The following is a 58,881-nucleotide window of genomic DNA, read 5'->3' on the forward strand; positions in this document are numbered from 1 at the left end:
TGTGTTCATCTGAGGTGAGAAGTTGGTCATGTTGGATCCGATTTTCCTGTCAGATATATGTGCGTTCATCTGAGGCGAGGGGTCGTCCATGTTGGTAACCGATTTTTCAGTCAGAGTGCGAGAGTGTACATCTGAGGCGAGTGGTCGTCCATGTTGGAACTGATTTTTTCAGAGTGCAAGAGCGTGCATCTGAGACAAGGGTCGGACATGTTGGAACTGATTTTTCAGTCAGAACGCACGAGTGTACATCTGAGAAAAGGGTCGGACAAGCTGGAACTAATTTTTCTGTCAGGACACGCGAGGGTCTTTCTCAGGCGAAAGGTCGAACATGTTGCATCCGATTTTTCTGTCAGAACGTACGTGTCACCCTGAGGCTAGGTTCACATTAGCGTTTCTGTGCGCAGCATATTATCTGCATGGGCAAACGCATGACAAAACGCATTCGAAATCATTTTTACGCCTGCGCATCATCTTACGCATGATGCAAACAAAAACGCTTGTGTATGCATGCGTTTAAATGCATTTTGGCATGTGTTTGGGTTTTTTATGCGCATGGTGGAGGCGGTGACAGAATTTTCTGGACATGCGCAAAGTACGCATGTCATTGCGCACTAATGCGTTCCCATAGACAGTAATGTGTTTTTAACGCAAAAAATGCAACAATGTTGCGTTGGCTGGAAACCACCGCACAGCGAAACGACGCATGCGTACGCATCAACATGCGAACGCATGTCCCTGCGTACACCATGTTAAAGATATGTACACATGACGCATGCAGATCATACGCTGCGCACAGATGCGCTAATGTGAACCCAGATCGTTTGTGTGTGTGTGTGTGGGGAGTCAGGAGGAAATGTGTTTAATCCTATCATATTGAACAGTTTACTGTGGGCAGAACGAGAAAAACTATAAGTGGAAATCTGTAAGTGAATTTTTCCTCAATCTCCGGATAGTGTAGCAGCTGCATCCACATCCACTTGAGCTGCCATCGATGCTTCCCCTGTTGCCATGGTAACCAGCAGCACGTGGCTCCAGCTCCTTCTAGTGTTTTCCACAGTTGTTCTGCCTCCTCCTGTAACCGATGGTAGAAGGGGAGGGACGATCTCAGCAGCCTACTCTGTGATTGGGTGTTGCTAAAATCGCGGTTCTCCTGCCCGGGAAAAAGTCCGTAAGGTTCTAGACGTTTCTGTCAGCTGTGGGCGTGGTCAGTGAAGGGTGGGCGGTGGTATAAAACAGTGGTGACGCGCTTTCTACGCATCAGTCAGACAGTCAGTCAGCACTAGTGCAGGCGGCTGTGAGCGGAGGCTGAGCGGTTATACCGGACCAAACACGGTGAGGGGCTCTGTCACAACCTAGCCAGTGCCACGATATACACCCCTTCACTGCCTTACTTGCCCTGCGCGGCTAGTAATTTTCCTGTATCCTTTGTGGGGAACAGCCCTGGCCTAGACTTTATATAGATTAGTGGTTTGTATCCTGGGGTCGGTAGAACTAAAAGTGCCAGCAGGTTGTCGTTGGTTTGGCTGGTTTTACTTGCTGGGCATCGTTGGGAGTGGAAGTGCTTGAAAATCATGTACATAATGGTTTGCTGGGAGTTGTAGTGCTAGCTGACTTCCTGTATATAGTGGGCTCATTGTCATATACTGTGTACTATAGCACGATTTTGTATTCTGGGGTTGGGTAGAACTATAAGTGCCAGAAGGTCACAGTTTTAATGGGCTCATTGTCTGTGATACACTGTACTATAGTGTTTTGTGTAGTGGGGGTCCCTCAATATAGAGACTAGGGGGTCTGCATTGTGCCCGTAGTTGACAGAGGATCTCTGTTTTTTGCTGGGCCTAGAGGTGGAAGATGTGTGTCCCTTTAAATCTGCTTTCTCGGCACTTGCCCTTTAACTCTGGGTTGGCTCGGCTTTGTTTGTGCATTTGAGCTATCTATACTGTTTCCTGAGGTACCTGCCACTCACAATGGGGGTCTGTCAGCTTTTGGCACAGTGCTATGTGGTGGTCTGTCCTGCCGGCAGATGTGAAGAAGCCTGGTGGTGTACATATTGTCGTCATTCATTTTAATTCCAAAGGATGCGGATCATAGATTCCTTGTCTGTAGCATCTGCGACTTTACAAAGGTTTTGGTGCCGGATTGAATTGTCATCCAGAACCTTCCTGGAATAATCTGCGTTAACCCCTATTGGATCGTGGGGGTGTATGGGCGATGATGCTGGTAGCTTCTAGAAGCTTGCAGTAGCCAGGTCTTGCCAGTAGGTGGCACTCTTCATTGCATCTAGAAAGATCCTTGTTTTGCTGCAATCAGAAGGGTAAGGATTCTCTCTGGCACTATAACCTCTATTATCGTTTGTTTTTCCATTCCTCAATAGATGCCAGAAGAAGTGCAGAGCACAGGTCCAGACCACCAGATGGAGGAAGACGTGGAGACCTTTGCCTTCCAGGCTGAGATTGCTCAGCTTATGTCCTTGATTATTAACACTTTCTATTCCAACAAGGAGATCTTCCTGCGAGAAATAATTTCTAACTCTTCTGATGTAAGTGCCCGTAGATCCATTTCATGCTGCCATGTCTCTTACTGCCGACCTTTTCTAAAATCAAGTACCGTGATTGTAGGCTCTGGATAAAATCCGCTATGAGAGTCTCACAGACCCCAGCAAACTGGATTCGGGCAAGGAACTGAAGATCGACCTGATCCCTAACAAGCAGGATCGCACCCTGACTATAATCGACACTGGCATTGGTATGACCAAAGCTGATCTCATCAACAACCTGGGGACCATCGCTAAGTCTGGGACCAAAGCCTTCATGGAGGCTCTACAGGCCGGAGCTGATATCTCTATGATTGGTCAGTTTGGTGTTGGCTTCTACTCTGCCTACCTTGTAGCTGAGAAGGTTACGGTGATCACCAAGCACAATGATGATGAGCAGTACGCCTGGGAGTCCTCAGCTGGAGGATCCTTCACTGTCCGAGTAGATAATAGTAAGTATACAAGAGCTGTGTTTGACGTGACCAATGTGCATACGAAAACAGTGTTGGTTTGTAAAATATACCAGATTATCTGCGGTTATGCAGAAAAGCTACCAAGTGTTAAAGTGCATTTTGCTGATTCATATCTGGGGTGGCATCATGTGAACGCAACCTAAGGTCTTCACACATCCAACACTTACGGGCCATGTACACACTTCCCATGGGTCTGTGCACACATTTGCCTATTAGATTACGGAGCTTCTGTCAAAAGACCCCCACCACAGCCAGTCCAGACATGTCTGATGTGTGAAGGTGAGCTTTGTAATCAAGTGTAGCATCGCTGCCTAATAATGATAATTAATGGTCCCTTTCAGGTGAGCCCCTGGGCCGTGGTACCAAAGTTATCCTGCATCTAAAGGAGGACCAATCTGATTATTTTGAAGAAAGGAGGATCAAGGAGATCGTCAAGAAACATTCCCAGTTCATCGGCTACCCAATTACACTCTTTGTGGAGAAGGAGCGTGATAAGGAAGTCAGTGATGATGAAGCCGAGGAGGAAAAAGAAGAGAAGAAGGAGGATGAGGAAGAAAAGGCCGAGGAGAAGCCTGAGATAGAAGACGTAGGCTCTGATGAGGAGGAAGATAAGAAGGAAGGAGACAAGAAGAAGAAAAAGATAAAGGAAAAATACATTGACCAAGAAGAGTTAAACAAAACCAAACCCATCTGGACCCGAAACCCAGATCACATCACAAATGAGGAGTATGGCGAGTTCTACAAGAGTCTCACCAATGACTGGGAAGACCACCTGGCTGTGAAAGTGAGTGGTGATGGTCTCTTCTAAGCTACTTTAGAGATGTGTGTAAAATCTATATGTATGTAATCTATATCTCGTGTGTCTTACACACACCATCCCTAAATGCTAATGTCTGTTGCTTTCTGTTTCCAGCACTTCTCTGTGGAGGGACAGCTCGAGTTCAGAGCTCTCCTGTTTGTGCCCAGACGAGCACCTTTTGATTTGTTTGAGAACAGGAAGAAGAAGAACAACATCAAGCTGTATGTGCGGAGGGTCTTCATCATGGACAACTGTGAGGAGCTGATCCCAGAATATCTGAGTAAGTGAAACATTATGGTGGCCTCTCAAGTACCATATATACTAGAGTATAAGCTCAGGCACCTAATCTTGCCACGGGAAACTGGGTAAGCTTATTGACTTGAGTATAAGCCTGGTATGTAATGTCCCCCTCAACCCTGTCCTGCTGTTTGGCTCCCCCTGTTGTATGCATGGCTCGGCTCCCTGTCCCATGCATCTCCGTTGTCCTGGTGTGGCAGCTCTTCCTGTGCTCAGCGGTCATGTGGTACCGCTCATTAAGATAATGAATATGCACACTTCTCAACTCACATAGGTGTGGAGCGCATATTCATTACCTTAATGAGCGGTACCATGTGACCGCTGAGCACAGGAAGAGCTGCCGCACCTGGACAAGGGATATTCAGTGAGGAGGGTGAGTATGTCACAGCCCCTGGCTGCTGCTCCCCCTCCCCCACCGGCTTTCTGGACCATGACTCATGTATAAGCCGAGGGGGGGGTGTTCAGCACAAACAATGTGCTCAAAATCTCAGCTTATACACAAGTTGTGTGTGTGCTTTTCTACGGGAACCCACCCCAAACCTCTGCCCTTGTCTCCCCATCTGGTGGGTCAAGTCACATGAGCACTGCACGCAAACAGCAGGGGCATTCTGTCTGAGCTGGAAAGAATCTGAGAATGATTGATTGGCGAATTGTCTTGTGACTTCCCCGCACTGGAAAGGAAAGCTGTGTGTGTGGTGTTATAAAGAGGTAATAATCCATTATTCATCTCGTAGACTTCATCAGAGGCGTGGTGGACTCGGAAGATCTTCCCCTGAACATCTCTAGAGAGATGCTGCAGCAAAGCAAGATCCTGAAGGTGATTCGTAAGAACCTGGTGAAGAAATGCTTGGAGCTTTTCACACAACTGTCTGAGGACAAAGAAAACTATAAGAAGCTCTATGAACAATTCTCCAAAAATGTAAAGCTTGGGATTCACGAAGACTCTCAAAACCGCAACAAACTGTCCGAACTCCTGCGGTACTACACATCTGCGTCCGGGGACGAAATGGTGTCCCTGAAAGATTACTGCACCCGGATGAAGGAGAACCAGAAGCACATCTACTACATCACAGGTGTGGGGGCTCGCTCTGTAAGGGGGTATTCGCATACCTGTTTCTCAACTGGATTTGCAATGCATGCATTTAGTAGAAGCATTTCACTTTCACACAATAAGGATGGCATCTAATTCATTGCAGCCTGTGAAAGTTCACTGTTACTAAACCCTCCTCTCTCTCCAGGTGAGACAAAAGAGCAGGTTGCCCACTCAGCCTTCGTGGAGCGGCTCAGGAAGCATGGCCTGGAGGTCATCTACATGATTGAGCCGATTGACGAATATTGTGTACAGCAACTGAAAGAGTTTGAGGGCAAGACCCTTGTCTCCGTCACCAAGGAAGGGCTGGAGCTCCCGGAGGATGAGGAGGAGAAAAAGAGGCAGGAGGAGAAGAAGGCAAAGTTTGAGAATCTGTGCAAAATCATGAAGGACATCCTGGAAAAGAAAGTAGAGAAGGTTAGTATCTGACGCATTTGTGGTTGTCTGGGCTGTCACTAGTTGCAGTTTCTAATTCTGAGTCTCATTTGTTTTTAGGTTGTAGTGTCCAACAGACTAGTAACATCGCCCTGCTGCATTGTAACCAGTACGTACGGCTGGACCGCCAACATGGAGCGTATCATGAAGGCCCAGGCACTGAGGGACAACTCCACCATGGGCTACATGGCAGCCAAAAAGCATCTAGAAATTAACCCAGACCATTCCATTGTTGAAACATTGAGGCAGAAAGCAGATGCCGACAAGAATGACAAGTCTGTGAAGGATCTGGTAATTCTGCTCTTCGAAACCGCCCTCCTGTCATCAGGCTTTAGCCTGGAAGACCCGCAGACACATGCCAACCGCATCTACAGGATGATAAAACTTGGCCTTGGTGAGTTTTGTCTTGATTCTGTAATGTGTAGAGGGATTTCCTCTGATCAGTAGAGGCCTTGCTGTAAACTCTTGATTTGATCCCGCAGGTATCGACGAGGACGACGTGGTCACTGAGGAGCTGACTCCCCCTGCCACTGAAGAGATGCCCCCTCTGGAAGGAGATGAAGACTCCTCCCGAATGGAAGAGGTTGATTGAATCAGTCGTCAACCCGCTCCCATCAACAAGTTCTTTACTCACCAGTTAGGTTTTTGTACCATGTGCAGCATTTCCACCACCTGCATTATGAGATATATTTATTCTTTGGATGTTGTCTGTCTTTGTTAAAATTACACTGTTCTGTTAAAATAAAAAAGACAAAAGGATGTAATAATAAATTGGGGTGTTATTGCAGGAAGACTACAGTGATGGCTGATCCAAGGGTCTGACATGTAGGTTTCACAAATGCAAACCGCCAGATGCATAAAGTTGCTGGTTGCGGCGGTTCTGGGCTCTTCAGAAACCAGCCTTCCTATAATGAGTTCATAGAGGGTTTCTACCAAAAAAGTTCACTCTTTCACCGTGCCCCCACACACAAACACACATTGGTCTTCTGGCCGATCCTACCAGCTTACAAAAAAGCTGTCAAGCGGAAGACAAGGAACTTGCAGCCAATCCGTGCTTCTCTGGGGACTGTAACACGCACTGTGTGAATTCGGCATGAGACTAGATGGTCTTCAACAACTTCCTGACACGCATTGGGCCCCGACTTTGATCCAGGCTTATGAGCTGCAGATGATGGCTGTTCTGCTACCCTCTAACAGCAGCCAGCAGAGCTCTGACCACTCCAGTGAACTGGCTATTTTTAAAATTTTTTTTATGTTTTCTGAACTTGAACATGAGATTATAAGGCTACTTTCACACTAGCGTTTTTTAAAAATCCGTCACAATGTGTCGTTTTGCAGAAAAAACGCATCCTGCAAAAGTGCTTGCAGGATGCGTTTTTTTTCCCCCATACACTTCTATTGATGCATTTGCGACAGATTTGCACACTTCGCATCCGTCTTGCGACGAATGCGTCGTGCTTTGGCGGACCGTCGGGAGAAGAAAAACCCTACATGTAATGTTTTTTTTTTTTTCTCCCGACGGACCGCTTTTTCCGACCGCGCATGCGCGGCCGGAACTCCGCCCGCACCTTACAATGGGGCAGCGGATGCGCCGGAAAAATGTATCTACTGCCCCATTGTGCAATGCAGCAAACGCTAGCGTCGGAATCTCTCCCCGACGCATTGCGACGGGGAGATTCCGACACTAGTGTGAAAGAAGCCTAAGATGGCATAAGAAATACACAGCAGTACCCCAATAGTCTATCCTCAGTGCCTGAATGCTAGCCGCCCAGTACCACCCACCTCTGGAAGGATTGGATTTGCCATAGCATAGGACAGACCCAGAGGCTGTGGTCATGCTTCAGGTTACCTTGGCTACCGATCGGCATCCTGTGACTGCTCTGCAGGGCTGCTGCTGGGTCGACAGGGAGCTGTCAAACTCCTAATGTATTGCTTCCTATCAGGGTGGGGGAGAGTATAAGGCTATGTGCACACGTTGCAGATATTTCCGTGCAGATTCTGAAAAATCCGCAGGTAAAATGCACTGCGTTTTACGTGCGGATTTCACCTGAGTTCTTACACCTGTGGATTCCTTAAGGAGCAGGTGTAAAACGCTGCGGAAAAAACAATGCAGTGTTTCGGCCTAGTATCTTCCACAGCATGTGCACATTTACATGGTAATGTACACCGCATGGAAAACTGCTGTGAATCTGCAATGTGTGCACATAGCCTAAATGGCCAGGATTGGTGAGACCCCAGGTGGCAGCAGGAGCCCCGCTCTGTACATCGGTCTGGTTTCTACAGCTGAACGTTCTGGTACAGAAGTGGCACGTTGCAATCGGGATGTGTACATCCATCATGGAGCACGAAGATGGCGGGGAAAAATCTGCACCAAGCAGATGGAGACATGCCGAGACTTATGGCTCCGTTATATCCGGGCAGTTTATAGCAGATACTAGGAAACATTGCGGTTGGATCACAATTTGCCTCAACCAGGTGTAAAAAGAGATCGTCCTGATAATGACCGGGTGAGGTTGTAGTACCGCTGCTCCACCTCTGATCACACTTCATAACAAGTCAGGCTGCCGCAAACAAGATGTCAGACTCCGTGTCTGGGGGATTGGAGCGCCCCCTGCTGCATCCAGTATTATATTGCTGCTCCTGGAAATTAGCAATCGATTCCCTGACCTACTACAACTCCCAAAATCCACACTACAGCCGATGTACGGCTTGGCCCATGAGGTGGTCATGTGATGAGTGCGGTTCTACCGCAGACAACACGGTGAAGCATTTGGCTGACCAAAGTAATCTGGTGCCAGATCCACAAAGGGATTGTCCTGGATGGTGGGAAGACGAACGTCTGTTCTTTCAGAAACAGCGCCCCCAAAATCACAGGTTGTCAGTTACATGCATTTTAAAGTGGTGCCCAGGCTTGGGGTTCAAGTCTGCGCAGTCATAAAGAATGAGCCTGGACAACCCCTTTAAGAGGGTTAAATATTCCGGTTAAACTCCTGTGGTCAGTAAGGGGAGCGGTTTCTGAAAGAAAACGAGACTTTTTTTTAATAATCCTGGATCACCCCTTTAATTGCTACTGTCACCAAGCACAGCAGTCAGCAAAATGTAAGAGTCCATTATTTCTTCCCCCTCTTAACCCCTTCATGACCCAGCCTATTTTGACCTTAAAGACCTTGCCGTTTTTTGCAATTCTGACCAGTGTCCCTTTTATGAGGTCATAACTCAGGAACGCTTCAACGGATCCTAGCGGTTCTGAGATTGTTTTTTCGTGACATATTGGGCTTCATGTTAGTGGTAAATTTAGGTCAATAAATTCTGTGTTTATTTGTGATAAAAACGGAAATTTGGCGAAAATTTTGAAAATTTCGCAATTTTCACATTTTGAATTGTTATTCTGTTAAACCAGAGAGTTATGTGACTCAAAATAGTTAATAAATAACATTTCCCACACGTTTATACTTTACATCAGCACAATTTTGGAAACAAAATTTTTTTTTGCTAGGAAGTTATAAGGGTTAAAATTTGACCAGTGATTTCTCATTTTTACAACGAAATTTACAAAACCATTTTTTTTAGGGACCACCTCACATTTGAAGTCAGATTGAGGGGTCTATATGGCTGAAAATACCCAAAAGTGACACCATTCTAAAAACTGCACCCCTCAAGGTGCACAAAACCACATTCAAGAAGTTTATTAACCCTTCATGTGCTTCACAGCAGCAGAAGCAACATGGAAGGAAAAAATGAACATTTAACTTTTTAGTCACAAAAATGATTTTTCAGCAACAATTTTTTTATTTTCCCAATGGTAAAAGGAGAAACTGAACCACGAAAGTTGTTGTCCAATTTGTCCTGAGTACGCTGATAACTCATATGTGGGGGTAAACCACTGTTTGGGCGCACGGCAGGGCTTGGAAGGGAAGGAGCGCCATTTGACTTTTTGAATGAAAAATTGGCTGCACTCTTTAGCGGACACCATGTCACGTTTGGAGAGCCCCCGTGTGCCTAAAAATTGGAGCTCCCCCACAAGTGACCCCATTTTGGAAACTAGACGCCCCAAGGAACTTATCTACATGCATAGTGAGCCCTTTAAACCCCCAGGTGCTTCACAAATTGATCCGTAAAAATTAAAAAGTACTTTTTTTTCACAAAAAATTTCTTTTTGCCTCAATTTTTTCATTTTCACATGGGCAATAGGATAAAATGGATCCTAAAATTTGTTGAGCAATTTCTCCCGAGTACGCCGATACCTCATATGTGGGGGTAAACCACTGTTTGGGCATACGGCAGGGCTCGGAAGGGAAGGTGCGCCTTTTGACTTTTTGAATGGAAAATTAGCTCCAATTGTTAGCGGACACCATGTCGCGTTTGGAGAGCCCCTGTGTGCCTATGCATTGGAGCTCCCCCACAAGTGACCCCATTTTGGAAACTAGACCCCCCAAGGAACTTATCTAGATGCATATTGAGCACTTTAAACCCCCAGGTGCTTCACAGAAGTTTATAACGCAGAGCCATGAAAATAAAGAATTTTTCTTTCCTCAAAAATGATTTTTTAGCCTGGAATTTCCTATTTTGCCAAGGGTAATAGGAGAAATTGGACCCCAAATGTTGTTGTCCAGTTTGTCCTGAGTACGCTGATACCCCATATGTGGGGGTAAACCACTGTTTGGGCGCACGGCAGGGCTCGGAAGGGAAGGCACGCCATTTGGCTTTTTAAATGGAAAATTAGCTCCAATCATTAGCGGACACCATGTCACGTTTGGAGAGCCCCTGTGTGCCTAAACATTGGAGATCCCCCAGAAATGACCCCATTTTGGAAACTAGTCCACCAAAGGAACTAATCTAGATGTGTGGTGAGGACTTTGAACCCCCAAGTGCTTCACAGAAGTTTATAACGCAGAGCCATGAAAATAAAAAAACAAAATTATTTTCTCAAAAATTATCTTTTAGCCTGCAATTTTTTATTTTCCCAAGGGTATCAGGAGAAATTTGACCCCAAAAGTTGTTGTCCAGTTTCTCCTGAGTACGCTGATACCCCATATGTGGGGGTAAACCACTGTTTGGGCACATGCCGGGGCTCGGAAGTGAAGTAGTGACGTTTTGAAATGCAGACTTTGATGGAATGCTCTGTGGGCATCACGTTGCGTTTGCAGAGCCCCTGATGTGGCTTAACAGTAGAAACCCCCCACAAGTGACCCCATTTTGGAAACTAGACCCCGAAAGGAACTTATTTAGATGTGTGGTGAGCACTTTGAACCCCCAAGTGCTTCACAGAAGTTTATAATGCAGAGCCGTGAAAATAATAAATACGTTTTCTTTCCTCAAAAATAATTATTTAGCCCAGAATTTTTTAATTTTCCCAAGAGTAACAGGAGAAATTTGACCCCAATATTTGTTGTCCAGTTTCTCCTGAGTACGGTGATACCCCATATGTGGGGGTAAACTACTGTTTGGGCACATGCCGGGGCTCGGAATTGAAGTAGTGACGTTTTGAAATGCAGACTTTGATGGAATGCTCTGCGGGTGTCACGTTGCGTTTGCAGAGTTCTGATGTGGCTAAACAGTAGAAACCCCCCACAAGTGACCCCATTTTGGAAACTAGACCCCGAAAGGAACTTATCTAGATGTGTGGTGAGCACTTTGAACCCCCAAGTGCTTCATAGAAGTATATAATGCAGAACCATGAAAATAATAAATACGTTTTCTTTCCTCAAAAATAATTATTTAGCCCAGAATTTTTTATTTTCCCAAGGGTTACAGGAGAAATTGGACACCAAAAGTTGTTGTTCAGTTTCTCCTGAGTACGCTGATACCCCATGTGTGGAGGTAAACCACTGTTTGGGCACACGTCGGGGCTCAGAAGGGAAGTAGTGACTTTTGAAATGCAGACTTTGATGGAATGGTCTGCGGGCGTCACGTTGCGTTTGCAGAGCCCCTGGTGTGCCTAAACAGTAGAAACCCCCACAAGTGACCCCATTTTAGAAACTAGACCCCCCAAGGAACTTATCTAGATATGTGGTGAGCACTTTGAACCCCCAAGTGCTTCACAGACGTTTACAACGTAGAGCCGTGAAAATAATAAATCATTTTTCTTTCCTCAAAAATGATGTTTTAGCAAGCATTTTTTTATTTTCACAAGGGTAACAGGAGAAATTGGACCCCAGTAATTGTTGCGCAGTTTATCCTGAGTATGCTGGTACCCCATATGTGGGGGTAAACCACTGTTTGGGCACACGTCAGGGCTCGGAATTGAGGGAGCACCATTTGACTTTTTGAATACGAGATTGGCTGGAATCAATGGTGGCGCCATGTTGCGTTTGGAGACCCCTGATGTGCCTAAACAGTGGTAACCCCTCAATTCTACCTCCAACACTAACCCCAACACACCCCTAACCCTAATCCCAACTGTAGCCATAACCCTAATCACAGCCCTAACCCCAACACATCCCTAACTCTAATCCCAACTGTAGCCATAACCCTAATCACAGCCCTAACCACAACACACCCCTAACCACAACCCTAATTCTAACCCTAAGGTTATGTGCCCACGTTGCGGATTCGTGTGAGATTTTTCAGCATCATTTTTGAAAAATCCGCGGGTAAAAGGCACTGCGTTTTACCTGCGGATTTTCCGCGGATTTCCAGTGTTTTTTGTGCGGATTTCACCTGTGGATTCCTATTGAGGAACAGGTGTAAAACGCTGCGGAATCCGCACAAAGAATTGACATGCTGCGGAAAATACAACGCAGCGTTCCCGCGCGGTATTTTCCGCACCATGGGCACAGCGGATTTGGTTTCCATATGTTTACATGGTACTGTACACCTGATGGAACACTGCTGCGAATCCGCAGCGGCCAATCCACTGCGGATCCGCAGCCAAATCCGCACCGTGTGCACATGGCCTAATTCTAAAGGTATGTAACCCTACCCCTAACCCTACCCCTACCCCTAACCCTATTCTAACATTAGTGGAAAAAAAAAATTCTTTATTTTTTTTATTGTCCCTACCTATGGGGGTGACAAAGGGGGGGGGGGGGTCATTTATTATTTTTTTATTTTGATCACTGAGATAGATTATATCTCAGTGATCAAAATGCACTTTGGAACGAATCTGCCGGCCGGCAGATTCGGCGGGCGCACTGCGTATGCGCCCGCCATTTTGGAAGATGGCGGCGCCCGGGGAGAAGACGGACGGACCCCTGCAGGATCGGTAAGTATGATAGGGTGGAGGGGGAGCACGGGGGGGGGGATCGGAGCATGGGGGTGGGGGATCGGAGCGCGGGAGGGGTGGAACGGAGCACGGGGGGGGGGGGGGGTAGAACGGAGCACGGGGGGGTGGAACGGAGCACGGGGGGGCTGGAATGGAGCACGGAGGGGGGTGGATCGGAGTGCAGGGGGGGTGATCGGAGCACAGGGGGGGGGTGATTGAAGCACGGGGGGAGCGGACAAGAGCACGGGGGGGGGGAGCGGAGCACAGGTTGGAGGGGAGCCGAAGCAGTGTACCGGAGAGATCGGGGGGCTGGGGGGGGCGATCGGTGGGGTGGGGTGGGGGCACATTAGTATTTCCAGCCATGGCCGATGATATTGCAGCATCGGCCATAACTGGATTGTAATATTTTACCCGATATAATAGGTGAAATATTACAAATCGCTCTGATTGGCAGTTTCACTTTCTACAGCCAATCAGAGCGATCGTAGCCACGAGGGGGTGAAGCCACCCCCCTGGGCTAAACTACCACTCCCCCTGTCCCTGCAGATCGGGTGAAATGGGAGTTAACCCTTTCACCCGATCTGCAGGGACGCGATCTTTCCATGACGCCACGTGGCGTCAAAGGTCGGGAAGGGGTTAAAGGGACTTATTGCAATGTGTAAACTTTTACATCTCTTTATAGGTAGGCCATACCTGCTGTAGTCATATATAGCTTCCATACTATGGCTGGCCTAACCCTTTAAGAAAAGCTAATTAAATAATGCTCGGCGTCATTAAATAGTTGACAGTGCTATGACGTCACGGCGCGTAAGGCTGCCGGGAAGCCCCGCCCACTCGCAGCGCGGCGCGGATGGTGATGTCACTGTAGCCACGCCTCCCCGCGTTTCTTCCAGCGCTTAGTTTGCGGATGAAGTTGTCAGTGAGAGGAATCGCGCAGGGCGGAAGATGCCGCATCGGAGACGCCAGCGAGCCCGGGGAGCGGGGAGCAGGAGGCCGGCGGCTGCCGGGGAAGGTATTACGGGCGGAGGGCTATTACCGCAGGTTCTTCCTGCAGCAACCGTGCTCTGTGCAGTCTGCTGCTCCTCGGTGGGTTGTAGTCGGACCCTGGCGATATCCTCCATTACTGGGTGTGCCCCCCTGCAGCCGCTCACTTCGCGTTTCCTTGCTGTCAGTGAATGGAAACCCCAGGTCTAGAGGTTGCTGAGCCCCGACCATCGCCGGGGCTGGACACATTGTCACAAACCCTCAGCTGTGCAGGCTAAGGGCTTCACTTTACCATTTTGCATTTCCTGACAGCAAGCAGGGCTCTTAACAATAGTGAGGATATTAACGGCGTGTGTCAGAAAGCTGCGGAGTTCTCTCGTCTTGCGCATATCATTTAGTAACTTCTGCGTTTTCCACCAGTCCTCATGAAAATCTCATGGGCTATGTTCACAAGTTGCATTTTTGATGCGATTTTTTTTTTTTTTTTTTTTTTTTTTTTTTTTTAATTTATTTATTTTTAACCCCTTTACCCCCAAGGGTGGTTTGCACGTTAATGACCAGGCCAATTTTTACAATTCTGACCACTGTCCCTTTATGAGGTTATAACTCTGGAACGCTTCAACGGATCCCAGTGATTCTGACATTGTTTTCTCGTGACATATTGTACTTCCTGATAGTGGTAAAATTTCTTTGATATTGCCTGCGTTTATTTGTGAAAAAAACGGAAATTTGGCAAAAATTTTGAACATTTTGCAGTTTTCCAACTTAGAATTTTTATGCAATTAAAAATCACAGAGATATGTCACACAAAATAGTTAATAAGTAACATTTCCCACATGTCTACTTTACATCAGCACAATTTTGGAACCAAAATATTTTTTTTTGTTAGGGAGTTATAAGGGTTAAAAGTTGACCAGCAATTTCTCGTTTTTACAACACCATTTTTTTTAGGGACCACGTCTCATTTGAAGTCATTTTGAGGGGTCTATATGATAGAAAATACCCAAGTGTGACACCATTCTAAAAACTGCACCCCTCAAGGTTCTCAAAACCACATTCAAGAAGTTTATTAACCCTTCAGGGGTTTCACAGGAATTTTTGGAATGTTTAAATAAAAATGAACATTTAACTTTTTTTCACAAAAAATTTACTTCAGCTCCAATTTTTTATTTGACCAAGGGTAACAGGAGAAAATTTACCCCAAAAGTTGTTGTCCCATTTGTCCTGAGTACGCCGATACCCCATATGTGGCAGTAAACCACTGTTTGGGCGCATGACAGAGCTCGGAAGGGAAGGAGCGCCATTTGACTTTTCAATGCAAAATTGACAGGAATTGAGATGGGACGCCATGTTGCGTTTGAAGAGCCACTGATGTGCCTAAACATTGAAACCCCCCACAAGTGACACCATTTTGGAAAGTAGACCCCCTAAGGAACTCATCTAGATGTGTGGTGAGCACTTTGACCCACCAAGGGCTTCACAGAAGTTTATAATACAGAGCTGTAAAAATAAAACAAATTTTTTCCCACAAAAATGATTTTTTAGCCCCCAGTTTTGTATTTTCCCTAGGGTAACAGGAGAAATTGGACCCCAAAAGTTGTTTTCCAATTTGTCCTGAGTACGCTGATACCCCATAGAAGGAGCTCCATTTGGAATGCAGACTTAGGCTGCCGTCACACTAGCAGTATTTGGTCAGTATTTTACATCAGTATTTGTAAGCCAAAACCAGGAGTGGGTGATAAATACAGAAGTGGTGCATATGTTTCTATTATAATTTTCCTCTAATTGTTCCACTCCTGGTTTTGGCTTGCAAATACTGATGTAAAATACTGACCAAATACTGCTAGTGTGACGGCAGCCTTAGATGGAATGGTCTGCAGGCGTCACATTGCGTTTGCAGAGCCCCTAATGTACCTAAACAGTAGAATCCCCCCACAAGTGACCCCATATTGGAAACTAGACCCCCCAAGGAACTTATCTAGATGTGTTGTGAGAACTTTGAACCCCCAAGTGTTTCACTACAGTTTATAACGCAGAGCCGTGAAAATAAAAAAATCCTTTTTTTTTCCACAAAAATTATTTTTTAGCCCCCAGTTTTGTATTTTCCCAAGGGTAACAGGAGAAATTCAACCCCAAAAGTTGTTGTCCAATTTGTCCTGAGTATGCTGATACCCCATATGTTGGGGTAAACCCCTGTTTGGGCACACAGGAGAGCTCGGAAGGGAAGGAGCACTGTTTTACTTTTTCAACGCAGAATTGGCTGGAATTGAGATCGGACGCCATGTCGCGTTTTGAGAGCCCCTAATGTGTCTAAACAGTGGAAACCCCCCAATTATAACTGAAACCCTAATCCAAACACACCCCTAACCCTAATCCCAACGGTAACCCTAACCACACCTCTAACCCAGACACACCCCTCACCCTAGTCCCAACCCTATTCCCAACCGTAAATGTAATCCAAACCCTAACCCTAACTTTAGCCCCAACCCTAACCCTAGCCCTAACCCTAGCCCCAACCCTAATGGGAAAATGGAAATAAATACATGGAAATAAATGCATTTTTTAATTTTTCCCTAACTAAGGGGGTGATGAAGGGGGGTTTGATTTACTTTTATAGCGGGTTATTTAGCGGATTTTTATGATTGGCAGCCGTCACACACTGAAAGATGCATTTTATTGCAAAAAATATTTTTTTGCGTTACCACATTTTGAGAGCTATAATTTTTCCATATTTGAGTCCACAGAGTCATGTTAGGTCTTGTTTTTTGCGAGACGAGTTGACGTTTTTATAGGTAACATATTCGGGCATGTGACATTTTTTGATCGCTTTTTATTCCGATTTTTGTGAGGCAGAATGACCAAAAACCAGCAATTCATGAATTTCTTTTGGGGGAGGTGTTTTTATACCATTCCGCGTCTGGTAAAATTGATAAATCAGTTTTATTCTTCGGGTCAGTATGATTACAGCGATATCTCATTTATATCTTTTTTTAATGTTTTGGCGCTTTTATACGATAAAACCTATTTTATAGAAAAAATAATTATTTTGGCATCGCTTTATTCTCAGGACTATAACTTTTTTATTTTTTTGCTGATGATGCTGTATGGCGGCTCGTATTTTGCGGGACAAGATGACATTTTCAGCGGTATCATGGTTATTTATATCTGTCTTTTTGATCGCGTGTTATTCCACTTTTTGGCGGTATGATAATAAAGCGTTGTTTTTTGCCTCGTTTTTTTTCTTACGGTGTTTACTGAAGGGGTTAACTAGTGGGGCAGTTTTATAGGTTGGGTCGTTACGGACGCGGCAATACTAAATATGTGTATTTTTATTGTTTTTTTTTATTATTTAAATAAAGAAATTTATTTATGGGAATAATATTTTTTTTTCTTTAGGATTTTTTTTTTAAATTTTTTTTTACACATGTGGAAATTTTTTTTTTTACTTTTTTTTACATCACGGATCGCTGATCTGACAGTTTGCACAGCACTCTGTCAGATCAGCGATCTGACTTGCAGCACTGCAGGCTTACCAAGCGCCTGCTCTGAGCAGGCACTTGGTAAGCCACCTCCCTCCCTGCAGGACCCGGATGCCACGGCCATTTTGGATCCGGGCCTGCAGCGAGGAAGGAGGTAGGAGACCCTCGGAGCAACGCGATCACATCGCGTTGCTGCAAGGGTCTCAGGGAAACCCGCAGGGAGCCCCCTCCCTGCGCGATGCTTCCCTATACCGCCAGCACACTGCGATCATGTTTGATCGCTGTGTGCCGGGGGTTAATGTGCCGGGGGCGGTCCGTGACCGCTCCTGGCACATAGTGCCGGATGTCAGCTGCAAAAGGCAGCTGACACCCGGCCGCGCTCCCCCGTGAGCGCGGCTGATCGCGTATGACGTACTATCCCGTCGATGGTCATACGGCCCACCCCACCTCGACGGGATAGTACGTCATATGTCAGAAAGGGGTTAATGCTAATTTTCAGCTGCGTTTTACAGTACCAGCGAAGACTGAGATTTCAGAAATCTGTGGCACACAGCTTGGTTTTAATGTCATCATATTTTGTTTTGCGTGTGTTTTTTGGACGTCGCTTCTTTCAGCGGTTTTCACCTATTAACCCCTTCAAGTCGCGGCCCTTTTTCATTTTTGCGTTTTCGTTTTTCACTTCCCTCCTTCCCTGAGCCATAACTTTTTTATTTTTCCATCAATATGGTCATGTGAGGGCTTATTTTTTGCGGGACAAGTTGTACTTTTGAACGACACCATTTGTTTTACCATGTCTTTTACTAGAAAACGGGAAAAAAATTCCAAGTGCGGTGAAATTGCAAAAAAAGTGCTATCCCACACTTGTTTTTTGTTTGGCTTTTTTGCTAGGTTCACTAAATGCTAAAACTGACCTGCCATTATGATTCTCCAGGTCAGTACGAGTTCATAGACACCTAACATGACTAGGTTATTTTTTATCTAAGTGGTGAAAAAAAATTCCAAACTTTGCTAAAAAAAAAAAAAAAAAAAAGTGCCATTTTCCGATACCCGTAGCGTCTCCATTTTTCGTGATCTGGGGTCGGGTGAGGGCTTATTTTTTGCACGCCGAGCTGATGTTTTTTAACGATACCATTTTTGCGCATATACGTTCTTTTGATCGCCCGTTATTGCATTTTAATGCAATGTCGCGGCGACCAAAAAAACTTAATTCTGGCGTTTCGGATTTTTTTCTCGCTACGCCGTTTAGCGATCAGGTTAATGCGTTTTTTTAATTGATAGATCGGGCGATTCTGAACGCGGCGATACCAAATACTTGTAGGTTTGGTTTTTTTTTTATTGTTTTATTTAGGATGGGGCGAAAGGGGGGTGATTTAAACTCTTATATTTTTTATATTTTTTTCATATTTTTAAAAACATTTTTTTTTTACTTGTGCCATGCTTCAATAGCCTCCATGGGAGGCTAGAAGCTGGCATAGCCTGATCAGCTCTGCTACATAGCAGCGATCATCAGATCGCTGCTATGTAGCAGAAATGCAGGTGTGCTGTGAGCGCCGACCACAGGGGGGCGCTCACAGCAGACCTGCATCAGTAACCATAGAGGTCTCAAGGACCTCTATGGGTTACCTTCCTGATGCATAGCCGACCCCCGATCATGTGACGGGGGTCGGCGATGACGTCATATCCGGCCGCCCGGCCGGATGCGGTAGTTAAATGCCGCTGTCTGTGTTTGACAGCGGCATTTAACAGGTTAATAGCGGCGGGTGAATAGCGATTTCACCCGCCGCTATTGCGCGCACATGTCAGCTGTACAAAACAGCTGACATGTCGCGACTTTGATGTGGGCTCACCGCCGGAGCCCACATCAAAGGGGGATTCACGGCATGCGCAGTACTAGTACGGCGCATGTCGTGAAGGGGTTAAATTGAATGGGTGGTAAAAAAAAAAAAAAAAAAAGCACCGAAAAACCACTGTCCCCTTTATTAGGTCATAACTCTGGAACACTTCCATGGATCCCGGTGATTCTGAGAGTTTTTTCATGACATATTGTACTTCATGGTGGTGGGAAAATTTCTTTGATATGACTCGTTTATGAAAAAAAACCAAAACGGAAATTTGGCAAAAATGTCACAATTTATCAACTTTGAAATTTTTATTCCCTTAAGTCAGAGAGACATATCGCACAAAATACTTAATAAGTAACATTTCCCACATGTCTACTTTACATCAGCACAATTTTGGAACCAATTTTTTTTTTTTTTTGGAAGTTATAAGGGTTAAAAGTTGACCAGCTATTTCTCATTTTTACAACACCATTTTTTTAGGGACCACATCACATTTGAAGTCACTTTGAGGGGTCTATTTGATAAAATACAATCAAGTGACACCATTCTAAAAACTGCACCCCTCAAGGTGCTCAAAACCACATTCAAGACGTTTATTAACCCTTCAGGTGCTTCACAGGAATTTTTTTTTTTACTTTTATTCACACAAAAAATTGACTTCAGATCCAAATTTTTGTATTTTGACAATGGTGACAGGAAAAGTGGACACCAAAATTTGTTGTGTAATTTCTCTTGAGCATGCTGATACCCCATATGAGGGAGAAAACTACTGTTTGGGCGCACGGCAGAGCTTGAAAGGAAGGAGCGCCATTTGACTTTTTGAATGCAAAATTTGCTGGAACAATTGGCGGATGCCGTGTTGCGTTTGGAGAGACCCCGATGTGCCTGAACAGTGTAAACCCCCCACAAGTGACCCCATTTTGGAAACTTCACCACTCAGGGAACTGATATAGATGTGTGGTGAGCACATTGAACCCTCAGGTGCTTCACAGAAGTTTATAATGTTGAGCCGTAAAATTAAAAAAAAATCTAATTTTCAGCACAAATACGTTTTTAGCACAAAATATTGCATTTTCATAAGGGTAACAGGAGAAATTGCGCCATACAATTTGTAGTGTAATTTCTCCTGAGTACGGCGATACCTAATATGAGGTAGAATACTGTTTGGGCGCACGACAGAGCTCGGAAGGGAAGGAGTGACATTTGACTTTTTGAATGTAAAATTTCCTGGAATCATTAACGGACGTCATGTCCCATTTGGAGAGCCCCTGATGTGCCTAAACAGTGAGAATCCCCCACAAGTGACACCATTTTGGAAACTAGACTCCTCAGGAAACTGATCTACGTGTATGGTGAGCACCTTGAACCCCCAGGTGCTTCACAGAAGTTTATACCATTGAGCCGTGAAAATAAAAAGATCACATTTTCCCCACAAAAATGTTATTTTGGCCTCAAATTTTGCATTTTCATAAGGGTAACAGGAGAAATTGGACTACAAATTGTATGGTGCAATTTCTCCTGAGTACGCCGATACCCCATATGTAGGGGAATACTCCTTTTGAGGCACAGTGCAAAGCTCAGAAGGGAAGAGGCGCCATATTGGAGGTCAGATTTTGTTGGAATTGTTTGAGAGTGCCATGTCACATTGGCAGAGTCCCTGAGGTGCCAGAACAACAGAATCCCCCTATGTGTGAACTCGTTATATAACCTACACTCCCCAATGAATTCATCTAATGGTGCAGTGATCATATTGACACCATGTGCCTCACACAGAATTTTATACCATTGAGCGGTGAAGAAAGGATAAATTACATTTTTACCACTAAAATGTTTTTAGCCCCAAGTTTTTATTTTTTCTAAGTGCTAATAGGATTTTTTTTTCAACAGACTGAGGTCCAGTTTTTCCTGAGTGCCCCAATACCCCACATGTAATTGGGAAATATTTTTCATACACAGTGCAAAGCTCAGAAGGCAAGGAGCGCCAGATTTTATTGTTATGGTTTGCAGGTGCCATAACCTACTGGGAGAGCCCATAAGGTGCTATAACAGCAGAACCCCCCATAAGTGACCCCATTTCACAAACTACACCTCTCAGTGAATTCATCTAGGGGTGCAGTGATCATATTGACACCACAGGTGTGTAACAGAATTGTATACCATTGGGCAGTGAAGACAAAATAACTACATTTTTACCACCAAAATTTAGTTTTAGCCAAAGATTTTACATTTTCAAGCAAGAAGTGGGTAAAATGGTACCAAAATGTGTCCCACCATTTTTACTGAACGTGGCAATACCCCATATGTGGCTGTACAGTACTACTTAGCCATACGGAGAGACTCAGGAGGAAAGGAGCGCTATTTACCTCCTGGAGGGCAGATTTTCCTAGAACAGTTTGTAGACTCCATATACAGAACCCCTAATTGCTAGAAGAGCAGAATTCCCTCTCAAGTGACCCCATTTTGGAAACTATACCCCTTGGGGAATTTATCTACAGGTGTAGTGACGATTTTGACTCCATGGGTGTTTTCCTGAAACAAGCAGCAATGAATGTTGCCAAGTGAAAATTCCAAGCTGCAGTGACCAGTACATTATGCCCAGCCCGTGCTTCTGGAGACATGCACCTATAAGTTAGGCGGTTATAGTATGTTTCCCCAGCAGTTCGTCTCCAGCAGCTTGCCCCAGCAGTTCACCCCCAGGTACATCCTGCTTGTGACGCCAAGTTGAGTCGCCCGCCAGGGCAGTGGGGTACTCTGTACCGGGTCCGGCACTTAAAGGGGACGTCACGGTGGCTGCGAACGGTCCATGGCCCTGGGCGCCCAAGTAAAGGGAGAGGTCTTAAAAGGGAGTTTAAGAATAAAGTTTGTTCGTGATGCCACCTGTGGTATTCGGTCAGTAGGGACCAACGCTGCTTAAAGGGGTCCTCTGGGGTGAGGGTATGGTAGCTGGATGGTATAACTTCCCACAGATGAAGTAAATGTACCCGGGGGCAAACTGCTGGGGGCGAAACATCCAAATCCCAAGTTAGGCGGGCTCTCAACGCTTCAGAAATGCCAAACATGGATGCTATATGTGGTTTAGGTACACTATGGGGCTCAGTAGGGAGGGGGGCATTTGGATTTTAAAACGGAGAATTTGTTGAATTTCTTTTTGTGGGTGAGGGGCCATTTCGCTTTTCCAGAGCCTTTGTGCTACCAGTGACGTGGAAGCCCCTATATTTCTGTTAACAGATAAGACGTGACTGGGGACTTACTTTGTTGTTGGTTGAGTTGGAGCTTTTATTGGGAACATTTTACATAATGTTTGGGATCACATTTATCTGGCGTTCTATGCTGAGCACTTATTTTGGGGTTTCCATTTAAATCTCCGAGTGTCATGATTTAGATGAAACCCCCGATGGATCCATTCACTATAATGAGGCAGCAGAGTTACTCTGGACTCCGTCTGGCCTCTGTTCAGCGGTGTCCTTCTTTTCAGATGTGCACAAAACTGTGGCCGATACCACTTTTATGCAGTACTAAAAAGATGGACACCACCGGATCACTGGTCAGACGGCATCCACAGTGCCTCCATCTGCCTCATTATAGGGGATCTTCTGCCGGGGGTTCTGTTTAAATCGCGTATTTCAGAGATTTACACGGAAACTCCGGTGTAAGTGCTCAGCGCAGAGCGCAGGATAAATGTGCGCTGAGCCTTACTGTGATCTTTGGGAGGCAGAATGAAAAAATCAATAGCAGGTGAAGAATTGGTTTTATTTATTTTTTACACCATTCCTCGTGCTCTATAAATGATTAGGCGACTTTATTCTTCGGGTTGGTGCAATTACAGTGATACCAGATTTATATCGGGTTTTTATGTTGGGCTGCTGTCACACAATAAAAGACGCTTTTTATTGCAAAAAGCATCACCACATTTTGAGAGCTATAATTTTCCATATTTTGGCCCAAAGAGTCATTTGAGGGCTTTTCATTTACGGGACAATTTGACGTTTTTATTGGTACACTTTTCAGGCACATGACATTTTTTAATTGCTTTCTATTCCGACTTTTAGGAAGACGGAATGAACAAAAAACAGCAATTCGGGATTTTTTTTTTTTGGGGGGGGGGGGGGGGGCGGGACTATGCCTTTCCGTGTGTGGTAAAATTGATAAGGAAGCTTTATTCTTCGGGTCAGTACGATTACAGCGATACCTCATCTATACTTTTGTTATGTTTTGCCGCTTTTACACAATAAAAACTACTTTATAGACAAAACAATTATTTTTGCATCGCTTTATTCAGAGAGTTATAACTTTATTTTTTCTGCTGATGGGGCTGTATGGCGGCTTGTTTTTTGTGGGACAAGATGACGTTTTCAGCATTACCATGATTATTAATGCTCTTCTTTTTGATTGTGTTTTATTTCACTTATTGTTCGGCAGTATGATGATAAAGGATTGTGTTTTGCCTTGGTTTTTTTTTTTTTTTTGGGGTGTTCACTAAAGGGGTTAACAAGTGTGACAGTTTTATAGGTCGGGTCGTTGCGGATGCGGTGATTCCAGATGTGTACTTCTATTGTTTTATATCTTTTTCATTCAAATATTTATTTATGGTTACAGTATCTTTTTATTTTATTTTTGTTTGTTTTTTTTAAATATCTTTACAATTATTTACTCTCCCCGCTCCAATCTGTCCTGAATGCTGCAGCCAGGATCATATTCCTCACCAACCGTTACACCGATGCCTCTCCCTTGTGCCAGTCATTACACTGGCTACCCATCCACTCCAGAATCCAGTACAAAACTACTACCCTTATCCACAAAGCACTCCATGGCTCAGCACCACCCTACATCTCCTTCCTGGTATCAGTCTACCACCCTACCCGTGCCCTCCGCTCCGCTAATGACCTCAGGTTAGCATCCTCAATAATCAGAACCTCCCACTCCCGTCTCCAAGACTTTACACGTGCTGCGCCGATTCTTTGGAATTCACTACCTAGGTTAATACGATTAATCCCCAATCCCCACAGTTTTAAGCGTACCCTAAAAACTCATTTGTTCAGACTGGCCTACCGCCTCAATGCATTAACCTAACGATCCCTGTGTGGCCTATTTATAAAAAAAAAAAAAAAAAAAAGGTTCCTCGCATCATGTTCTCATACACTTTATGCAGTATTAGCCCTCTGTGTCTGTACTGCTACATACTTAGGCAGATAACTGGTTCATGCAGCTTTACATGAACACCTGAGCCTTACACTATGGCCGGTCCGAATAACTAAAGCAATTGTTATCATCCACCTCTCGTGTCTCCCCTTTTCCTCATAGTTTGTAAGCTTGCGAGCAGGGCCCTCACTCCTCCTGGTATCTGTATTGAACTATATTTCTGTTATGCTGTAATGTCTATTGTCTGTACAATTCCCGTCTATAATTTGTAAAGCGCTGCGGAATATGTTGGCGCTATATAAATAAAAATTATTATTATATATATTATTATAATTATTTAAAACAATTTTGTACTTTTTTTTTTTTTTCAAACTTTGTCCCACTATGGGACTATCATTTTTTGCAGGCTGTTCTCCTGTATAGTATGGGGATGCAGCATCATCCCCATGCTATGCAAACTGTCAGCTCTGCACGGACAGGGAAACTAGCTCATCGTGCACTGCGAATCAGCAACTTTTCTAGCTTTGGTCACCCATATGGTGATTATGGGTGCAATCGGGACCCCGCGTCATGCCGCGGGGTCTCCTATCCAAAGGCAAATGGGCTGTTGGCCCTCTGCTGGCTCCCGGAATGCTGCGATCTCGTTTAATCAAAGCATTTCGGGGGCTAAAATGCTGGGAGTGGTGCAGGACCGCTCCTGGCACTTAGTGTCAGCTGACATCCAGCGGTGATCACCGGCACACCATCCGTGTGCAAGGACGATCGAGCGGACGTAATAATCCGTCCTTGGTCAGAAAGACCCAGGTCACAAGGACAGATTAGTACGTCTGATGTCAGAAAGGGGTTAAAGGAAAGGGTGCGGACGATCACTGCATGACAAGTGCATTACATTTTATGACTGCATCAGTGTTGTCAGTCTGCGCTATCTCTATTGTTTCTGATAAACTGAACTAAAAATCAGACATCCTCCAGGGGCAAAACCCAATCTAACAGCAGAATAGTGACTGTAGCTCTGGAGGATAAGACATGACTGATCAATAGAATAGTGGCTGCAACTCTGGAGGTGACTGGAGGATAAGACATGATGGAGTAATGAAATAGATTGCAGCTCTGGAGGTGACTGGAGGATAAGACATGATGGAACAATGGAATAGTGACTGCAGCTCCACAGGATAAGACCTGATGTAACAGCAAAATAGTGAGTGCAGCTCAGGATATGACTGGATGATAAGACACGCTGTAACAGCAGAATAGTGACTGCAGCTCTGGAAGAGATCTGGATAGTCAAGTAATGCAAATACCTCTGTAAGCTACATACTGACATAATACTGAAACTCCTTAAGTGACATTTATATGTGAGATGTGGGCGTCCTGCAATATAATGCTCCCCCCTCTCTTCAGGTGGCACCGCCGATGTGGTCATGGATTCTGGTAGAAACTCCGACTGTGTCGAACAATTGGCTTTTAAGTACATGGTAAGTGTAAGGTGAGCTTCATGGTAGGAGCTTGAAGGATTATCATCTGTTGCATAAAAGTAAGGCTCCCAAATGATCTGGAATTAAATTTAAAATTGTCTAACTGCAGCCACCACTAGAGGGAGCTCACTGCATACTTGTTACACATTATACTCAATTATACAATGGTATGCACTGTGCTTCACATTGTGGATGGTGTCTGTATAAATCTGTATGTAGTGCGCTCCCCCTAGTGGTAGCTGTATAAATCTGTATGCAGTGAGCTCCACATGGTGGTGTCTACATAAATCTGTATGCAGTGAGCTCCACATGGTGGTGTCTACATAAATCTGTATGTAGTGAGCTCCCCCTAGTGGTGGCTGTATAAATCTATATGTAGTGAGCTTCCTCTAGTGGCATCTGTATAAATCTGTTTGTAGTAAGCTCCCTCTAGTGGTGTCTGTATAAATCTGAATGCACTGAGTTCGACCTATTTGTGTCTGTATGCACTGAACTCCACCTAGTGGCATCTGTTTAACCCCTTTCTGCCAGCTGACGGAATAGTACGTCAGCTGTCAGATCCCCTGCTTTGAGGTGGGCTCCGGCGGTGAGCCCACCTCAAAGCTACGACATGTCAGCTGTTTTGTACAGCTGACATGTGCGCGCAATGAGCGCGAGCAGAATCGCGATCCGCCCGCGCCCATTAACTAGTTAAATGCCGCCGTCAAGCGCTGACAGCGGCATTTAACTAGTGCTCCTGGCCGCGCGGCTGGAGGTGCTCGCACTGCTGACCCCCGTCACATGATCGGGGGTCAGCAGTGCATTGCCATAACAACCAGAGGTCTCCTTGAGACCTCTATGGTTGTTGATGGCCGATTGCTTTGAGCGCCACCCTGTGGTTGACGTTCAAAGCAACCCTGCATTTCTGCTACATAGAGGTGATCTGTGCATCACCTCTGTGTAGCAGAGGCGATGGAGTTGTGCATGCTTCTAGCCTCCTATGGAGGCTATTGAAGCATGCCAAAATTAAAAAAAAAAAAAAAAGTGATTAAAAATATAAAAAAAATATATAAACGTTCAAATCACCCCCCTTTCGCCCCAATCAAAATAAAACAAAAAAAAAATCAAACATACACATATTTGGTATCGCCGCGTTCAGAATCGCCCGATCTATCAATAAAAACAAAGAATTAACCTGACCGCTAAATGGCGTAGTGAGAAAAAAAATCAAAACGCCAAAATTACGTTTTTTTGGTCGCCGTGACATTGCATTAAAATGCAATAACGGGCGATCAAAAGAACGTATCTACACCAAAACGGTATCATTAAAAACGCCAGCTTGGCACGCAAAAAATAAGCCCTCACCTGACCCCAAATCACGAAAATTGGAGACGCTACGGGTATCGGAAAATCGCGCAATTTTTTGTTTTTTTAATTTATTTATTTTTTTAAGCAAACTTTGGAATTTTTTTTCACCACTTAGATAAAAAATAGCCTAGACATGTTAGGTGTCTATGAACTCGTAATGACCTGGAGAATCATAATGGCAGGTTAGTTTCAGCATTTAGTGAACTTAGCAAAAAAGCCAAACAAAAAACAAGTGAGATTGCACTTTTTTTGCAATTTCATCACACTTGGAATTTTTTTCCCGTTTTCTGTTACATGGCATGGTAAAACCAATGGTATCATTCAAAAGTAAATCTCGTCCCGCAAAAAATAAGCCCTCACATGGCCGTATTGACCGAAAAATAAAAGTTATGGCTCTGGGAAGGAGGGGAGCAAAAAACGAAAATGAAAAAGCGGAAAAAGCTCCGTGGGTGAAGGGGTTAAAGCGAACCTGTCACCCCCAAAATCGATGGTGAGGTAAGCTCACAGTCATCAGGGGCTTATCTACAGCATTCTGTAATGCTGTAGATAAGCCCCCGATGTTACCTGGAAGAAAGGAAAAAGACGTTAGATTATACTCACCCAGGGGCGGTCCCGCTGCGGTCTGGTCAAATGGGTGTCTCAGGTCCGCTCCGGCGCCTCCCATCTAAATTCCATGACGTCCTCTTCTGGTCTTCACGCCGCGGCTCAGGCGCAGGCGCTGGGCCTCTCTGACCTTTCCGGCGCCTGCGCACTGCAGTACTTTCCTCTGCCCTCAACAGGGCAGAAAAAGTACGCCTGCGCCAGAGCCGTAGCGTGAAGACCAGAAGAGGACGTCATGGAATGAAGATGGGAGGCGCTGTACCGGACCTGAGACACCCATCGGAGCAGGACCTCCCCCGGGTGAGTATAATCTAACGTCTTTTTCTCCTCTTTCAGGATACATCGGGGGCTTATCTACAGCATTACAGAATGCTGTAGATAAGCTCCTGATGATGGTGAGCTTACCTCACCATCGATTTTGGGTGTGACAGGTTCCCTTTAAGTCTGTATGTAGTGAGCTCCCTCTAGTGGTGGCTGTATACATCTGTACGTTGAGAGCTCCACCTAGTGGTGTCTGTATGAATCTGTAGCAATGAGCTCCCCCTAGTGGGCTCTGTATAAATCTGTAGAGAGTGAATGAGAAAGTTTAAATATCCTTGTAATGGTATGGATTAACCTCCAAAAGAGTGTATATGAATATTAAAGACTTGCTATGTCAAAAGGTACAAAATTATTTTTATTAATCAATGAATACACATAGACAAGACGATACTAGTGTGAACAAATCCATTCACCAAAATTGCAGGAGTGCAGCCATGGAGCAACGAGGGGCATACAGTATAAGCTGACAAGTGGAAAATATTTATATCACAGTACATGTTGCTGAATGCAGAAATATATACATGTGCTAAGGTTAACCACAAAAAAATCCTTAAATGGGAAAAGAGGATGTATCATGATGTTTAGCAAATTCCATTCCTTATCATTGTAACCTGGTCAGTGTATAGGTATCGTGATATTGCCAAACATATATTCAATAATTATAAAGTGCCACATGTGCATGTAATGGGATAATATAAGGGCGTCTTACCCATAATTAGTATGCCAAGCAGTTGCGCCAAACCCTCGACCTGCGTTTCGCTGTTGCTTCTTCGAGGGGCAGTCTGTATAAATCTGTAGCACTGAGCTCCACCCAGTGGTGGCTGTATAAATCTGTGTGCGCTGAGCTCCACCTAGTGAGATATCTATAAATCGATATGTATTGAGGTTTACCCAGTGGTGGCTGTAAATCTGTATGTACTGATCTCCCTCGAGTGCTGGCTGTATAAATCTGCATATAGTGAGCTCCCTCTAGTGGTGGTTGTATATATCTGTAAGTAGTGAGCTTCCTCTAGAGGTGACTTTATAAATCTACATGTAGTGAGCTCCCCTAGTTGTAGCTGCATATTCGGTATGTAGTGAGCTCACTCTAGTGGTGACTGTATATATCTGCATGCAGTGAGTTTTGCCTAGTGGTGTCTGTATAAATCTGTAGCACTGAGCTCCAGCTAGTGGTGTCTGTATAAATCTGTAGCACTGAGCTCCAGCTAGTGGTGGCTATATACATCTGTATCCACTGAGCTCCACCTAGTGGTTGCCGTACAAATCCGTTTGTAATGAGGTTCCCTCAGTGGTGGCCGTAAATCTGTATGTAGTGAGCTCCCTCTAGTGGTGGCTGTATATATCTGTATGTAGTGAGCTCCCTCTAGTGGTGGCTGTAGAAATCCTTATGCACTGTGCTCCCTCTAGTGGTGGCTGCAATTTTAAAAGAATCACATAAATAACCAGCAATTGTCTGGCCCTATTTACTTTGGAGTGAAAAGATATTGCTGTACAGTAGGAAAGTTTGTCTTTGCAAAAATTTCCACTCTGCATTTGTGCAAGATCTCATGTTATCTGGAACCGAACAGCAAGCTCCTATTGACTGATCTGTTTTTTTGTATGCTTAGTACTGTTAGTGCTGTGGTAAATCGTGGGTGGGTCTGATTGGCTCATTAATACCCCTCCTTAGCATGGCTCATGAATATATTTATGAACCGAGGTTTGAGGCTATAAACTGAAGTACAATCTAACGGCAACAGCTTACATACTTGAGGATTCCAGCTACAAACCAAAGGTCTAGCTGAAAGCCTCACGTTTCAGCAGGTCACATACAAGCTTGCTGATAGTTTCTACCTAATAGACAAAGGTGGATCTTCATGTTAAAGCCTCACATTTAGCATGTAACTAACATGCTTGCTGATGGCTTCCATATAGTAACCAATAGTGTAATCCTATGTTAAAGCCTCTGACCATGTTTTATCGCGTTATACCAAGATGTGTGATTTTTTTTTTTTTTTTGGTAAATAATCAGTTTATTTTATGTCTTAAGAGGAAATGTAAAGTGGAATCCAGCACAGACTCCGAATCCGACAACAATAATGACGAGGTACGGGGGCGCTGCGTTATCGCTCGCCCTAGTGTTGTCATATGGATGATACAATATACTGTGATGTCAGAGGATTGACGTGGCTGTGGCTATGGACAGATGAGCTGCGATTGGCTGACATATAAGTAAAAAATGACAGCAACCATTGTATGATCCTAATGGGGACGTCATCGGGTCTATAGATTCACTGAGTGCTGAGTCTAGTGACCATGCGGATACTTCGCTGTACAGCTCCGCACCCGGTCCTAGACCGAATTACTGGTGACACAATGGGTCTCATCTTTAATGTTTTGAGTTTTCTTTTTTCTAATATTTAGGGATTTGGAATCGAAGTGTCAATTCCAACATTTCCTGTAGATGTGAAGAGCATGGATTTCCAGAAATTGCAGGTACGGATAGTGAGTGCAGTACAGGATCTGTAATGTATGTACACAGTGACTGCACCAGCAGAATAGTGAGTTCAGCTCTGGGGTATAATACAGATTGAAACTCAGGATCAGTAATGTAATGTATGTACCCAGTGACTGCACCAGCAGAATAGTGAGTGCGAGCTCTGGGGTATAATACAGGATGTAACTCAGGATCAGTAATGTATGTACACAGTGACTCCACCAGCAGAATAGTGAGTGTGTCTCTGAAGTATAATGCAATATGATGAAAGTCTTTATTCAAGTAAAAAGAAATCCAAATCCCCCTTAAAACATAAACTACCTGTGGTTTATCACATCTCTGGGAAGTTGAGTTCAAATTTCCTAGCCACACCCAGGCCTGATTACTGCCACACCTGTTCTCAATCAAGACATCACTTAAAGGGAACCTGTCACCTGAATTTGGCGGGACTGGTTTGCGGTCATATGGGCGGGGTTTTCGGGTGTTTGATTCACCCTTTCTTTACCCGCTGGCTGCATGCTGGCCTCAATATTGGGTTGAAGTTTATGTTTTGTCCACCGAAGTACACGCCTGCGCAAGGCAAGATTGCCTTGCGCAGACGTGTACTTCAGAGAACACAGCATGAATTTCAACCCAATATTGCAGCCAGCATGCCACCTGCGGGTAAGTAAAGGGTGAATCAAACACCCGAAAACTCCGCCCATATGACCGCAAACCTGTCCCGCCAAATTCAGGTGACAGGTTCCCTTTAAAGAGGACCTGCCTGACAAAGTGAAGTAGACCAAAAGTTCCTCAAGAGCTAGACAGCATGCCACGATGCAAAGAAATTCTGGAACAATTGAGAAACAAAGTAATCAAGATTTATCAGTGTGGACAAGGTTATAAAGCCATTTCTATATCTTTGGGACTCGAGTGAGCCACAGTGAGAGCCATTATACACAAATGGCCAAAACATGGAACAGTGGTGAACCTTCCTAGTAGTGGCCAACAGCCCAAAATTCCCCCAAGAGCACAGGGTTAACTCATTCAAGAGGTTCCAAAAGACCCCACAACAACATCCAAAGAACTGCAGCCACTAAACTTCTATCTCTCACTTCCTCCTTCGGCCTCACTCAATGGTCTTCTGCAGCCACCCACAAAGATGGCAACACACTGGAACTCATCTTCACCCGCCTCTGCTCTCTATCTAACCTCTCTAACTCACCTCTTCCTCTCTCTGACCACAACCTTCTCACATTCTCTTCCCTCTCCATTCCATGTCTATAATCCCCACCCCACAAACTTTCACACCCTCGCAGAAATCTTAGACATCTTGACCTACTCATTCTCTGAATCCCTCCTCCCTCTCACAGATATACGTTCCTTACACAATGCGGATGATGCTGCCGCTCTATATAACACTACAATAGCTGTAGCTTTGGAATCTGCTGCCCCAGTTACACATACCAATGCTCGCAAAATCAACAGACAGCCCTGGCACACCAGCCTGACCAAGGAACCGAGGCGAGCTTCCAGGGTTGCTGAGCGCAGATGGAAAAGATTCCACTCCAATGAGCACTTCATGGCATTCAAACAGTCCCTCACTACTTTGAAGACCACACTCGCCACAGCTAAACAAACCTACTTCTCATCTCTCATATCCTCCCTGTATCACAACCCTAAACAGTTATTCAACACCTTCAATTTTCTCCTCCGTCCCCCAGCACCTCCTCCCTCCCCACTCATCTCAGCTGAAGACTTTCCCTCATTTTTCAAGCAGAAGATTGATCACATCAGAGGCAGTTTTGGTCAACAATCCCCAGAGCCCTTCCTCACGACTTCCCAGCCCTCCACCTCCAAAACCAACTTCTCCACCATTATAGAAGATCGACTCTCCACTCTACTCTCAAGATCACATCTCACTACCTGTGCACTTGACCCGATCCCATCCCACTTTATCCCAAACCTTACCACAGCCTTCATCCCAACCCTAAGGGTATGTTTCCACCTTCAGGATGGCCGGCGGTATCGTCGGAGCGGCTTTGCCGCTCTGCGGTAAGCCCCGCCCCCTTCTGGGACGCGATGATGCCGGATGTGTTCATAGCACACATCCGGGATCATCGCATCCCATGCATAGGGCCCTGTGCTATATCTTGCGGCGACGCAGCGTCGCCGCAAGATATACGGACATGCTGCGATCTGAAAAGACGCGCAGCATGTCCGGAGTCGCCGGGCCGCCGCGTGCGTGTTACCACGCATAGTGGAGACGGGATTTCATTCAATCCCCTCCACTATGCTGTAACATCTGGACGATGCGTGTCTGACGCTGCGGCTCTATGCAGCGTCAGACACGCAGCGTTTCCTGCACGTGGAAACATACCCTTACCCATCTCTTCAACCTATCACTAATAACTGGTGTTTTCCCTTCAAGCTTTAAACATGCCTCCATCACACCTATCCTCAAAAAGCCCTCTTGACCCATCCTCTGTATCTAGCTATCGCCCTATATCACTTCTCCCCTATGCCTCCAAGCTACTGGAACAACACGTCTACCTTGAACTGTCCTCCCATCTATCTTCTTGCTCCCTCTTTGACCGCTTACAATCTGACTTCCGGTCACACACCACCTCCACACCTCGCCCCCTATCTGTCGGAGTCCCACAAGGTTCAGTCCTAGGGCTCCTGCTCTTCTCCATTTACACTTTTGGCCTGGGACAGCTCATAGAATCTCATGGCTTTCAGTATCACCTCTATGCTGATGACACACAGATCTACATCTCTGGACCAGAATCCCTCGATGTCTGTCCACTATTTCATCCTTCTTCTCCACTAGATTTCTGAAACTTAACATGCACAAAACAGAATTCATCATCTTTTCCCCCATCTCACGTGACCCCCCCCCCAACGAATCTATCCATTACAGTAAATGGCTGCCCACTCTCCCCAGTCCCACAAGCTCGCTGCCTCGGGGTAATCCTTGATGCTGTCTCTCCTTCAAACCACATATCCAAGCCCTTTCCACTTCCTGCCGACTTCAACTCAAAAATATTTCACGAATCCGTTCATTCCTCAACCAAGAATCTGCAAAAACCCTAGTCCATGCCCTCATCATCTCTCGCCTTGACTACTGCAACCTCCTGCTCTGCGGCCTCCCCGCGAACACTCTTGCACCCCTCCAATCTCTTCTAAACTCTGCTGCCCGACTAATCCACCTGTCCCCCCGCTATTCCCCAGCTTCTCCCCTCTGTAAATCCCTTCATTGCCTCCCCATTGCCCAGAGACTCCAGTACAAAACCCTAACCATGACGTACAAAGCCATCCACAACCTGTCTCCTCCATACATCTGTGACCTCGTCTCCCGGTACTTACCTACACGCAACCTCCGATCTTCACAAGACCTCCTTCTCTACTCCCCTCTTATCTCCTCTTCCCACAATCGTATACAAGATTTCTCCCGCGTATCACCCCTACTCTGGAACCCTCTACCCCAACATATCAGACTCTCGCCTACCATTGAAACCTTCAAAAAGAACCTGAAGACCCACCTCTTCCGGCAAGCATATAACCTGCAGTAACCACCGATCGACCAAACCGCTGCATGACCAGCTCTACCCTCGCCTACTATATTCTCACCCATCCCTTGTAGATTGTGAGCCTTCGCGGGCAGGGTCCTCTCTCCTCCTGTACCAGTTATGACTTGTATTGTTCAAGATTATTGTACTTGTTTTTATTATGTATACCCCTCGTCACATGTAAAGCGCCATGGAATAAATGGTGCTATAACAATAAATAATAACTGCAGACCTCACTTTCCTCCTTTTTAAGGTCAGTGTTCATTCCACCATAAGAAAAAGACTGGGCAGAAATGGCCTGCATGGCAGAGTCCACGACGAAAACCACTGCTGAGAAATAAGAACATAAAGGCTCATCTCAGTTTAGCCAGAAAACATCTTGATGATCGCCAAGACTTCTGGGAGAATACTCTGTGGACTGACGAGACAAATGTTGAGCTTTTTGGTATATGTCCCATTTTATCTGGCATAGAAGTACCACAGCACTTCACAAAAGAAACACTGTACCAACAGTAAAAAAAAAAAAAAAAAAGCGGTCCATGCTCAGAAACCCTCTAACGTGGCTGAATTACAACAATTCTACAAAAATGAGTGGCCAAACTTCCTCCAGAGCGTGTAAAAGACTCATTGTCAGTTATCGCAGACACTTGATTGCAGTTGTTCATGTGAATGGTGACCGAACCAGTTATTAGGTTTAGGGGGGAAATCACTTTTTCACACAGGGCCTTGGAGGTTTGGATTTCTTTTCATTTGAATAATAAAGACCTTTATTTATAAACTGCATTTTGTCACTACTTGTGTTAACTTTGTCTAATATTAACATTTGTTTGATGATCTGAAACATATGTGTGACAGACATGCAAAATAATAGGAAAGCAGGAAGGGGCAAAGACTCTCACACCAATGTATTTGCATAGATACTACACCCAGCAGGATAGTGAGTGCAGCTCTGAAGTATAATACAGGAGGTAACTCGGGGTCAGTAATGTATGTACACAGTGACTGCACCAGCAGAATAGTGAGTGCAGCTCTGGAGTATAATACAGGAGGTAACTCAGGGTCAGTAATGTAATGTATGTACACAGTGACTGCACCAGCAGAATAGTGAGTGGAGCTCAGCCTCTGGGGTATAATACAGGATGTAACTTAGGATCTGTACTCATCCTAAGTGACTGCATCAGCAGCTCTGCTACATCTGCCACTTTCTTCCAGTTCTTGGACCCCTATGATGGAGACTCTGAGGACACCATACAATCTTCCAGCAGTGAATGTGACCAGAAATGTGCACGTGGTGGCGACCCGGATCCCTCTACGCTCAGGGATGATTCTATGAGTGTGGTCTACGGATTGATCCCCACTGGTGACACAGAAGGAGAATGTTGGGGCCACGTGCCCTGTACTGACCCCATGGAGAGGATGAAGACCTCCTGGCAAAGTCTCGATCTGTCTGAGAGACCTGACAATAGCGTGGTGAGCGTCCACACATGTTGTGACCTGGATATGGACTCCGATATGGTGTCCGAAGATGCCAGTGTCTCCTCTGGCCGTTTCCTCCTTTTCGGTCTGGACTCTAGGGTGGAGACGTCACCGCTTTCTCCAACCAACCTGATGTCCGAAGAGAACAGTGACTTCAGTATATTGGGCGCCTCGCTGATGAAACGTAAATGGATAAGAACAGAGGGCGAGAAGGCAAGGAGGAAGAAGCCGCGCGTCTCTGGATATATGGTAGGCTGAAAAGTTGTAGTCCCCTCCTGTGTGAATATTTCTGCTTCTCTCCTCTGTTACTACTTTCACCATCTCCATTAGTGAGGAAGCCAGAGCAGAGGCATCACAGCACCACCCTTGTCCATAGGCTGAGTCTGGTATTACATCTCTGCCCTGTTTAGGGCAATACCAGACAAGAGGACAATGTTCTTCTCCAAAGTGTGGCTCTCCACCTGCAGCTAAACTACAATTCCCAGCTTACCTGGGGATCTCTGTGCATGTTAGGAGTTGTGGTTTATCAGTTGGCGAGCCACCCTTCCTTTGCTATAGCTAATCTTCCTCCACTCCCGATTATTTTCTTTCCCCCACCAGACGTAAATGCTGTGACCGGTGAGAAGACTCCAATGGACAAGAGTGTATGACTTCTTCATGGGTTTCCCTAATGGGACTGAGCCTGGCTGGAAGGACTGAAGTTCTACAGAGTCCTCGGCTGCTCCTGTGTGAACGCCGCCCTGCCCATATGGATCTTTATCATTCTACTTTGGTGTTTTGAACAGAATTTGAGGAGTTAATTAATGGGGATAGGTAATAACTATATGGTGAGATTGTTTTGTGGGATCTGTAGCACTATAATCACTTTACATCCTTAAGTTGATAGAACATATACAACTGTGAGAATGTTTTTTTTATTTTCAAACTTCCATCATTATAAAAAAAAAGCTTGTTGGTCTTCTACATTCTCTCTGCATCACTGTACAGGGCAGACTGCCTTAGCTGGCCTCCGTCTCCCCACTGTACGGAGCAGACTGCCTTAGCTGGCCTCCTTCTCCCCACTGTACAGGGCAGACTGCCTTAGCTGGCCTACGTCTCCCCACTGTACGGAGCAGACTGCCTTAGCTGGCCTCCGTCTCCCCACTGTACGGGGCAGACTGCCTTAGCCGGCCTCCGTCTCCCCACTGTACGGGGCAGACTGTTAGCCGGCCTCCGTCTCCCCACTCTACGGGGAAGACTGCCTTAGCCGGCCTCCGTCTCCCCACTCTACGGGGAAGACTGCCTTAGCCGGCCTCCGTCTCCCCACTCTACGGGGCAGACTGCCTTAGCCGGCCTCCGTCTCCCCACTCTACGGGGCAGACTGCCTTAGCCGGCCTCCGTCTCCCCACTCTACGGGGCAGACTGCCTTAGCCGGCCTTCGTCTCACCACTGTACGGGGCAGATTGCATTAGCTGGCCTCCGTCTCCCTCAATGTACGGGGCAGACTGGCTTAGCCGGCCTCCATGAATTCCTGAGGGTCTGTAAAATTTAGCTCTTCTCCTGAACAATCTTGTTTTTTATGTATAACCACATCAAAATTTAAATTATGGCTAGGTTCACACTGCGTTAGTGGGTGTCCGCTGACGGAATCCGTTACTTAGCGGCACTAACGCTATGTAATGGTTCCGTTAGCGCACCCATTGACCGCGATTATGTAGCGCATTATTGGCATGCGTTAGTGATGTGCCGTTATTTTGTGACGGACCCTCGAACGCTGTCTGCAGCGTTTTTGGGTCCGTTCCCGCTAGCGCAGATAGAGTATCTGCGCTAGCGCGATCGCATAACGCGATCCCTTTTTGGCAATTGCTTTAACGCAGTCCGTTAGCGTATGCGCTAAACGGGCTGCACTAACGCAATGTGAACCTAGCCTAAATAAAATCCCCTTAGATGGTTCAGGAGAAGACAAATAAGTGTTACAGACCAAAGATGAGAACTCTGATTACTCATTCTGCAGACTTCTAGGTAGTGTGATAACTTATCTGTGAGCTCCTTCTCTGATCTGTGCCCTTATCTCCCTCCTGAGCCGTCTTCCCAAAACTCTTATGACAAGATAATTTTATTTAGATGTCATAAATCGGCTTAGAAGATGGTTCTGGAGAAGAGAGATAAGATTTATGGTAAGTTCAAATAAGCTCCACTGATGTGTGTGCTTGGTACAGCGATAGAGGCTGTAGAATTTGAACCGTCCCAAAAAATTTTATGAAATTTGAAAAGTTTTGAATCTGTCCAGTTACGGGCCGCGAGTTGCATTACTAGGCATAACCCATGGACACGGGTCGCTCTGGTTCTCTATCTGATCTGATCACCAAATCACTGAAAGGGGCTGGGGGGGGGGTTTCTTGTAGTCTTCTTTTTGGGAACAATATGGGTGGAAAGATTATGGTTCTGAATGAAGAGATTTATGATTTGTGTGCACTTTACGGCAGAATATAATATACATGCAAGTCTTGTATTGGAGTGCCCCTGTAAGGTCTTTAAAAAAAACAAACCAGAGGCCGGGGCTTTGACAGCCATTGTCATACTTTGAATAATTAAAGGTTAAGTAATCAACGCTGCGTTTTGTTTTTTTTCTATTAGGCATGAATTAATGAATTTGGGACAAGGCTTGAATGAGTTGTCCAAAATTTTGCAAACTGTATTTATATCAGATGCAACCCATGGACAGGGTGGAGCTGTTTAGAAGAAGCAATGTTTTACTCCTCCTTTTATAAGGTTTGCAAATCATCATCCATCTTCCTCATTATTCATCAATCATTATTGATTTATAATCATTTAATTTTTTTTTTAGTCTGCCATTCTTCTTATTTTAACACTTTGTCCCTTTCTAGAGCAAAATGTTCCTAGGTGTAAAGGTACCGTCACATTTAGCGACGCTGCAGCGATCTAGACAACGAACCCGATCGCTGCAGCGTCGCTGTGTGGTCGCTGGAGAGCTGTCACACAGACAGCTCTCCAGCGACCAACTATGCGAAGTCCCCTGGTAACCAGGGTAAACATCGGGTTACTAAGCGCAGGGCCGCGCTTAGTAACCCGATGTTTACCATGGTTACCAGCGTAAACGTAAAAAAACAAACAAACACTACATACTTACATTCCGGTGTCTGTCCCCCGACGCTGTGCTTCTCTGCACTGACTGAGCGCCAGCCGGAAAGCACAGCAGTGAAGTCACCGCTGTACTCTGCTTTCCGGTCGGCGCTTACACAGTGCAGAGAAGCACAGCGCCGGGGACAGACACCGAAATGTACAGTGCCTACAAGTAGTATTCAACCCCCTGCAGATTTAGCAGGTTTAATAAGATGCAAATAAGTTAGAGCCTTCAAACAAGAGCAGGATTTATTAACAGATGCATAAATCTTACAAACCAAAAAGTTTTGTTGCTCAGTTAAATTTTTATAAATTTTAAACATAAAAGTGTGGGTCAATTATTATTCAACCCATAGGTTTAATATTTTGTGGAATAACCTTTGTTTGCAATTACAGCTAATAATCGTCTTTTATAAGACCTGATCAGGCCGGCACAGGTCTCTGGAGTTATCTTGGCCCACTCCTCCATGCAGATCTTCTCCAAGTTATCTAGGTTCTTTGGGTGTCTCATGTGGACTTTAATCTTGAGCTCCTTCCACAAGTTTTCAAATGGGTTAAGGTCAGGAGACTGACTAGGCCACTGCAACACCTTGATTTTTTGCTTCTTGAACCAGGCCTTGGTTTTCTTCGCTGTGTGCTTTGGGTCGTTGTCTTGTTGGAAGATGAAATGACGACCCATCTTAAGATCCTTGATGGAGGAGCGGAGGTTCTTGGCCAAAATCTCCAGGTAGGCCGTACTATTCATCTTCCCATGGATGCGGACCAGATGGCCAGGCCCCTTGGCTGAGAAACAGCCCCACAGCATGATGCTGCCACCACCATGCTTTACTGTAGGGATGGTATTCTTGGGGTCGTATGCAGTGCCATCCAGTCTCCAAACATCACGTGTGTGGTTGGCATCAAAGATCTCGATCTTGGTCTCATCAGACCAGAGAACCTTGAACCAGTCAGTCTAAGTCTCCAAGTGATCATGAGCAAACTGTAGACGAGCCTTGACATGACGCTTTGAAAGTAAAGGTACCTTACGGGCTCGTCTGGAACGGAGACCATTGCGGTGGTCACTGCCATGAGATCTTCCCGGAGCTCCTTCCTTGTTGTCTTTGGGTTAGCCTTGACTCTTCGGACAAGCTTGGCCTCGGCACGGGAGGAAACTTTCAAAGGCTGTCCAGGCCGTGGAAGGCTAACAGTAGTTCCATAAGCCTACCACTTCCGGATGATGCTCCCAACAGTGGAGACAGGTAGGCCCAACTCCTTGGAAAGGGTTTTGTACCCCTTGCCAGCCTTGTGACCCTCCACGATCTTGTCTCTGATGGCCTTGGAATGCTCCTTTGTCTTTCCCATGTTGACCATGTATGAGTGCTGTTCACAAGTTTGGGGAGGGTCTTAAATAGTCAGAAAAGGCTGGAAAAAGAGATAATTAATCCAAACATGAGAAGCTCATTGTTCTTTGTGCCTGAACTACTTCTTAATACTTTAGGGGAACCAAACAGAATTCTGGTGGGTTGAGGGGTTGAATAATAAATGACCCTCTGAAAAGACTTTTCACAATTTAAAAAAAAAAAATAAACAAAGAAATAACATTCTTTTTTGCTGCAGTGCATTTCACACTTCCAGGCTGATCTACAGTCCAAATGTCACAATGCCAAGTTAATTCCAAATGTGTAAACCTGCTAAATCTGCAGGGGGTTGAATACTACTTGTAGGCACTGTAAAGGTACCTTCACACATAACGATATTGTTAACGATATCGTTGCTATTTGTGACTTAGCAACGATATCGTTAATGAAATCGTTCTGTGTGACAGCGACCAACGATCAGGCCCCTGCTGGGAGATCTGTCATGATCCCAATGGCAGGGGATCACTAAAGGACAAGCACAGATACAAACAAGCTCTAGGGCGATGGAACCTGAGCTGACCGCGACCCTGAACCTAACACACAAATAAAAGTAGCCGGGGAACGTGCCTACGATGATCCTAGACGTCTCGCTCCAGCCGAAGATCTAACTTCCCCTATTAGAAGAAACACAGACCTCTCTTGCCTCCAGAGAAATCCCCCACAGAAATAGCAGCCCCCCACATATGACGGTGAAATGAGAGGAAAGCACATACGCAGTATGAAAACAGTTTCAGCAAAATGAGGCCCGCTAAAGCTAGATAGCAGAGGATACAAAAGTGAACTGCGCGGTCAGCGAAAAACCCTTCAAAAAACCATCCTGAAATTACTTGAACTCATGTGCCAACTCATGGCACATGAGGAGCAATTTCAGCCCACTAGAGCAACCAGCAGCAAGAATCACATATCTGCAGGCTGGACTAAAAACCAAATAAAGCAAAACACCAAAACAGGAAAATCCAAACTTAGCTTGACCAGAAGGTTCTAGGAGCAGGGAGCAGAGGCAACAAGACACACTGGATACATTGATAACCGGCGAGGAAATGCCAGCAAAGCCAGGTTAAATAGGAAACTCCCATATGCTGATGGAACAGGTGGAACCCAGAAACCCAGGAAAGACAAGTCACCCAGCACCATCAGTAACCACCAGAGGGAGCCCAAAAACAGAACTCACAACAGTACCCCCCCCTTGAGGAGGGGTCACCGAACCCTCACGAGAACCACCAGGGCGACCAGGATGAGCCCTATGAAAAGCGCGAACCAAATCATCAGCATGAACATCCGAGGCAACCACCCAAGAATTATCCTCCTGACCATAACCCTTCCACTTGACCAAATACTGGAGTTTCCGTCTGGAAACACGAGAATCCAAGATCTTCTCCACAACATACTCCAATTCTCCCTCCACCAGCACCGGAGCAGGAGGCTCAAGCGAAGGAACAACAGGTACCTCATACTTCCGCAACAACGACCGATGGAACACATTATGAATAGCAAACGATGCCGGGAGATCCAAACGAAACGACACAGGGTTAAGAATTTCCAAGATCCTATAGGGACCGATGAACCGAGGCTTGAACTTAGGAGAAGAGACCTTCATAGGAACAAAACGAGAAGACAACCACACCAAGTCACCAACAAGAAGTCGAGGACCCACGCGGCGACGGCGATTAGCAAACTGCTGAGCCTTCTCCTGGGACAACTTCAAATTGTCCACCACATGACTCCAAATCCGATGCAACCTATCCACCACCATGTCCACTCCAGGACAATCAGAAGGTTCCACCTGACCAGAGGAAAAACGAGGATGAAACCCCGAATTACAAAGGAAAGGAGAAACCAAGGTAGCAGAACTAGCCCGATTATTAAGGGCAAACTCGGCCAGCGGCAAAAAGTCATCCTGATCAGCAGAAACAAAACACCTTAAATAAGTTTCCAAGGTCTGATTAGTTCGTTCAGTCTGGCCATTCGTCTGAGGATGGAATGCAGACGAAAAGGACAAATCAATGCCCATCTTAGCACAGAACGTCCGCCAAAATCTAGACACAAACTGGGATCCCCTGTCAGAAACGATGTTCTCAGGAATCCCATGCAAACGAACCACATTCTGAAAAAAACAGAGGGACCAACTCAGAGGAGGAAGGCAACTTAGGCAAGGGTACCAGATGAACCATTTTAGAAAAGCGATCACACACAACCCAGATGACGGACATTTTTTGAGAGACAGGGAGATCCGAAATAAAGTCCATGGAAATGTGCGTCCAAGGCCTCTTCGGGATAGGCAAAGGTGACAACAATCCACTGGCCCGAGAACAGCAAGGCTTAGCCCGAGCACAAACCTCACAAGACTGCACAAAAGAACGCACATCCCTCGACAAGGAAGGCCACCAAAAAGACCTGGCCACCAAGTCTCTAGTACCAAATATTCCAGGATGACCTGCCAACGCAGAAGAATGGACCTCGGAGATGACTCTACTGGTCCAATTATCCGGAACAAACAGTCTCTCAGGCGGACAACGATCAGGTTTACCCACCTGAAACTCCTGCAAAGCACGTCGCAAGTCTGGGGAGACAGCAGACAAAATCACCCCATCCCTAAGGATACCAGAGGGCTCAGAATTTCCAAGGGAGTCAGGCACAAAACTAGAAAGAGCATCCGCCTTCACATTCTTTGAACCTGGCAGGTATGAAACCACAAAATTGAAACGAGAGAAAAACAGTGACCAACGAGCCTGTCTAGGATTCAGACGCCTGGCAGACTCAAGGTAAATCAAATTTTTGTGATCAGTCAAGACCACCACACGATGTCTAGCACCCTCTAGCCAATGACGCCACTCCTCAAATGCCCACTTCATGGCCAAAAGTTCCCGATTACCAACATCATAATTCCGCTCAGCCGGCGAAAACTTTCTAGAAAAAAACGCGCATGGCTTCATCACTGAGCCATCGGAGCTTCTCTGTGACAAAACCGCCCCCGCTCCAATCGCGGAAGCATCAACCTCAACCTGAAAAGGGAGCGAAACATCTGGCTGACGCAACACAGGAGCAGAAGAAAACCGGCGCTTAAGTTCCTGAAAGGCCTCCACAGCCGCAGGAGACCAATTAGCAACATCAGCACCCTTCTTAGTCAAATCCGTCAAAGGCTTAACAACACTAGAAAAATTAGTTATAAAACGACGATAGAAATTAGCAAAGCCCAAGAACTTCTGTAGACTCTTAAGAGATGTAGGCTGCGTCCAGTCACAAATAGCCTGAACCTTGACGGGATCCATCTCAATAGTAGAAGGGGAAAAAATATACCCCAAGAAAGAAATCTTCTGGACTCCAAAGAGACCCTTTGAGCCTTTTACAAACAAGGAATTGGCCCGCAGGACCTGAAACACCTTCCTGACCTGCTGAACATGGGACTCCCAGTCATCAGAAAAAACCAAAATATCATCCAAATACACAATCATAAATTTATCCAGATATTCACGGAAAATATCGTGCATAAAGGACTGGAAGACTGAAGGAGCATTAGAAAGTCCAAAAGGCATTACCAAATACTCAAAATGGCCCTCAGGCGTATTAAATGCGGTTTTCCACTCATCACCTTGCTTTATTCGTATAAGATTATACGCACCCCGAAGATCAATCTTAGTGAACCATTTAGCCCCCTTAATGCGAGCAAACAAATCAGTCAACAATGGCAAAGGATACTGATATTTTACGGTAATCTTATTCAAAAGACGATAATCTATACAAGGCCTCAAGGAACCATCTTTTTTGGCCACGAAAAAAAAACCTGCTCCCAAAGGGGACAAAGATGGACGGATATGTCCCTTTTCCAAGGACTCCTTAACATAATCCCGCATAGCAGTATGCTCTGGCACTGACAGATTGAACAAACGACCTTTAGGAAATTTACTGCCTGGAATTAAATTCATAGCACAATCGCAATCCCTGTGAGGAGGAAGCGAACTGAGCTTAGGCTCCTCAAAAACATCCCGATAGTCAGACAAAAACACAGGAATCTCAGAAGGAGTAGATGAAGCGATAGAAATCGGAGGTGCATCATCATGAACCCCCTGACAACCCCAGCTTAACACAGACATTGATTTCCAGTCAAGGACTGGATTATGAGTTTGTAACCATGGCAGACCAAGCACTAAGACATCATGTAAATTATACAGTACCAGGAAGCGAATCACCTCCTGATGAACGGGAGTCATACGCATGGTCACTTGTGTCCAGTACTGAGGTTTATTCATAGCCAAAGGTGTAGAGTCAATTCCTTTCAAAGGAATAGGGACTTCCAGAGGCTCCAGACTAAACCCACAGCGATTGGCAAATGACCAATCCATAAGACTCAGGGCAGCGCCTGAATCCACATAGGCATAGACGGAAATGGATGATAATGAACAAATCAGAGTCACAGACAGAATGAACTTAGACTGTAAAGTACTAATGGCAACAGACTTATCAACCTTTTTTGTGCGTTCAGAGCATGCTGATATAACATGAGCCGAATCACCACAACAAAAGCACAACCCTTTTTTCCGCCTATACTTTTGCCGTTCACTTCTGGACTGAATTCTATCACATTGCATTATCTCAGGTGACGGTTCAGACGACACCGCCAAATGATGCACAGGTTTGCGCTCCCGTAAACGCCGATCAATCTGAACAGCCATAGTCATAGACTCATTCAGACCAGCAGGCGCAGGGAACCCCACCATAACATCTTTAATGGCCTCAGAAAGGCCATCTCTAAACTTTGCAGCCAGAGCGCACTCATTCCACTGAGTAAGCACCGACGACTTCCGAAATTTTTGACAATAAATTTCTGCTTCATCTTGCCCCTGAGAGAGGGCCAACAAAGCTTTTTCAGCCTGAATCTCTTGGTTAGGTTCCTCATAGAGCAAACCCAATGCCAGAAAAAACGCATCCGCATTAAGCAACGCAGGGTCCCCTGGTGCCAATGCAAATGCCCAATCCTGAGGGTCACCCCGCAGGAAAGATATAATTATCTTGACTTGCTGAGCAGGGTCTCCAGAGGAGCGAGATTTCAAAGAAAGAAACAACTTGCAATTGTTCCTAAAATTCAGAAAACGAGATCTATCTCCAGAAAAAAACTCTGGGACAGGAATTCTAGGTTCAGACATAGGAGCATGTACAACAAAATCCTGTATATTTTGAACCTTAGTGGCAAGATTATTCAGGCTGGAAGCCAAACTCTGGACGTCCATGATAAACAGCTGGGATCAGAGCCATTCAAAGATTAAGAGGAGGAGGAAGTAGCCAGACTGCAATAAGGCTAGGCAGCAAACTCTGAGGGAAAGAGAAAGAGAAAAAAAAAAAAAAAAAAAAAACTTCCTCAGACTACTTACCGTATATACTCGAGTATAAGCCGACCCGAGTATAAGCCGACCCCCCTAATTTTGCCACAAAAAACTGGGAAAACTTATTGACTCGAGTATAAGCCTAGGGTGGAAATGCAGCATTTACCGGTGAATTTCAAAAATAAAAATAGATCATTATTTCCCCATAGCTGTGCCATATAGTGCTCTGCACCGTTCATATTTCCCCATAGGTGTGAACCATATAGTGCTCTGCACCGTTCATTGTGCCCCCTAGCTGTGCCATATACGGTGCTCTGCACCGTTCATTGTGCCCCATAGATGTGCCATATACGGTGCTCTGCACCGTTCACTGTGCCCCATAGCTGTGCTGTGCCATATACGGTGCTCTGCACCGTTCACTGTGCCCCATAGCTGTGCCATATACGGTGCTCTGCACCGTTCACTGTGCCCCATAGCTGTGCTGTGCCATATACGGTGCTCTGCACCGTTCACTGTGCCCCATAGCTGTGCCATATACAGTGCTCTGCACCGTTCACTGTGCCCCATAGCTGTGCCATATACGGTGCTCTGCACCGTTCACTGTGCCCCCTAGCTGTGCCATATACGGTGCTCTGCACCGTTCACTGTGCCCCATAGCTGTGCCATATACGGTGCTCTGCACCGTTCACTGTGCCCCATAGCTGTGCTGTGCCATATACGGTGCTCTGCACCGTTCACTGTGCCCCATAGCTGTGCTGTGCTATATACGGTGCTCTGCACCGTTCACTGTGCCCCATAGCTGTGCTGTGCTATATACGGTGCTCTGCACCGTTCACTGTGCCCCATACATAGCTGTGCTGTGCCATATACGGTGCTCTGCACCGTTCACTGTGCCCCATAGCTGTGCTGTGCCATATACGGTGCTCTGCACCGTTCACTGTGCCCCATAGATGTTCCACATAAATTTGTGCCGCCGCTGCCGCAATAAAGAAAAAAAAAACACATACTCACCTCCCTTGATTGCAGCTCCCGGCGTCTCGTTCCGGCGCCTCCATCTTCCCGGCGTCTCTGCTCTGACTGATCAGGCAGAGGGCGCCGCGCACACTATATGCGTCATCGCGCCCTCTGCCTGAACAGTCAGAGAGCAGAGACGCCGGGAAGATGGAGGCGCCGGCCGGGAAGATGGATCGGCGCCCGGCGGCTGGAACGAGGACAGGTGAATATGCTATACTCACCTAGTCCTGGCGATCCTCGCGCTGTCCCCTCCTGTCTTCGGTGCCGCAGCTTCTTTCTCTATCAGCGGTCACCGGCACCGCTGATTAGAGAAATGAATAAGCGGCTCCGCCCCTATGGGAGGTGGAGCCGCTTATTCATTTCTGTAATGAGCGGTCCCACGTGACCGCTGAAGAGAGGAAGAAACTGCAGCGCCGAAGCCCGTGGGACGGCAGGGACAGCGCGAGGATCGCTGGGACTAGGTAAGTATACCCCAGCGCCCTCAGCCCCTCACCTGCCGACCCCACCGCTACCGTGACTCGAGTATAAGCCGAGGGGGGCACTTTCAGCCCAAAAATTTGGGCTGAAAATCTCGGCTTATACTCGAGTATATACGGTATCCTCCTACTTCAGCCAATACAATTAACACTTTGTTGGCCGGTTATACTGTCATGATCCCAATGGCAGGGGATCACTAAAGGACAAGCACAGATACAAACAAGCTCTAGGGCGATGGAACCTGAGCTGACCGCGACCCTGAACCTAACACACAAATAAAAGTAGCCGGGGAACGTGCCTACGATGATCCTAGACGTCTCGCTCCAGCCGAAGATCTAACTTCCCCTATTAGAAGAAACACAGACCTCTCTTGCCTCCAGAGAAATCCCCCACAGAAATAGCAGCCCCCCACATATAATGACGGTGAAATGAGAGGAAAGCACATACGCAGTATGAAAACAGTTTCAGCAAAATGAGGCCCGCTAAAGCTAGATAGCAGAGGATACAAAAGTGAACTGCGCGGTCAGCGAAAAACCCTTCAAAAAACCATCCTGAAATTACTTGAACTCATGTGCCAACTCATGGCACATGAGGAGCAATTTCAGCCCACTAGAGCAACCAGCAGCAAGAATCACATATCTGCAGGCTGGACTAAAAACCAAATAAAGCAAAACACCAAAACAGGAAAATCCAAACTTAGCTTGACCAGAAGGTTCTAGGAGCAGGGAGCAGAGGTAACAAGACACACTGGATACATTGATAACCGGCGAGGAAATGCCAGCAAAGCCAGGTTAAATAGGAAACTCCCATATGCTGATGGAACAGGTGGAACCCAGAAACCCAGGAAAGACAAGTCACCCAGCACCATCAGTAACCACCAGAGGGAGCCCAAAAACAGAACTCACAACAGAGATCGTTGGTCGCTGAATAAAGTCCAGAACTTTATTTGGTCGCTGGACTCCCTGGAGACATCGCTGGATCGGCGTGTGTGACACCGATCCAGCGATGTCTTCACTGGTAACCAGGGTAAACATCGGGTAACTAAGCGCAACTAAGCGCAGGGCCGCGCTTAGTAACCCGATGTTTACCCTGGTTACCATGCTAAAAGTAAAAAAAAACAAACAGTACATACTTACCTACCGCTGTCTGTCCCCCGGCACTGTGCTCTGCTCTCCTCCTGCACTGGCTGTGAGCCGGAAAGCAGAGCGGTGACGTCACCGCTCTGCTTTCCGGCTCACAGACAGTACAGGAGGAGAGCAGAGAAGCAGAGCGCACCGCTGGAGGACAGACAGCGGTAAAAAGTATGTAGTGTTTGTTTTTTTTACTTTTAGCATGGTATCCAGGGTAAACATCGGGTTACTAAGCGCGGCCCTGCGCTTAGTTACCCGATGTTTACCTTGGTTACCGGCATCGTTGGTCGCTGGAGAGCGGTCTGTGTGACAGCTCTCCAGCGACCAAACAGCGACGCTGCAGCGATCCGGATCGTTGTCGGTATCGCTGCAGCGTCGCTTAATGTGAAGGGGCCTTAAGTATGTAGTGTTTGTTTTTTTTACGTTTACGCTGGTAACCAGGGTAAACATCGGGTTACTAAGCGCGGCCCTGCACTTAGTAACCCGATGTTTACCCTGGTTACCAGTGAAGACATCTCTGAATCGGCGTCACACACGTGACAAAATAAAGTTCTGGTCTTTCTGCTCCGACCAACGATGGCACAGCAGGATCCAGATCGCTGCTGCCTGTCAAACTCAACGATATCGCTAGCCAGGACGCTGCAACGTCACGGATCGCTAGCGATATCGTTCAGTGTGAAGGTACCTTCTGGGAGAGGCCTGAGTGCACGTGCGCAAATGTTGCAACTTTTCAAAGTCACAATTGATCATGCTGCAAACATCTGAAAGCCACAAACCATTTACACAATGAATAATATAAAAAAAAATGGAAAAAGCAAGCAAACATACAAAATAGACTGCTAAAAAAAAGCCGCAGATTAAAAAAATGTGGTGCAAACAAAGTCAGGCCAAAAACGAGGCAAAAAAGGGACAAATGTATTAATTAGCCCAGAAGTTTATGCTATCACGTCTTCTGTACCATGAGGGAAGGCCCAGCATATCTGTTGTAATTGAGCCTGATGAAAAGTGCCTTTATTTTGAGTACTGCTTCTTCACCATATAGTGGCACAATTTACTTAAATTTTTTTTTTCTTGGGGCTTGAATCGAGATCCTTTCAGTAAAAACTGATACTGTTATGTGGTGGCGGAGCATGACAGATTCATGACAGCCTTGTCATGCCCCGCCCCTGAGGATCTGCATTCGGCATAAGGATTTGTAACCCCTTTCAGCTATATAAGAAATCTCCAGTGGCTTATTGTGTGGATATTTATGTAGTGAGAAGACTGTTTTGCCTAAATTATATTATTAATACGGTAATAACTTTTTGGAACAATAGGGAACAAATGTGAGTGGTTAACTGAAATTCTACAACGGCATATGGAGGCACATAAGCCTATGCTGCACCCAGCACACCTACTTTCCCAGATTGATAGAGGAGGGGGGTCTCTATTACTATTATCCCCCTACTTTACAATGAAGGAGATAAAATACCATGCTCTTTTTTGTTTTTTAAATGTCATCTACTTTTGTGGGTTCAAGGTAGTTCGCAGTATGTAGCCCTATACTGAAATTATTAAATGAAGTCTGTCAGTAGAAAAACTGTTCAAACCAAGCACAGGTGCTCGGTTTACCAGGGCTGAGCATTGTGTTCCAGCTATGTCTACCCCTCTCTTCGTTGATTGACAGCTCTGACTTTAGAGGAGTCAGATGAATGTTGAGACTGATGGTAGACAAGTAGTTGGGAAGGTGCACGGAATTGTAATGCCACAGCGAGCCGAGCGCCTGTGATTGGTAAGGACACACAGATTAGATGTGCCAATTCTGACTCTCTTCCCGATTACTTGATTGCCATCGCACCAGAGCAATGGTAGATGGGGTTGATGTCAGCTGTCAGAAGACTCAGCTGGCAACAAGCCCTGGGGTTAGAAATTATTATTATTATTATTTATTTATTATTATAGCGCCATTTATTCCATGGCGCTTTACATGTGAGGAAGGGTATACATAATAAAACAAGTACAATAATCTTGAACAATACAAGTCACAACTGGTACAGGAGGAGAGAGGACCCTGCCCGCGAGGGCTCACAATCTACAAGGGATGGGTGAGGATACAGTAGGTGAGGGTAGAGCTGGCCGTGCAGCGGTTTGGTCAATCGGTGGTTACTGCAGGTTGTAGGCTTGTCGGAAGAGGTGGGTCTTCAGGTTCTTTTTGAAGGTTTCGATGGTAGGCGAGAGTCTGATATGTTGTGGTAGAGAATTCCAGAGTAGGGGGGGATGCACAAGAGAAATCTTGTATGCGATTGTGGGAAGAGGAGATAATAGGGGAGTAGAGAAGGAGATCTTGTGAGGATCGGAGGTTGCGTGCAGGAAAGTACCAGGAGACGAGGTCACAGATGTATGGAGGAGACAGGTTGTGGATGGCTTTGTATGTCATGGTTAGGCTTTTGTACTGGAGTCTCTGGGTGATGGTGAAATGGAGAGATGTCTATGCAACATCCTCATTACTAACCCAGTAACGAATAACAAATAACATTCAAATAAAGACTCCCCGACAATATCCCCAAATTCACCAATTTGTTAAAAAAACAAAAAACAGGTCTGCCGTAGTTCATCGAATCCGATGGAAACCTGAAAAGCATAAAAATAAAAACAAGATAATGTCCTTTGTTAACAAATTTCTTTGAAAAAAAATGTTCATATATAGGTGCGACGTAGTCCATTGTTCCTCGAAGTCAGCCTCGGCGAATGTGAATAGTAGTGAAATTACCAATACACTCCCCTGCGTTCCATTATTAACACCAAGGTGTGATGGTAGCTGTGTTTTGGGACAAATTACAGGTGACATCAATCCCAAGGACCATTACCCTGATTGCCCTTGTGCGGTGGAGAAGCCCCAGACTTGGAGCTGATATCAGCCCCATGCTGTCTGTGTTACCTGTGTTAGTTATCAAAAATAGGACCTACGCCGGTTTTTAATTTATTAGCTCAATACAAGTACAGTGAACTACACACAGTAGATACTAATTATCTATCTCATGGATATCTATCTAACCACCCCATACTTCTGCATTTGTGCATCTAACCCCTAATCGGCCGTCCTTTCTATTTTGCTTTTTATTTCGGTACATGTCACACGGATGACTCGAGGATGTCACATTTTGTTATCCGTGTGCATGAGTGCGGGACGTATTGACATCAGTGCTACCGGAAAACACGGACATGTCCACGTGTGGGTCACAGACATGTGCGCAGCGACCTAGAATATATTGGTGTGTAATTGTATCTGGTACGTGTGAAAACTGTCACCACACATACCGGAAACACTGACATGTCATGGGGGGGTGGTTTAGTCTGTGTTCATGTACTGTCTTCTCATTTTAGTACTATTCTCATCTGTATATTGAAAATAATGCTGATCAAATAGCATCTCCCCTGAAGACGAGAAGTTGATTTTCTCAACGCAAGTTTCCTAAAATTGCATAGAGGATTCGCCTAGAAAGTGACTTCTGGTTCACACACAAGACACTGTTACTTCTTCACTAATAACCTTGTGTCAGTAACTTCATAACGGTCCCATCCTGCAGTACAGTTTCCCTCAGCCCCTCTATACACTGCACATCCTGCAGTACATTGCTTCTCTCAGCCCCTGTATACACGGCCCCATCCTGCAGTACATCGCTTCTCTCAACCCCTCTATACACGGCCCCATCCTGCAGTACATCGCTTCGCTCAGCCTCTCTATTCACTGCCCCATCCTGAAGTACATTGCTTCTCTCAACCCCTCTATACATGGCCCCATCATGCAGTACATCGCTTCTCTCCGCCCCTTTATACATGGCCCCATCCTGCGTCACATCGGTCTTTAGCTCGGTTATACACATCCCCATCCTTCAGTACATCACTTCTTCTCAACCTCTGTATACACTGCCCATCCTAGGGCATATTGCTCCTCTAAGCTCATTTTATGCACGTCCCTATCCTGCAGTACATCACTTCTTTTCAGCCCCTAAATACACGGCCCTGTCCCGCGGCATATCCCTCCTCCTAGCTTGGTCTGTACACGGCCCCATCCTGGGGCACATTGCTTTTCTTAGTCTAGTTTCACACTAGCGTTTTGCTGAGCTGCGGAGGGCTGCGGACTTCCTCTGTGAAGCCCCGCCCACAGCCACACATCCACCCATCCACCGCTCAGCTCTGCCTACGTCTGCATGCGGCCTGCGTACCTTTCTTTAAGATTAGGTACGCAGGTCATGCGGATGTATGCGGATGCCTCCACATGCGTCGTTTTGACCCACGTCGAACGCAGCTGGTTGGAATGTTTTTTTTTTTTTTCTCCTCAGCGTCAAAACGACGCGGAGGCATCCGCATACATCCACACGACCTGCGTACCTAATGTTAAAGATGGGTATGCAGGCTGCATGCGGAAGTGGGCGGGGCTGAGCGGCCGTGGGCGGGGCTTCACTGAGGAAGTCCGCAGCTCAGCAAAACACTAGTATGAAACTAGCCTAACCACTCTATACATGGCTTCATCCTGCAGTACATTGCTTCTGCTTGGCCCCTCTATACACGGCGCCATCTTGTGGCACATTGCTCCACTCAGCCCCATCTATACATGGCCCCATCTTGTTGCACATCGCTCCTCTCAGCCCCATCTATACATGATCCTGTCTGTACATGGCCCCATCTTGCGGCACATCGCTCCTCTCAGCCTGTCTATACATGATCCTGTCTGTACATGGCCCCATCCTGCGGCACATCGCTCCTCTCAGCCACTCTATACCCGGCTCCATTATGCAGTACATCGCTCCTGTTAGCTCGGTCTATACGTGGCCCCATCCTGCAGTACATTGCTTCTCTCAGCCCCATCTATACACGGCCGGGCCCCTTCCTGCGGCACATCACTCCTCTGTCTCAGGTTCAAGTGCTGTGGGTTGGTGTGGCGCCCTTTGCAGGACCCCTTATTTAGAAATTACCAGATGGGTAGTAAGTCCGAGCTTGGCCCACACAAAAAATGGAGATGATAGCACAAGTATTTAAGGACAGAGTAAGTGTAGTGTCAGCTCGTTTTTAGGGAGATGTATCTGCTGCTAATCTGCCAATTTACGTCTATATAATGGCTGACGGCATCGGGCTCTGTGTGGATTTATTGTTAGAATCATTGAGCAAAATAGAAATATTTTTATTTAATCGTAGCACAATCTAGAAAAATATCAAGTTGTCCTTGGTGTGCAACTTATTAAAACTGAGATGAATCAAACTTTTCAGAAATGGGCTAAAAGTACTTAAAATTGAACAAAATTTAAAATACATATTTGATAATAGATAAATAATCTCAAGTGAATAAAACAGGAGGGGACACATGGGAAGACAGAAACAAAAAAGGGGTGAGTATACCTGGATATAAATTGCAATGAATTGATGTAATATATGTATTAATTGCACAGTCCCAGGGAACACTTTAATACAGCTAAATAAAAGTAAGAATGACACAAAAGAATCCATATACAGGTCCTTCTCAAAAAATTAGCATATAGTGTTAAATTTCATTATTTACCATAATGTAATGATTACAATTAAACTTTCATATATTATAGATTCATTATCCACCAACTGAAATTTGTCAGGTCTTTTATTGTTTTAATACTGATGATTTTGGCATACAACTCCTGATAACCCAAAAAACCTGTCTCAATAAATTAGCATATCAAGAAAAGGTTCTCTAAACGACCTATTACCCTAATCTTCTGAATCAACTAATTAACTCTAAACACATGCAAAAGATACCTGAGGCTTTTATAAACTCCCTGCCTGGTTCATTACTCAAAACCCCCATCATGGGTAAGACTAGCGACCTGACAGATGTCAAGAAGGCCATCATTGACACCCTCAAGCAAGAGGGTAAGACCCAGATAGAAATTTCTCAACAAATAGGCTGTTCCCAGAGTGCTGTATCAAGGCACCTCAATGGTAAGTGTTGGAAGGAAACAATGTGGCAGAAAACGCTGTACAACGAGAAGAGGAGACCGGACCCTGAGGAAGATTGTGGAGAAGGACCGATTCCAGACCTTGGGGAACCTGAGGAAGCAGTGGACTGAGTCTGGTGTGGAAACATCCAGAGCCACCGTGCACAGGCGTGTGCAGGAAATTGGCTACAGGTGCCGCATTCCCCAGGTAAAGCCACTTTTGAGCTACAGAGAAGCAGCACTGGACTGTTGCTAAGTGGTCCCAAGTACTTTTTTCTGATGAAAGCAAATTTTGCATGTCATTCGGAAATCAAGGTGCCAGAGTCTGGAGGAAGACTGGGGAGAAGGAAATGCCAAAATGCCTGAAGTCCAGTGTCAAGTACCCACAGTCAGTGATGGTGTGGGGTGCCATGTCAGCTGCTGGTGTTGGTCCACTGTGTTTCATCAAGGGCAGGGTCAATGCAGCTAGCTATCAGGAGATTTTGGAGCACTTCATGCTTCCATCGGCTGAAATGCTTTATGGAGATGAAGATTTCATTTTTCAGCACGACCTGGCACCTGCTCACAGTGCCAAAACCACTGGTAAATGGTTTACTGACCATGGTATTACTGTGCTCAATTGGCCTGCCAACTCTCCCGACCTGAACCCCATAGAGAATCTGTGGGATATTGTGAAGAGAAAGTTGAGAGACGCAAGACCCAACACTCTGGATGAGCTTAAGGCCGCTATTGAAGCATCCTGGGCCTCCATAACATCTCAGCAGTGTCACAGGCTGATTGCCTCCATGCCACGCCGCATTGAAGCAGTCATTTCTGCCAAAGGATTCCCGACCAAGTATTGAGTGCATAACTGAACATTATTATTTGTTGGTTTTTTTGTTTGTTATTAAAAAACACTTTTATTTGATTGGATGGGTGAAATATGCTAATTTATTGAGACAGGTTTTTTGGGTTATCAGGAGTTGTATGCCAAAATCATCAGTATTAAAACAATAAAAGACCTGACAAATTTCAGTTGGTGGATAATGAATCTATAATATATGAAAGTTTAATTGTAATCATTACATTATGGTAAATAATGAAATTTAACACTATATGCTAATTTTTTGAGAAGGACCTGTACAACAAGGTGCAAATGCTAATAAACAGAATATACCATCAATTTGGATTTTTAGAAAAGAATGAAAAAAAAAAAAAAAAATATATATATACATATATATATATATATATATATATATAATTTTTTATTTTTTTTTTCGGAAAAGTACACAGATCCCCACAAGAGCAGAGCTTTTGCCAAATAGCCAGAGAATTAGAGGCCACGTGTTAATGAAGGCAAGGAGAAGCAGAGCTGGGATCCACTGCTGTCTTTTGTGCAAGTCTGCCTACTTCAAGGGAAGACCCCAGACCCAGCATCACCGACATCTAGAGATGAATTATGAGTACCGTGCATCTTGGGGTTATGTCAGATATACCACCAGAACCCTGGGAGCCTCCTGCATGTACCTGCATGTACCCCTGCGTCTCATATTTCTCTAGCTGTCCCGGATTCAGAGCTATCTAGACTGGCCCTCCAGAACCTCTTAGCCGACCCAAGTTTTGACTCTTTGTATCGGTCTAGCCCCAACGAACCTGTTGAGACATCAATCGTCACATTTGAACCTCCCGCTAGGGAGTTATGACCCATCCTAGATATTGAAAATTATTGTAGCTAGGAGGTCAAGGGAGAAGAATTAAGTACAACCCAGAGGGGCAGTGGCAGATATGGGTAGATAAGGTTTAAAAGCTGGCTACACACTTTCAGCCATGTCTTTGTTCTGCCATGGAAGCCATGTCGTGTCACGATTGGAGATGGACCAAGAACTAAGTAATTACCTGTGAACTTGAGCACTTCCCTGGGGCCAACGTGCTATAAGACATGCTAACTTGACGCATACAGCTAACTGCTATCCCAACCCGTACCCTAATTGTTTTATCTGTACCTCTGGCTGTATTTTCTGTATATTTTTCTGTATATTTGTAGTTTCTAGTGCGCCTTTTTTGCAATTAAGATGTTAATTTTGGGCTGCTCTTTTATCTCTAAACCTGATTTCCCACGTCTGTGAGTTTGGCTAGTGCTTATACGCTACCTAGGGTTGGTTTCTGACCCGATATAAGCATGTTAACAGACCGGGCTTATTTCTAACGAGAAACTGGTGGCTGCATACCATTTGGGTGTTATTGGGGGATCCTGACAGTGACGGATCGGAGGTTTTGTCGGGGTCGTCACGACAATACCCTTCATCCACCAGTCATTCCAAATCAGATTAAGAGCATGTTGGTACCGGAGTGAAGGATGAGTCAGACAAAATGCTGGTTCAAACTCATTGCATGCTCGTACTTCCACACGTAGTGGGAACGTCACAGCAACTACTTTATTTTCTAATACACAACACTATATGACCTATTGGGGGAAGGTGTGCAGAGGGCGGGGTTAGGCGGGGTTTAACCCCTCTGTGACCTTAGACGTACTATCCCGTCGAGGTGCCCTGGGCTTATCTGACCCTGGACGGGATAGTACGTCATAGCCGATCGGCCGCGCTCACGGGGGGAGCGCGGCCGGGTGTCAGCTGCTTATCGCAGCTGACATCCGGCACTATGTGCCAGGAGCGGTCACGGACCGCCCCCGGCACATTAACCCCTGGCACACCGCGATCAAAGATGATCGCGATGTGCCGGCGGTGCAGGGAAGCACCGCGCAGGGAGGGGGCTCCCTGCGGGCTTCCCTGAGCCCCCCGCAGCAACGCGATGTGATCGCGTTGCTGCGAGGGTCTCCTCACCTCCCTCCCTGCTCGAGCCCCGGATCCAAGATGGCCGCGGATCCGGGTCCTGCAGGGAGGGAGGTGGCTTCACAGAGCCTGCTTAGAGCAGGCACTGTGAAGGCTGCAGCGCTGCATGTCAGATCAGTGATCTGACAGAGTGCTGTGCAAACTGTCAGATCACTGATCTGTGATGTCCCCCCCGGGACAAAGTAAAAAAGTAAAAAAAAAATTTTCCAAATGGGTAAAAAAAATAAAAAAAAATATTCCAAAATAATGAAAAAAAAAAAAATATTATTCCCATAAATACATTTCTTCATCTAAATAAAAAAAAACAAACAATAAAAGTACACATATTTAGTATCGCCGCGTCCGTAACGACCCGACCTATAAAACTGTCCCACTAGTTAACCCCTTCAGTAAACACCGTAAGAAAAAAAAAAAAAAAACGAGGCAAAAAACAACGCTTTATTATCATACCGCCGAACAAAAAGTGGAATAACACGCGATCAAAAGGACAGATATAAATAACCATGATACCGCTGAAAGCGTCATATTGTCCCGCAAAAAAAGAGCCGCCATACAGCATCATCAGCAAAAAAATAAAAAAGTTATAGTCCTGAGAATAAAGCGATGCAAAAATAATTATTTTTTCTGTAAAATAGTTTTTATCGTATAAAAGCACCAAACCATAAAAAAATGATATAAATGAGGTATCGCTGTAATCGTACTGACCCGAAGAATAAAACTGATTTATCAATTTTACCAAACGCGGAACGGTATAAACGCCTCCCCCAATAGAAATTCATGAATAGCTGGCTTTTGGTCATTCTTCCTCACAAAAATCGGAATAAAAAGCGATAAAAAAAGTCACGTGCCCAAAAATGTTTTCAATAAAAACGTCAACTCGTCCCGCAAAAAACAAGACCTCACATGACTCTGTGGACCAAAATATGGAAAAATTATAGCTCTCAAAATGTGGTATTGCAAAAAATATTTTTTGCAATAAAAAGGGTCTTTCAGTGTGTGACGGCTGCCAATCATAAAAATCCGCTAAAAAACTCGCTATAAAAGTAAATCAAACCCCCCTTCATCACCCCCTTAGTTAGGGAAAAATAAAAAAAAATGTATTTATTTCCATTTTCCCATTAGGGTTAGGGCTAGGGTTAGGGCTAGGGCTAGGGTTAGGGTTAGGGCTAGGGTTAGGGCTAGGGTTAGGGCTAGGGTTAGGGCTAGGGTTAGGGCTAGGGTTAGGGCTAGGGCTAGGGTTAGGGCTAGGGTTAGGGCTAGGGTTAGGGTTAGGGTTGGGGCTACAGTTAGGGTTGGGGCTAAAGTTAGGGTTAGGGTTTAGATTACATTTACAGTTGGGAATAGGGTTGGGATTAGGGTTAGGGGTGTGTCAGGGTTAGAGGTGTGGTTAGGGTTACCGTTGGAATTAGGGTTAGGGGTGTGTTTAGATTAGGGTTTCAGTTATAATTGGGGGGTTTCCACTGTTTCGGCACATCAGGGGCTCTCCAAACACGACATGGCGTCCGATCTCAATTCCAGCCAATTCTGCGTTGAAAAAGTAAAACGGTGCTCCTTCCCTTCCGAGCTCTCCTGTGTGCCCAAACAGGGGTTTACCCCAACATATGGGGTATCAGCGTACTCAGGACAAATTGGACAACAACTTTTGTGGACCAATTTCTCCTGTTACCCTTGGGAAAATACAAAACTGGGGGCTAAAATATAATTTTTGTGGAAAAAAAAATATTTTTTATTTGCATGGCTCTGCGTTATAAACTGTAGTGAAATACTTGGGGGTTCAAAGCTCTCACAACACATCAAGATGAGTTCCTTAGGGGGTCTACTTTCCAAAATGGTGTCACTTGTGGGGGGTTTCTACTGTTTAGGTACATTAGGGGCTCTGCAAACGCAATGTGACGCCTGCAGACCATTCCATCTAAGTCTGCATTCCAAATGGCGCTCCTTCCCTTCCGAACCCTCCCATGTGCCCAAACGGTGGTTCCCCCCCACATATGGGGTATCAGCGTACTCAGGACAAATTGGACAACAACTTTTGGGGTCCAATTTCTCCTGTTACCCTAGGGAAAATACAAAACTGGGGGCTAAAAAATAATTTTTGTGGGAAAAAAATTTTGTTTTATTTTTATGGCTCT

At 45.5% G+C, this 58,881-nt stretch overlaps 2 protein-coding genes across 4 annotated transcripts; both read left to right on the forward strand.

Annotated features, from left to right (window-relative positions):
- The first annotated feature begins 1,225 nt into the window (after window positions 1–1,225).
- LOC138648346 (heat shock protein HSP 90-alpha) lies at window positions 1,226–6,398 on the forward strand. The gene is made up of 9 exons (XM_069737998.1): window positions 1,226–1,332; window positions 2,375–2,539; window positions 2,619–2,985; window positions 3,348–3,790; window positions 3,920–4,085; window positions 4,837–5,175; window positions 5,341–5,609; window positions 5,688–6,021; window positions 6,110–6,398. Exons 2-9 carry the CDS (start codon window positions 2,375–2,377, stop codon window positions 6,217–6,219), a joined length of 2,193 nt encoding a protein of 730 aa, XP_069594099.1. The 5' UTR covers window positions 1,226–1,332; the 3' UTR covers window positions 6,220–6,398.
- A 19,281-nt stretch (window positions 6,399–25,679) lies between these two features.
- Window positions 25,680–37,873, forward strand: LOC138658134 (uncharacterized). 3 transcript variants are annotated; one of them, XM_069745673.1, is made up of 4 exons: window positions 25,680–25,749; window positions 30,421–30,492; window positions 35,257–35,769; window positions 36,121–37,873. In XM_069745673.1, exons 1-4 carry the CDS (start codon window positions 25,696–25,698, stop codon window positions 36,124–36,126), a joined length of 645 nt encoding a protein of 214 aa, XP_069601774.1. In that variant the 5' UTR covers window positions 25,680–25,695; the 3' UTR covers window positions 36,127–37,873. The 3 variants fall into 3 exon arrangements, 2 of the variants coding, with proteins under 2 accessions (XP_069601774.1, XP_069601773.1); XM_069745672.1 differs by lacking the exon at window positions 25,680–25,749 and adding an exon at window positions 28,457–30,103; XR_011317355.1 differs by lacking the exons at window positions 35,257–35,769; window positions 36,121–37,873 and adding an exon at window positions 34,298–34,820 and having other exon boundaries at window positions 25,689–25,749.
- The last annotated feature ends 21,008 nt before the right edge of the window (window positions 37,874–58,881 follow it).

This window comes from Ranitomeya imitator, chromosome 1, assembly GCF_032444005.1.
Source record: "Ranitomeya imitator isolate aRanImi1 chromosome 1, aRanImi1.pri, whole genome shotgun sequence".
Lineage (NCBI taxonomy): Eukaryota > Metazoa > Chordata > Amphibia > Anura > Dendrobatidae > Ranitomeya > Ranitomeya imitator.

Coding starts and splice junctions, on each gene's coding strand:
- LOC138658134 (XM_069745672.1), top strand. CDS start 29,951: ATGTTAAAGCCTCTGACCATGTTTTATCGCGTTATACCAAGATGTGTG. Junction 30,104..30,420: donor CCGACAACAATAATGACGAG/GTACGGGGGCGC, acceptor TCTAATATTTAG/GGATTTGGAATCGAAGTGTC. Junction 30,493..35,256: donor TGGATTTCCAGAAATTGCAG/GTACGGATAGTG, acceptor ACTTTCTTCCAG/TTCTTGGACCCCTATGATGG.
- LOC138648346 (XM_069737998.1), top strand. CDS start 2,375: ATGCCAGAAGAAGTGCAGAGCACAGGTCCAGACCACCAGATGGAGGAA. Junction 4,086..4,836: donor GCTGATCCCAGAATATCTGA/GTAAGTGAAACA, acceptor TTCATCTCGTAG/ACTTCATCAGAGGCGTGGTG. Junction 5,176..5,340: donor GCACATCTACTACATCACAG/GTGTGGGGGCTC, acceptor CTCTCTCTCCAG/GTGAGACAAAAGAGCAGGTT.